General features: G+C 43.1%; 2 protein-coding genes across 3 annotated transcripts; both read right to left on the bottom strand.

The window, feature by feature from the left end:
• Window positions 1-13,246: 13,246 nt before the first annotated feature.
• SLC25A5 (solute carrier family 25 member 5) lies at window positions 13,247-16,068 on the bottom strand. Its single transcript, XM_063083140.1, has 4 exons — window positions 15,890-16,068; window positions 14,398-14,884; window positions 14,035-14,175; window positions 13,247-13,663 (listed from the first exon to the last, which is right to left on the bottom strand). Exons 1-4 carry the CDS (start codon window positions 15,998-16,000, stop codon window positions 13,506-13,508), a joined length of 897 nt encoding a protein of 298 aa, XP_062939210.1. The 5' UTR covers window positions 16,001-16,068; the 3' UTR covers window positions 13,247-13,505.
• Window positions 16,069-25,827: 9,759 nt separating this feature from the next.
• On the bottom strand, window positions 25,828-71,339 carry SLC25A43 (solute carrier family 25 member 43). Of its 2 annotated transcripts, none has more exons than XM_063083527.1 (5): window positions 71,026-71,339; window positions 64,465-64,706; window positions 60,726-60,898; window positions 29,272-29,406; window positions 25,828-28,589 (listed from the first exon to the last, which is right to left on the bottom strand). In XM_063083527.1, exons 1-5 carry the CDS (start codon window positions 71,298-71,300, stop codon window positions 28,389-28,391), a joined length of 1,026 nt encoding a protein of 341 aa, XP_062939597.1. In that variant the 5' UTR covers window positions 71,301-71,339; the 3' UTR covers window positions 25,828-28,388. The 2 variants fall into 2 exon arrangements, with proteins under 2 accessions (XP_062939597.1, XP_062939598.1); XM_063083528.1 differs by having other exon boundaries at window positions 60,726-60,865.
• Between the last annotated feature and the right edge of the window lie 548 nt (window positions 71,340-71,887).

Raw genomic sequence — 71,887 nt, 5'->3', positions numbered from 1 at the left:
CTTACGTGGGAGCATAGCATTCGGGCAGACAGGAAATGAGCCCAACTCTGCTGGCCCTGAGTCAGGGCCCTAAAAAGGTCTACTAACAGAGAAAGTTAAGCTCATAAAATCAGCGTGGAAATGAAAACTTTAGGCCAGGCCCTGGGATTACAAATGTCAAGACCCTCCTTCCTATTTACCACCCCTGGGGTGGGGGGCTGGGGAAGTGGGGGCTGGGGGACACAGGCCTGGAAATGAGCATTTTGAAGCTGATAGCTGAGGGTCCTGTGGGCTGGCTTCTGGATCCCATTGGGTCATCTTCTTGGAATTCTAGTTATATGTCCAGGGCCCAGAACAAAGAAACTTCCAGGCTCCCTTATTCCATATTCTTGGCTTCTTTCCCCAGGGTCTGCAGAGGAAGCCCTGGGACTGTTCTCTTCCTTAGCTTGCTGTCATGGATTTGCCTTCTTCTCCTAAAATGCTGAGGCGGGAGACTAAGAGACTTCTCTAACAATCACCCGAGACACCTGTTCCCTCATATCACTTCCCTGGCTTCGTAATGCTGGGATGAGGAGTGAAGCAGCCTCCTCTGCCTGGCCTGGCTGGTCCTGCAGCCTCTTAGCCCCATCACAGCAGCCTCTGTCTTGGCCAGAGCAGAAGCATGATCAGTCCAGTGAAGTGACTTGCCAACCCTGAAGAAAGACAGCCCCTCTTTCCCTCTGCCTGCGGTGACCTCCCTACTCTGCTCTAACAACTCCTGACCCTTCACCTTCAACAACTCAGGGTAGAATCCACCTCCTACTCGCCTGTCACTTGTGTCTTCCAGGTTTTTTCTGTATTCAATATATTCAATGGTACTATATTGCTTTATTGTTACTACTGGAATAACAAGGATTCCAGCTACCATTTATTGAGTGCTAACTCTGTGCCAGGCACTATCTCGTTTATCCATTATCTCATTGAAATCCCCAAACCACACTGTGATGTGGGTACTGTTGTTACTTTCTTTTTTACAGCTGAAGAAACTGAGACTCCGGAGGTTAAGCAGCTTACCCTAGGACATAGAGCTAAGAAGTAGTGGAGCTGAAATCTGATCCCAGGTCTCTCTGATCCCAGAGCCACTTGCTGAACCAATGTGAGTTTGCCTTTTCTCTTCCATCAGATTCAGTTCGTTAAAGGAATCTTTGATTTCTCCTGGATTTCCACCTCCCAACACCCAAGCCTGGGCTCTGCTTGCAGTGGTCACTTGCCCGACTGATCTCAGTTTGCAGAAGCTCTGCTAGCACCATCAGGCCCACTGGGCATCAGACTGCTCCTCCATGGCCCTGCTGGGGAGGGTGAGGCAGCCAAGAGCTAGAAGCAGGAGGAAGTGCCAAGCTTGAGCAATAATTGACATCCCCTGTACTTGGACAAGGGCTCTGCAGCTTCCCAGTGTTCACCTCATTGCCACATCACAACTCACATGCCTCTGGCACTTGCTGCTCCTGCTCATAGAGCAGAGAAAATGAATGACACCAATATCCTCTTTGTGCTTGTCCGGAGTGCTGGAGCGTCCATGATGAAAGATTGCCTTTTAATATCACCACATTCCCATCAAAACTGGACTCTGCCAGATATCATCTGCCCCCTTGTGGACTGTGCATTCCTGACAGTTTAAGGGAAGAGAAGGAGAAAATACATGCAGTCTCTCTAAAATTCCTGGAAAAATACCATTGTGTGAAAATTCTGCAGGGTCCAGGAATTGGCCACTCTGACTTTCACTGACCAGGGATGGTAGAACCCTCTGTGAGTCTTCTGGTTCTTTTACTCTGTCATGGGGGGTTGCAGACAATGCTGAGCTCTTTGCTCTTTGGCAGTAAAACACACTTGGCAGGTCTTTGCGTCTTCTGAGCTCATACCTGTCTCTCTTTTCTAATTTGCAATTGTCTCCCAGCAGTCTTCTTTCAAAACTAACAAGACCTATTGATTCTCCCTTTCTTGCCACACCTTTTCCCCATCCCCACCGCCATCACCCCAGCCTATCCCTAAATCCCCCACTGTCGCAACAACATCCACACCTGTGTCTCCTCCTCCTTCGCTTCCACCCACACCTCAAACCACATCCACGGTAATCATCCAACACCCCACTTTGCCTGTGAGGCTCCCTGCTTCCTACAGGGAAAAAAGGTTCAAGATCCAACATTCCTCTCGCTCAACAAATACCAGCTGAGCACCTACTGTATACAAAGCACTTCTCAGAAATTGGCTTCAGCTAAAGGGGTGTGATCACAATGGCTACCAACTGTCTTCAAGGGTTGCAGCAGGCACTTTATATGACATTATGTCATTTAATCTCCAGGACAACTCTTTGAGGTGAGTATTATTTTTCAGAAGGGAAAAGGAGTCCCAGAGATGTTAAGCAACTTGCCTGAGATCACCCAGGCAATAACTGGCAGAGCAAGGACTCAAACTCAGGGCCCTCTGACTCCCCAGTCCTTGCCTTTTCCATGAACTGCCACATTCATCTGCTCACTTCTTCAACAAATCTTTATAGAGCTTTTTCTATGTGCTGGTTACTGTTCTTTGTGCTGAGGATACAGGGATGAACAAGCCAAGCATAGCTCTGCCCGCCCCCCCTTCCTTTTCTGGGAGTTTCTAATCTCCTGGGAGAGACAATGGTCTTGCTTCAAACATCTGCATCCTTCTAGTTTCTGTTGTCCTGCTGTTCTGTTTCTCCTGACTTCACAGTCTGTGGGAAACTTTGACTTTGACTTGGCAAAATTCATTCTCTCCCTTCCTTCCTTCCAAAAAACACATATTGAGAACCTACCACATGCCAGGGACTGTGCTAGGCACTGAGGACAGAGCAGAAGCACAGGAACCTGTGCTCCGGCACTTGCCATTCACAACCATTCATACCTCTGCCTCTGCACCTTCACTCATGCCATTCCCTCTGCCTGCCTGACTTCCTCATGCCTCTTTATAGAAATTCAATCCAATCATCAAGGCCCATCTCAAAGCTTACCTCCATGGTGTAGCCTCCCCTACCCACCTGCTCACAGCGATTGCTCCCTTCTCTGAATTCATTCAGCACTTAAAATCTGGACAACTCAAGTGTCAGGACAACTCATTTGGCACATGTCTGATGTTTCTGCATCCTTAACTTTCATGTTTATATATGGATCTGATCATCTTAACTTGACCGTTCGCCTCATCCCCCAGGAAACATTCTCATTCACCTAAAGAAACATTTACTGAGTGTCTACTGCGTATTTCAGCAGTGGAAAACAAATGACGAACTTTTGTGGATCCTCTTTCAGTTAATGAAGAGCTTTCATAACTATTTTATTATTTGATCATCACAAAACACTACCACTTCCACTTTATGTTTCCACTTTTAAAATGTAATTTAAGGCCGGCCCGTGGCTCACTCGGGAGAGTGTGGTGCTGATAACACCAAGGCCACGGGTTCGGATCCTATATAGGGATGGCCGGTTTGCTCACTGGCTGAGCGTGGTGCTGACAACACCAAGTCAAGGGTTGAGATCCCCTTACCGGTCATCTTTTTAAAAAAATAACTTCATAGATAATTATATTCTCGTTATGAAAGTGAAAACATTATAGATCTGGTTACCATATTCTCTGATCAATCCTCCCCACACCACTCCAGACTCCCTCAGAGATACAGAGGGGGAAACTGAGGCTCAGAAAAGAGACATGGTGTGCCCAAGGTCACACAGTTCGTGCACGGTGGGGCATTTTCTAACTCAGTCTCTTGCTGTTCCCATTTTTCCACGCTGCCTCCCATGAGGGCAAGGACCCTGTTTCTACCTCACTGTGCCCCCGGTGCCCAGCACAGTGCTATGCACCGAACAAAGCTGGGGCTCAGAAAATGTTTCCGTATCAATGGATTCCCCTGCAGGTGGGCTTCCTTTCCACAAAGGCATTGCCTTCTCAGGCGGGCTATACAGACCCTATCTGGTCAGTGAAGGCTCAAAGTGGCAGCTGAGGCCATGCAGGCATCCTCCTAGGTGTCCGTTCTACCACCCCGGGGCTCAGTGACATCAGGGAACCTTTGGGAGCTGCTACAGCAAGACCTAGTAGAGGCACATCAAATGCTTGCGGGGCACACGCTATGTGGCTACCAGTGTGCCAGGGGTCGTACGTGATTGGGGGGAGAAATACAAGGTATGACATCGTTGAGGAGCCAAGACTTGTCCAACACATCCGACACAGCGGAGCGGCCGGCACCTATCCGAGTTCTGTGTTATGCAGTGCTGATGATGCTCCGGGGATTCCGGGAGCGCGCCCTCTGCAGGCCGCGGCGAGAAGGCAGCTAGACATCCGCCCTGAGCGCGGCGGACCGGAGGAGGAAGGACGCCAGCGGCGGCTGCAGCGGCTTTCTCAGCCCGTACCTTTCATCCAGCCTTGCACGCCGGCTGGCTGCTTTCGATCGCCATTAGGCCCACACAATCGCGTTTTCCCTTCAGGGCGTGCCCAGCCCAACTCTCTCCTAGTTGTCCTCGGTTCCCCGCGTGCCGGGCGGGGACGTTTCCCTCTGCAGCTCGCCACCTTCCCAGCAAAGACTGTTTCAGCCCACACGCTGAGAGCGCCCCCCACAAAGTTTACCAAGGGAAAAGCCGGCACCTAGAGGGACGAGGCAGGCCCCCGAGAGAGCACCGCGGTCATTGAACAAACACTTAAGCACACATTCTGTGCCAAGCTCTGTGCCAAGCGCCTCGCAAATACTAACCCATTTAATCCTCAGTACAGTGTCAGGCAGGGGCTGTTCTTGACCCCATTTTCCGGCTGAGCAAGCTGAGGCACCGAGAGCTTAGTATCTCGCCCACGCTTTCAACCACTGCACCACGCGCCTCTCCTTGCGCTCCTGACGTTGGGTTAGTCCTCGAACAGGCCAGGCCGATGGTTCCCAGCCTGAACCGCTCCCCTTCCTCTGAGTCTCTCTGGTCATTTTCCAAACACCATACCATCCTGTGCTGCTTCCTGGCCTTCTCTAAGTGGGGATCCTCTGCTTTCAGGGTTTTCAGCTGCAGGTGCTATATGCTGCTTGCCACGTACCTCAGTTTCCTCATTTGGAAAATGGTAATCATAGCATCTGCATTATAAGGCTACTGAGAAGATTAAATGAGAGAATCCATACACAGAAGAGTGCAAGAAATGACAATAGGCGTTATTACCGAGCAGCAAGAGACCAAGCTCCCTGGTGCTTCCCTAATGACTTCCCACCCAAGAGCAAGAGAGAACAAACCCCACTTACTTTCTCAGCAGGTCAAAGAAGGTCACATTCACTCTAGGGTTCTTATTGGCTTTCAGTGACTGGGATTGTCTGCGGAGCTGGGAACATTAGGCCCAGGCCCAGGAGCATGTCTGGCCTAATCAGCCCTAATCAGTCACGTGTGTGTGCAGTTCGTACAGCTCTAATGGCAGCGTCCTCAGGTGCCCTAGTAACATGCCTCTTCCTCTCCCTTGGAGTGGCCTGAGTCATCTTGTATGGCAGTCAGTGTTCATTATCGTCACCATCACAACCAGAAACCCATCAAGTACGTACTATGTGGAGGGCTCTGTGTTAGGGGCTCATGGTCAAACATACAGCATATGTTCACAGGATGGTGGGAGCACTTGATGTGGAGTCATATCTGTTTTTCACACAGATTTGGGGAGGAGGTGTCCCGAGGCCCTGGCTCTCTAGTTCTCTATCATGGACAAAATAGCAGCAGTACAGGAACCAGGTGATTTCCAAACCCCTGCTGTATCCAGATTTCCCTCTAAGCCCAGGGGCTGGGCAAACAATAGATGCATGTCAGAAAGGCCCTGGACGATGTATTACTGCAGAAATGTTCCCAGGTATCAAGGGGTTGGATCTAGCCAAAATTCATTCACGCCAATCAATAACCAAAGGGACATTTGTTATTCCTACATGTCATTCTTTCATCCATTCATTCATTTTCTCATTCATTTCTCCTTCCAGTGAACATTTACCACACATCTACTATGTGTTAGGTTCTATGCTCGGTGTTAGGAAAGAAGAACAAGATATAGCCCCTAGTGGAGACAGACAAGTAAGCACTTAATTACCATACCATGAAATAAACATTATAATTCATTCATTTAAGAAGTATTTCTTGAACAGCTACTATGTTCTAGACACTAAGGATATAACCACGAATGAAACAGGCAAAATCCCTGCCCTCCTGGAGCTGACATAAATTAACTACTTTAGAAGTCCAGAGCTGGCCAGTTAGCTCAGTTGGTTAGAATGCAGCCTTATAACACCAAGGTCATGGGTTTGAATTCCTATACTGGCCAGCTGCCCCACTCCCTCCCAAAAAAAGAAGTCCAGAGGAGAGAGCAATGAGCACTGGCTGCTTGGGTCTGGGAAGGCTCACGGAGGAAGTGTGATCTAAGCTGGGTCTTGAAGGAGTATGCCCTGGAAGAGAGGCAGGGAAGGGTGTGCTGGGGGACAGCAGCAGCATGATGAAGCTTGGAAATTCAAAAATGAACGGCATGGTTAGGGAATGGCAAGTGGGACAGCAGAACACGTGCAGGATGAGTAACAGAGCATGAGGTGCATGTCACTGTCTCTCAATATAAGGTGCAATCAGATAAAATAGCCCCAAGCCCAGGTCTCAGCATTTTTCTGAGAGCAACCCTGAATAGAGGTGAAGGGGCGCCCAGCACTACCTGCATATGTGGTTATGCCTTACCCGATGGCCCAATAACCCCAACCTCAGTCCTGTAACCTTAGAGGGGGCTCAGCATTCCTTTCTAAAAGCCTTCATTTAAAAAGGTCTGTCCTGGAAAAGAAACTGGAATAAAATCAAATTTAACTTTAGAGCTTTAGGTTCAAGCAGTTTCTTAAACAAAGGCTGAAATAATTCTTAAACTGGCTGAAAATAGAAAATAACCCATACACTAAAAATGTACTTTGTAAACAGTGCTTTGGTTATTACAATTTCTTTTTTCTTTCTTTTTTTTAAAAGATGACCGGTAAGGGGATATTAACCCGACTTGGTGTTGTCAGCATCATGCTCTCCCAAGTGAGCCACGGGCCTGCCCTTGGTTATTACAATTTCTGTATAAGATTTGTCAAATGGATTTTGTTGGTTGCTATTGAAACTAGCCGGCTTTCATATATCAGTGTATTTTGTGATCCAACTGGACAGGATCACCTTGAGGTTCTCTTTGAAACATTTCTGTCAAGCCAGATGGCTCGCAGCACATTCCTCACCTCTCTAAGCCTCAGTGTCATCAGCTGTGAAACGGAGTGAACAATAACACCTACCCCTTAGGGGTGTTTGAGAGCATTGGGAGAGTTAATCTATGTAACGTGCTTAGCATGACATCCAGCATATAACAGGTCAAAATAATGAGTTATGATCCTGATTCTATAGTTTTATAGAAATCACTGGTACCCAGTTGTATCGATTGTTTAATCAGCAGAATCACGCTTAACTTCACTCAATATGTCTAGGTCTAGAAACTCCGAAAAAGACCACAGCCCCTAGTAGAAGATTTAAGAAATGATACTGTAACTCAAACAAGAAAAGTTGATTTCCAATTTTCCTGGTGGACAGACTGCGGCAGTGATGGGGTGTGATGTGACCCAGGACAGACAGAGCATGGAACCAAAGTGGGATTACAATTTCAGTGATCAAACTCTCTGCTTTTTATTTTAATTGGCAAACAGCATGCTTTTACCCAGAAGCCCAATCACCTTTACCCCCGACTTTCACTTCTAGGGTAAAAGCACTACAAGGCCCAATTTTTATTGCAAATGGACTCCTGAACCCTGAGCTTAATGGCAAAAGTGAAAGGAGATCTTTTGCTTTGCTCTTCCCAGCAGCTTCTTTCCCTAGGGAGTGAAGTCACAGGGTTGGATAATCTGGCTGGGACCTCATAGATTCCTTGAAATACTACAAGAGGAAAGGGAGCCATGAGAAGAACTCTGGTGACCACACAGTGTCCCCTGGGCCAGCAAGCAGCACGGTCTGGTTATGAGGCAGGACGGATTTATTTTTGGCCTTTGCTTCCTTTCATAATCAGTGTTGCAAAATAAGGCTCAGAGTTAGAGCTCAGGATTATCACTACAAGCACATGCTCCTATTTGGTCCATTCCAAAAGTGCCTTTTTTTTTTTTTCTTTACAAACTTTTCTTTCTCTCTCTCTCTCTCTCTCTCTAGTGATTCACTTTCTGCAGTACATGTGGCACTTTCTTCACAGATTTTTTAGAAAAATCTGCAGGTCAAGAATAAATACATTATACCAGTTTCCTATGAATAAAATAAAAATAATTTGAAGCATTTTGATAAAACTGTAAGTCACAATAATATAAAAATTGTATAAAGTAGTGCCCAGCATTGCTCTAAGCACTTTATACATATTAACCCCTTTAATCTCCCCACTATTCCTTTGAGGTAGGTTCTATAGTTATTCCCATATTCCGGATGAGGAAACTGAGGCACAAAGCATTTAATTAAGTAAAAGTTAGAAAGTTGTCAAGTGAGAAAGTTTGGTATTTGAAAACGAGACCTCTAGCACAAAAGTTCCTCATGAGCAAGTCCTGAGCAGGAAAATGAGCAGTGGTGCGCTCTGCCCTGGGAATGATAAGGAAGTCCCAGACCTCAGTCCGCCTCTGCCCTGATGTACAGTGCTGTCTTCAAATCCCTTCATTTACTCCAGCTCCATGAGCAGGAGTGGATCCAGGTTTTGTGGAGATATCAGCTTATATAATTTTGGCACCTCTTTAAAAAAAAAAACAAACACAGGGCTAGTTGGTTAGCTCGAGTGGTGCTGAGAACACCAAGGTCAAGGGTGTGGATCCCTGCACCAGACAGCCATCAAAAAATAAAATAAAATTTAAAAGGCTATTGAAAATTTTAGAAAACCACATGACCAAATGATTACGTTGCTAGGGCCCCTCCCAGCTCTTGGAAGGGGCCCGTTCAAGGGGTGGCTCCGAAGGGGAAGGACATTTGCCTCTGTCCTTGAGATGTCTCCGCTTCTTGCCAAGCTGGGCATTAGAGCTCATTCAAACAGAAGAGTTTTCCTTTTCACTCCCAAACATGGGGCCCTCGGAAGCTACCTGTCAACAGATCTTTAGTAGAGACTTTGCTCTGGTTATGTCTTTGGGACCACAACCATCTCCATTCTGAGACTGAAAACATTACAGATGATGAAACGTGTCATGTGATCAGATTCGGCATGTTCTCTTAAATCTCAACAGTGCTAAATTTCCTCCCCATGCTACAAAAGTTGCCCAAGGAAATAAAATCCCAGGATAGATGTTCACCATCAAAATGAGACCCCCCTTCCATTGTCCCCTTCATTGATAGTCATGGAAAAGCCATGGATTAATAGACTCCTTTAATTTAACTCAGTTTTGTCTCCGAAGAGGGTCCAGTGAAAGCAACTGCCCAATCTGTCACTTGAACACTGTTTATGTTTGTTGCTGGGATACCAAAGGCTCTTTTAAGCCTTTGACTAAGAAGAGCACCATGCATCTGACCTTGTTCACCTGCACATAAAACAAATAATAGGAAATGAAATGATAGGAAAGCTCCTCCAAACATTTTGAGTGGAACACAAGGCATTTTTATGTCCAAAAAATCGCAACGTCCAATATTTGTTGTTTAAATAAATCTCAACCTGCATACTGAAGTGTACATTACACATAATAAGATGGGGCTTGGAGAAGACAGATGTTAATTTTTTTGAGGTAAATAGATCACCTATGGCCCAAACCCTGAGCTGTACTTTTGTTGTCCAGCTCCTTGGTGTCGAAATTAATGTAAATCTTTACATTTGTAATTTTGCTCAACAATGCCAACCCACTCACACAGTCTGTAAATGACTACTCTGAGTCAGAGACTATTCACTTACGACTGTGTTAGATATTTTAAAATGTTCTCTAGAAGGATTAAATCACCTAATCCCAGTCCTTTCACTGATTCTGCTTTATATAAAAATGATGGAGCCAGAGAATGTTTAAACTGGAAGGGACTTGACAGCTGTCTTCTCCCCAAATTCCTCCTTTCACAGGCGAGAAACTAAGGCTCTGATGTTGAAAGTGAAAAAGTGACTTGCCCCCAGGTCACTCAGTGACCAAAGCTTAAACCCAAAAGGAAAGTACTGGTTTAGGGTTTCAGTAAAGGGCTACACTTAGAAATCCTCTCTTAGAGTCCAGAAGCTACCCCTTTCCTGCCCTCTCTGACAGCTTCTGTGAGTCCTGGCACCCCACGGTCTGACACTGTTCTAAAAGAATCATGCCATTTTGAATCCAAGTGGTTAGAATATGATTCCGATGAAACAAATCAGCCACTGTCACAACAATATGTATTAATTTGGCAGGGGGGAATAGATATACAAGAAACTGTTAATAATGGTGGCTTTTGAGGAGGGGGACTACGGATGGAAGAGGAAGGACAGGGAGATATTTACTTTACATTTTATATCTTTTCATTATTATTTGGCTTTTATTATCAGGTACAGATATTAACTGTATTAAAAACCTAAAAAGCAAATTAGAAATACTACGCTCACAAACTTCAAAGGAGAAATCGAATTCACCCCAGTCACACTGATGCTTGAAAATCATCACACAGTACAGTACCTTTAAAATTTTTTTCTACCAAAGTATCTGTAATGGCAGAGGAGACTGAATGAGTTCCCCCAGGAGTCTGGGGGCAGTGCCAGAAAAGGTCCTTGTGTACAAGAACTCTCTTTGCAGTTTATGTTTTTTAAATGCCTTCAAATTAATAGACTCTCTAGAATATCTGCATCTCCTTTGATACAAAAATAATGGCTTAAATGACTTACCATCCACGAAATCTGCCCCTCTGGGAAGACACCTTCGTTTCTTTCTCCAGCGGTCCGGAGCACCCGCTGCACACCGCCTCCAGTGACTGAGTGGAGAGGGCCCTGGAATAGGAAGCACGACTGTGCACAAGCTGACCTGTATTCTGGCTCTCACCTGGAATCAGCCTTCACGGATCCTATTATGCATTGAATAGTAACAAAACAACGGCATAAATTAGGGTGTTGCTAAGATTGTGTACCATCAACGTTTGCATGAGCATAATGGACGTAATGAATTCTATAGCACTATCCTGCACAGCTTGGAGAGATTAAAACCACTTTGTCCTTAAATTAAATTTCAAAAATCATTGAATAACAAGAATAGAAAGAACAAAAAAATAAATAAATAAATAAAACACAACAAAAACCCACCTCATCTACGTCAGCACCCAATTGTAGGAGGCACCACTTCTAGCTTTCTGATCATTAATTCCCGGACCCAGATTTATTTTAATAGCTGCCTGCTCAGTGATTCCACATCTATTGTAATAACCATAAAGGGGACTTGTGTCCTCCTGTATTATGTATGCAGCCCTAAGTGAAGAGCCTCTTATTCCCTTTCAGGAACAAAATCTATACCTGAAAAAGACCTAAGCTGAAGTTCATTTTATATAAATGATACATAATATAGTATGTCTGGGCTGTTGCAGAAAAAGAAAGGTGGGGGCCAGCCTGTGGCTCACTTGAGAAACTGTGGTGCTGATAACACCAAGGCCATGGGTTTGGATCCTTATATAGGGATGGCCGGTTAGCTCACTTGGGAGAGCGTGGTGCTGACAACACCAAGTCAAGGGTTAATATCCCCTTACCGGTCATCTTTTATAAAAAAAAACAAAAAGAAAGAAAGAAAGGTGGGCTTGAATTCATTAAGTGGTGCTCTACTTGGGCAAATCTTCATTCAACAAAAATGGTGCCTAATTATGGAAAAACTCACATTGGAGCACTTACTATATGCCAGGAACCATACTTACTGCTCTACATGCTTTATTTTACTTAACCTTCACTAACACCACCCCTAAGAAACATGGCTAGCACTATGATATCCCAATCTCACAGGTGAAGAAAGATTCTGGAAGATTCAGTGACTTGTCCAAGGTCATACAGCTAAGCAGCATTGCCAGGATTAAAATGCAGGTACTTCTGATTCTAGAGCCCCTGAAATCTGAACTGCCTCCTAATAATGATCATAGTTAGCATTTGTGGAATGTTTATTATGTATGTTCTATGGTAGATGCTTTGCACAAATTAATCTTTGCAACAACCCTCTGAAGCAGGCATTATTATCCTTTTACAGATAAGGAATACTAAAACTTAGAGAAAGTAAATTGCCTAATAGCACAATTAAGTGGTAGAGTTCAGATTTTGAGCCCAAGCCTGATACCAGAATAGTTCTTAACAACTGAGCTATAATACAATTTAGGTGCTTGGCTGAGGGTACACACCAAAAACCCTAGGATCTCCTGTATATCGATGCATGCTATGCAGAGTTCATCTGTGAATAGCCCTTATACATGCCAGTGTGTGGGACGTGTTCCTCAGGATCTTCACGGGTGCAAATGGACCACCTATCCCATCAGTTTCTATTTTTAATGTTGTGACTTGAGACATGCTGCCTTATTCTTCACACAAGTCCCAAGTTATAGGCAAAATCCACTGGATTTCTGAGCCCAAATCAAGAGCTACAAAGAACTGCAAACTTTTACGTGGATCCCAAATAAGGGCTTGTCCAAAAGAAACATAAATGTTCCCCATTGACTGGGCTTATTAGCATGTTAGTCAAATGCAGTTGACACATTTCTTCTTTGCAAAATGAGTTGTTAGGTCGTGGCCATTGTCTAGCTCCCTCCATAATCTTTAACAGCACTGCAATCTCAGCACTATGTAACTGTGCCAGCTCTAATCCTCTGCTTTGAATGGGATTAAATAAAAATGGCTCGAGCCAGGTGAAGATGGATGAAGGAAGTCGACTGGATAATTGGTAACGATCAAAACTACTTTAAAAAACTTTGTTTAAATGAGGTGATATTCACATAAACAAGCATTTAAAAGTGAACGACTCAGCTTATTGTTAATAACCACAGGACTAGGAAAGGTGAGCACATAGTACTTTTTGGAGAATGCTCATCCAGCTGTGATTGTCCACAAGCAACAGACCAATATTATTTGGATACACTGGGCCTGAATTTCATTTTGATAATGTATTGGGAATGTTGATAGGTCACACAACCAAGCTGTTCTTTGATAAGTGGATGGCTGACAATTGGTTTTTAAAATAAAGTTCTTCATCTGAGGAGATATTGTAGCATTTATTTTTAAATGTAGCATAAACAAAATAGTAGCATTTATTCAAATATAGCACTTACTCAAGTATAAAATATATTTTTATATAAAAATAAACCACAAACGAACAAAATTGTATTTCAGATATTTTTATTTCTTCAAATTTGTTATTTATCAGGAGTGACTGAAATAAAAAATATAATTGAGTCCCAACATCATCATGGAAATGGCTTTAAGAGAAAACTGGTCAGAATAATATTATTGCTTCCCATTTTCAACCAGTGAATAGTTGCCATGGATAAATAGACAGCCAAGAGTCTGTCAAGAATGCTCAAGATATGTTATATAATACAACATGCCTGTTCATAAGGGGGAAATCCCTAGGAAATAACTTATGTGTACTTCTTGATTTCATCATACAAAACAAGCACAAAAGCGCCACCCATGCCTCTGAGAACATTGGACCATGCACCCTTGAAAAAAGCTTTGCCTCCTTCATCTCGTGCAATCTTCCTCCAGCAGTCAATTGTGCCTGAGTACATGATATCGGCTGCAAAGAATAAAGACATGGAGTTGGTGACCAAAGGCTAAATAAAACAGAGTCCCACCTCTAAGAACTAATGTCATTTTTAAGCCCAACATTTACACATTAGCATGGGCAATACTGAAAAATTCATGCTGTGACTACAGAACAGGGATATGTAGACTACCCATCTGTCTTAACCTTTAATACCATTTAAGCACCCTCATTCATAGACATCCAAAGGACCTGCTCAAAGGCAGCTGTGTAGCAGACACAGATGCTATCAACCCCATCCCTTGACCTGAACAGACCGCCATTTTCAAAGGCAGGCATCACCAGTTCAGGGCCACACCTTGCCCCACGCCCATAACTTTATCTTCTGCTCAGGCAGAACTTACTTCCTTTGCGCCCTGACTGCATCATCATGCGGCGGCGAACAGTGTCAAATGGATAGGAAGTCAACCCAGCAACGGCAGTGACAGTCTGTGCGATCATCCAGCTGATGATGATGTGAGTATTTTTGGGATCTGGAAGCATTCCTGGAAACAGGAAAGACACACTTTACCCAAAAAGCAGAATTTTACTGACTTGTTTTCCATACACCCCAAACATTTCATCTGCATGTGAGGGTTGTACTGGATGACTTTGACTTCCTTCAGCAATTAAAAAACAAATCTCTGGCTCCTGGAATATTAGGTTGGCATAATGATCTTTTAAATTGTCTCATAAGAACACAGCTTCAAAGCACACAGCAAACTTACCCTTTGCAGTGTCATAGATACCGAAGTAGGCAGCTCGGTAGATGATAATACCCTGCACAGACACATTAAAGCCTTGGTACAGGCCCTTAATCCCATCAGATTTGTAGATCTTAACCAGGCAGTCACCGAGGCCTCTGAATTCCCTTTCAGCTCCAGCTTTACCCACATCAGCTGCTAGACGGGTACGGGCAAAATCAAGAGGGTACACAAAACACAAGGATGTGGCCCCAGCGGCACCACCTGATGCCAGATTCCCTGCAAAGTAGCGCCAAAACTGGGTCCTCTTGTCCACACCACCCAGGAAGATCTGCTTGTATTTATCTTTGAAGGCAAAGTTGAGAGCCTGGGTGGGGAAATATCTGATGACATTGGCCAGGTTACCACGCCAGAAGGACAGGACTCCCTGCTCCTTGGGGATACGAACCACGCAGTCTATAATGCCCTTGTATTGCTTATCTGCGGTGATTTGCTTGCTGGCATGCTGCACCTGACAGACCGAGAAGAAAGTCAACAGGGGCAGTTATAACCATGGAGAAGGAAAAAGGGAAGCACATATACCCTCTCAATCAACATCCTTTAAGGTTGGCTCCCCTTTCCCCAAATCTAATCTTCTGTATCACACAGGCTGGACCCTCCTAACCCTCCGACGCCGTCACGGGGGAAGAGGTGATCTGCCCCACCAGACACATTAAGCCTCCACCCCTTTGGGTGGGGGGCATCCTCAAGAGGACCCATGACCTCTACACCTGAGAGAAAGGTCACCACCTCAGACCCAGCAGAGGCATTAGGGTGAGTCCCACGTAGGGCGCGGTCACCTTGGTGACCGTGGCCTACGCCTGAGGTGTCCTGAGCCGCTTCCCTCCCGCTCCGCCCCCATTCCTCTCCTAGAGGTGACCCGTGTGCCACCACCGCTACGCTCGCCCCAGCGCGCCCTCTAGAGCCAGAGCGGGCGAACGCGCGGCGCAGGAAGGCAGGCCCAGGGGACGCAGTGGCGGCTGCGCGGGGGCGGACGTAGACGGCACACGCGCTTCCCGGCGCCGGCTTCCGGCCCGGCGAGGGTTGAGCGCGTCCGGCCGCTGGGCCGGTCCGCATGGCCTCCCCAGTGCTATCTCCTTGCCGCGACCTTGAGGTCTTCGGTAAGGACAGGTGTTCCTCTTTCTAGCGCCGGCTTTCAGGTTTCGCCGTTGACCCCAAGGCCCGGAGAGACAGTCTCTCCCGGAGTCCCCTTTCCGAGTTCGCTGCCTGGGGGATGCCGGGCCCCTGGTCGTCCTCACTTCTCTCTGCGCCCGACCCCTTCCTAGACTCAGAACCTCAGGTCACTAAAGGCAACTCACTCCAGTTTGTCTTCTGGTTCGATTCTGCGGCCACCCCCGCCCCCACCTTGCCACTTCCCTGGCCATGTCTAAAGAATTAGCTCCCCTCTACTCCTCGTGGCTTTCTGTGCGCCCCCCACCCCCCACTTCCTGGTTGGCTCCTTGATCCTAGGACGTACCTGCAGCAGCAGCTTGACCCTCTCGATGGGCGCTACCGCGGTCTTGGAGATGGCCGCGGCCACTCCACCTGCCAGGAAGTCTTTGGCGAAGGACACAGCGGCGTCTGTCATATTGGAAGGAAAGAGGCGGCAGGCGACTGCGGGACGGGACTGGCCTGAGCTGGGAACCGGCTTTGACTCCGGGGCGCTAGGGCGGAGCGAAGCAAATGGCCGATTTATATAGGGGGAGCCGCGGCGCAGCGGCCGGCGTCGGGGGCGGGCCGGGGCGGGCGCCGAGCCCCGGCGCGCAGGGCGGCAGAGCCGCTGAGTGGCTGAACGCGCAGGGAGCGGAGCCGCGGAGGTTCCCGCCCTCCGCGCTGCCCGGGCTCGCCCGCAGCACCTGACTAGGCAGGAGGGAGGGGCGGCCCCAGGGAATCCCCAGGGCTCAGGCACTGGACCCTGAGAGAGAAGCCTGGGAGTGGGGAAGAAGGGTGAGGTCACGGCGTGGCTGGACAAAAAACCCTGCAGCAGGGCCGGGACTAGGGGGAGGCAAAAACAAAAACTCGGTAATCAGATAAATAATATTGAATGCAATATTTTTAAAAATTCGTATACGCAAACTACAGCCTGCTGGCCAGTTGCTTGCTTTTTTGTAAGTAAAATTTAAATGGAGTCCCAGGGCCGGGATTAAGGTGAGGCAAGTGAGGCAAGGGGATGCAAGTGCAGGATGGGATCCTGTGTTGATTTTAATTTTTGATCATTTGTTTATCATGGATTTTTGCATTACTTTTGATTTTTAAAAGTAGTGCCTCACTCTCCTCACCCTAGACCTGGTACTGCCCTGGAGCTTTGCTAGTGAAGCCAGAGGAAATGGGGGAACAGCAGAGCCGGGACACTATCAGCTTGCCCCAGACCCCTGTTTGTAAATACAGTTTAACGAAGATCTTGCTGGGAATTGGCCTAGGAGAGTCCAAAGTGCTGGGCTGGGGGTGGGGAAATGATTTTAGCCAGAAGCCAATAGAGGTTGTACCCAGAAAGTTAAAAGGCTTAAGAAGGTTAAGAATTAGGTTGACGCTTGGCTGCCTGGACCCCAGGAAAAGTGCTCTTGGATCGAGTAGATTTCTGAACTCCAGAAATGTTTAGAGGAATCAATAGAATTAGATTGACAGCCATTGTGTCAATGGACAAGTGCTTATTGAGCCCCTTAATCCTTGCACTGGGTAAGCATTTGCCACATTTGTCTTCAAAAACCTACTTGTTAGTTTGAGTGCACTCCCTCACATTCAGAACAGGAACAGATAGTGTAATTGCAAGTCCCATGTCTAAATAATCGTAACAGTTTATAAAAATAAAGATAATGGTTGAAAACTGCAACTGCAGCTGATCCTTAGGTGCCCAAACTTCGGAATTCCTAAAGGCAAAATGCCAGCAGGCGTTTGCGCGCTGAAGGCATAGTGGCCTTACCCTTCACTTCCCTTTCCTGCCCTCTCCCGCCTTCTCCAGAGCTACCTGTTAAAAGACCTAACTCTAGGGTTCCTCCAGGATTGTCAGGCCCTTTCTCTACAAGTATACTTTGCCATTTGTTAGTCTTCCCAAGAACTCCAGCAATCCAAAGTATGTGCACAAACTGTAGGTGCTCAAAGGAGGATTTTTTTTTTTTTTAAGATGACCAGTAAGGGGATCTTAACCCTTGACTCGGTGGTGTCAGCACCGTGCTCTCCCAGTTGAGCTAACTGGCCATCCCTATATAGGGATCCGAACCCGTGGCCTTGGTGTTATCAGCACCACACTCTCCCAAGTGAGCCACAGGCCGGCTCCCAAAGGAGCATTTTTGAATCCAGCTTTGTTGATCCTGAGGAAATCACTGACCGTGTTAGTGAGAGACTACAATGTTTCTCATTAGCTGACTTTAACAGTGATGCAACTGGATACAGAAATGACCTTGCTATAGTTTCAGAGAATGGTGAAGTATATCCTCTGAAAGTAATAGTCATGTCTCTACTTCCAGTGAGAAGCAACAACTAAAGCAAAATTCTACAGAAGGTTTTATTTGGAAGGAGGTGGTTTTTATAATGCATTTCAAAATAGAGTTCAAGACCTTTCTAGTTTGAACTCTTGATATTCTGATTAATGCATCTTATTCAAATGTTAATTACTCCTTGATACACCTCACTGTCACTCATGTATACCTTTTCTACATGTGACCTTTTACTGGCCACATCTGCTACTCCCTCTGAGCCTACTGTGTCCTATTCAACACTGTATTCTATTGCAGAGCTCTTTTCTATTTCAAGTACTTCCACTTTTACTGTTTTGTCAGATTTCTTTCTCTCTCCCCCAAAAAGATGATCAAATAATTACATAGAATTTGTCGCTTCTCAGTCTTTGGGTGACTAAGTGTAGTTTTAATGAAGATGAAATACAAGATGGGTCATTTAAAAGTAGCTTCATTGTATGACTTGGTATTTTGCTAAATCCACGAGGAGCTGGAGCTCTTCTACTTGCCTGTTACTGTGTACGAGGGTACTTCAATAAGTTTATGGAAAAATAGAATTAAAAGACACCAGCACCTTCCATAAATTTAATAAACCAATGTCTTCAAAGGTCATGAAAGACACAGAAAGACTGAGGAACTGTCACACATTAAAGGAGACTAAGGAGACTTGACAATTTAATGCAACGTGATCCTGGATCGGCTCCTGGACCAGAAAAAGGACATGGGTGCTATTAGTGAAATTTAAGTATCTGTAGATTAGTTAATAGTACCAATACTACTCTTAGTTATGGAGGGTATGTAAGATGCTAACATTTGGAAAAGCTGAATAAGGATATATGTAAATTCATTGTACTATTTTTGCAGCATTTATAAGTCTGAAAGTTAAAAACAAATTTCAAAGAAAAGAAAAAAGAAACCAGCAGCAAGAACCCAGGAAAATAAAGAATATTAATGATGATAATGATAGATGGCTGGCCAATTCATAAAAACGAATTCCTCCAGTGAGACATAGTGGGGTCTCTGTGTTAGTAATTATTGTGTTTCTGGGAGCTATGTAGAATACAAGTATAATAAAGAAAGAGGAATTAAAGCTAAGGCAGTGCCTAGTAATTCTCAAGAAAAAATAAGGAAGAGGATCAGAAATGGTATTTAAGGCTGCAGATATCTATGTAGCAACACCCAGAATATGGGTAATAAAGGGAATATAAAATTTTAATACAAGCAGGAAAAAGCCATTTTATAGGTATCGTTCAGACTTGGTAGGATGGGACTTCTGACTGGCCCTTGGAAAAGGAAAGGTAAACGTGGTTCAGAGTGATACCACATAGGAGGAGAGGAGAGCAGTAACATATCAAGAAGGTATAAGTAGTAATTCATTGGCTGGAGGGCAGAAAGCATTCAGTGAGAATGAAAGGGAGAAATGAAAGTGATTGTAATTGTGGAAGTATACAAGAGACTAATTAGATAAAAGATATGAATAGTACTTCATAAATCTGTTACATAGGTGAGAAATGGTGATGAGAGACATAGACCATCTGAATGTCTGCTGGAAGTTTCATTATTCTGATAGCAACATATCTGATAAATTCTTGACTCTCTTGCTGACAAGTATAATTCTCATAAGAACGAAGAAGCAATGATATAAATTGCTAAACTGGGCTTAATCCTGACAATAGGCTGGCCAGTTGGCTCAGATGGTTAGAACGCAGCCTTGTAACACCAAGGTCAAGAGTTTGGTTCCCTGAACCAGCCAGCCAGAAAAAAAAAAAAAAAAATCCTGACGTAAATAAGGAAGATCTGGAGTCTTGGTGAAAGTGACCATGTGACCATGCCATCTGGATCTGTTAAGCAAAAGAATGCTGGGCATGGCCACACAGCTGAACTAACCTCTGTGTGTGTGTGTAATGTAGACTTTAAAAGCATCAGAGAAAAGATAAGTACGATCTCCTGACAAAATACCAAAAAAAGAAAGATAGCTCAAGAGGCAGAGGGATCCAAAAACAAAATTTAGAACTGTACAATTTGTAAAAATTCCAATGAGAAATTAAAAAAGGGAGGGATATCTAATAAATTACAGTGTCCTTATAGATTAAAAGTACATGCATAGATGATAGAAGGAGGGGCTAGGCTTCCAAGGACAAAGACCAAAGAGTATCACAAACCTCTAGGAACTGAGTCATAAGGGCTAAATTCCAGAATAAACCCAGGCTTATAAAATGGGAAGAACCACAATAAATGGTTCTAATGATCTATTTACTGCAAGACATTTAAGGATGAGGAGATAGAGCTTAACAGTAGCATGTGTGAAAAGGAGAACTGGGGGTCTTAGTTGACTGAATTGGCAATGCCAAAAAATGCTAATGAGTCTTGAGTTGACTAAGAGAATGGTAGTGAACAGATCAGGAGGACTTTCAGTCCCACATGGGTCTCTGCTGACCAGCTCATAGAGTTTTACGTTCAATTCTGGATGCCACATTTAACAACCTGGAACATATTTAAAGACGGCATCAGGAAACTGAAGTGTCTGTAAATTGTGTCATATGAGAAATGGCTGAGTGAATGAGAGACATTTAACTAGGAAAGAGCTTTGGGTGAAGGAGGGACATCATAACTCTTCATAATGGAAGTACTGTCAGGAAAAAGTTAGACGTTCTATATGGAATTAACACCAGCTGGTAGAAGTTTCATGAAAGTAGACTTCAGCTCAACAAGAAATTATGTCCTAAAGTATGAGCTACTTAGAGGTGGCATGGGTTGCTCTATGAGGTGGTGAACTTTTTGTTACTGGAAATGCTAAAATTTGAGGCAGAATAGCCACTTGTGTTAGGGACACTGTAGAGGTGATTGCTGTGTTGTTTGGGGAGAGAGTTCTACACCCCTTCCAATTCTAAGATTCTATGACTCTATACTTTTGTATCTAAATGAATGAGTGGATTTGAGCAACTGGGTTTGGGAATCTGGGGCAAAATAGGAAGAGAGAGGTAATTTTAGCCTAGTGGTTAAGAGGGTGGGCTCTGGAGCCAGGCTGCTTGAATTCAAATAGTGGCTCTGCTACTTGCTAGCTGTCAGGCCTTGGGTAAGTTGCTCAATCTCTCCAAACTTCAATTTCTTCAGATGTAAAATGGAAATGATAGTAGCACCTATACCTCAAAGGACTGTACGGACAAGTAAATGAGATAATGTATGCATAAAACAGAGTCTGGTACCTAGTAAGCATTTAATACATATTACATTTTACTAATTTTAAGAAAAATACTAACTTCAGTTGACCAACTCTGGATTTTAGTGAACAGTTCACTCCAACCCTGCTTAAGTATGGTGGTAATCCAGTTCTCCATCCCAGGTAAGGACCCTACTTATAATTTGGTAACCATGTCAGAGACCACATAAGCAGGATTTGAGTCTTTAAGAGGCACCCAGAAAGAGCATTCTCAGTTTTCAGACCTGGCTTACCTTTCCAGTATGGAAGACTGGAATGTCACAGCTGTGTTTGCCCTGTAATTACTGAGGAGGAAACAATGCTCATCGTTTGTGGGCCAGTCTTCCTGTATCCAGTCTCTTACTGCTTCAGCTTCTGGAACAATCTTGCTCATGTCCAGTTTTCATCACATCACCTAGTTGCTTAAGAAACTAGTGACTCCACTTTGCTGATTGGATCAAACCTAAACTTCTCAGCTTAGCATTTGAAGTCCCTTTTTCTTTTTCTTTCTCTCCAATGCTTGGAAGTATTTTATTTCTGGCAGGCTTAGAAAGCAGTTGATGGATTTCAGCCCTGGGGTAACTGCTTAAGACAAAACAGTCTTATTGGGGTATAATTGTCATGCAATAAAACTGTACATATTTAAAGTGTACAATTTGGTAAGTTTCTATGTATGTATACACTTGTGAAACATCACCATAATTAAGATACTGATCATATCCATCACCACCCAAAATTTTCTCATGCCCCTTTGTAATCCCACCAGCCCCCAAGCACACACTGATATACTTGCTGTCACCATAGATTAGTTTACATTTCCTAGAATTTCATATAAATGGAATCATATAGTATATATATTTTTTATTTTTGGTCTAGCTTCTCTCACTTGGCATATTTTTTAAAATTATTTTATTTTAATTGTACATATTTATGGGGTACAAGTTGATGTTTTGATATATAAATGTTATGTGATGATCGGATCAGGGTGGTTAATGTAACCATAACCTCATGAATTTATCATTTCTTGTGGTGAGAACATTCAAGAGCCTCTTCTCTAGCTATTGTGTAATATATAGAACTTAACTGTTAACCATAGTCACCCTACTGTGCCATAGAACACCAGAACTTATTCCTCCTATCCAATTGTGATTTTGGATCCGTTTGCCAACCTCTCCACATATTATTTTTTGAGATTTATCCATGTTGTTTTGTGTATCAGTAGTTAATTAGTTTCCATTGCTAGGTAGTATTCCATTATATGGACAGGCCACATTTTGTTTATCTGTTCATCAGCTGATGGACATTTGGGTCATTTATACTTTTTGCCTGTTATGAATGATGCTGCTATAAATATGCCTATACAAGTTTTTGTGTGGACATATGTTTTCATTTCAAGCATATATACCTAGAAGTGGAATTGCTGGGTTGTGTGGTAACTCTATGTTGAGCCATTTGAGGAACTGCCAAGTTTTTTTCCAGAGTGATTGTACCATTTTACATTCCAAACAGCAGGGTGGGAGAGTTCCAGTTTCTCCATATCTTGAGGCCTATCTTTAGCCACCATCTCCTCAATGTTCTTTCTTTTTTTTTTTTTTTTTCAAAAATATGACCAGTAAGGGGATCTCAACCCCTGACTTGGTGTTGTCAGCACCACGCTCAGCCAGTGAGCGAACCGGCCATCCCTATATAGGATCTGAACCTGTGGCCTTGGTGTTATCAGCACCGCACTCTCCCGAGTGAGCCACAGGCTGGCCCCTCTCAATGTTATTTCTTGTTGCTTCCCCCTCCCCCAGGAGTTTCTTCTCATCCACTCCTTTGGTGGTCTCATTCAGCCCCTTGGCTTTAGTCACTGTCTATCTGCTGATGACACCCAAATTTCTACCTCCAGCCATCACTCTTCCCTGAACTCCAGACTTGCCCCTGTTATCTTGAAATAATTATCAATAGCGTTCTGGTGTATTACTTTCCTATTGCTGCTCTAACAAGTTACCAAAAACTCAGTGGCTTAAACAACACAAATTTATTATCTTACAGTTCTGTTTGTCCCAAGTCTGACGTGGTCCCACTGGGCTGAAATCAATGTGTCAGCAGGGCTACGTTCCTTTCTGGAGGCTCTAGGGGAAAATCTGCTTCCCTGCTCATTCAGGTTATTGGTTGAATTCAGTTCCTTGTGGTTGTAGGACTGAGGTCCCCATTTCGTTGCTGGCTGTCAACTGAGGGTCATTCTCAGCTTCTAGAGGCCACCCACGCCTTGGCTCCTGGGCACCTTTGTTTTCAAAGCCAGCAACGGTGAGATGAGTCCTTCTCATGCCTCATTTCTCCTGCCTCTTCTTTCATCCTGCATCTCTCTGACCCACTCTTCTACTTTCCTCTTCCTCTTCCACTTTTGAGGACTCCTGGCATTAGATTGGGTCTACCTGGATAATCCAGGATAATCTCTTCATCTGAATGTCTGTAATCACATCTGCAAAATTTCTTTTGTCATGTAAGATAACATATTCACAGGTTCTGGGGATTAGGGTGTGGATACCTCTGGGGGGCTGTTATTCTACTTACCACAACTGGTTTGGACAATTACAGGGACAGCCTATGCTTCCACCAACTGTCTACTTGACTTCTCTACTTGGATGTCTCATGGGCATTTCAAATTTGACATCCTAAAATAGAACTTTTAATTCCTTCCCCACCAAAACTCTCACCCTCCCCAGTCTCCCACACATCAGTAAATGGCAACATCATCTACCTTGTTACTCAAGTCAACAGCCAAAAACCTAGGTGCCATCCTTGATTCCTTCCTTTTACTCCCTACATTCTCAAATCCTGCTGAGTCCACCTCCAAAATATGTCTTGAACTCATTTACTTCCCTCCATCTTTTTTGACACCATTCTAGTTCAAGCCACCATTTCTTGCTTGGACTTTTGTAATCACCTCTTAACTGGTCTTCCCACTCACAGCTTTGCTTACCTCCAATCCATTTCCCACACAGCAACCAGAGTAATCTTTTAACAATGAAAATCAGATCATATCGCTTTTTTGCTTAAAGACTTCAATGATTTCCCACTGCATTTAGAATAAAATCTAACTTCTTGCTCTGGCCCATGTGGCCACATAAGACTGGCTCTCTATCCAACCTCATTTCATACCACTCTCTCACTTGCTCACCACACTCTGGCCTCTTTTCTCTCCAGTAAACCTTTTCCTACAACTGGAGTTGTGCACCTGTTCTTTCCTTTGCCAGGAATGTTCTTCTCCCTAGTTCTTTGCATGGTTGGCTCACTCTCATCCCTCAGGTCTCATCGCAAATGTCATCTCTCAGAGTGGTCTTCCCTGGTTCCCTGATTTAAAATATTTCCCTCTCCCACACATAATTCTCTAGTAAATCACCCTGTTTATGCCTCTCATAGCATTACAATCTATAATTACCTAACTTATTGATTAGTTTACTTGTTTATTGATACCACCGTCACTAGAATGTAAGCTCCATGGGGGTGAGGACCTCAGCTGCCTTTAGTCCCGCTGTGTCCATAGTGCCTAGCTGTTGGTGAATAAATGCATGAGGCCAGTCTTCTCACTCTATACCTACCCCCTTTTGCTTGCTTCCATCTCTTTGACACTGCATATGCCCTGCCTTCAACCTGCAGTGCCTTCCTACCTATTTCTGACCAATGAATATCACTTCACCTCCTTCAAAACTTAGTTCAAGACTCATTACCTCCAAAACCCCTGCTCATTACTAGCCCATTTTCTTGCGATGATCCCTTTAATTATTCGTTCATTCACTATGTATTGAGCTCCTTGCAACAGTTGATACTACATTATCATGCCTTTGCTTGTATTTGCTTTGTAATCATAGTTATTTTATGTAGGTAGGTATGTTTCATTCCTTAAGACTGTAAATTGCTCCTGGGTCAATACTGTGTCACACTTCTTTATAATCCTCCCCAAGTTCTTAGCCCAGTGTCATGCACACTGCCAGCCATAAAGCAGAAAGGCAGAACACTTCTTTCATACCTCCCAGAAAGTGAAAGTAGCTGGGTGTTCATTTTAGGAGCAAAATTAGAGTTTTAAAGAATTGTTCTGAAATTAGAAAAATGAGGCATATTCTTTCCCCCATTTTATTGAAAAAAATCAAAACTGCAACTCAGAAAACATTCCTTTGTGTGGCAGTAGCAAGAGCTTAGCTATTTCATAATACTTGTAGAAGAATACACAGAAGATATTACTGTGATGTAAATAACCTGAGGTTAGGATTCTGGACTTAGTTTTTTTTAAAAAGGGTAAAAAAATGTTTGCAGCTTACAGAACTTTTTGAAAAGTTGTCCACTTCAAGGAAAATAAAGAGTAACAAACATGAACTATTCACTCTGTGTAAAGAATTTGCCACCCTCCAAACTCTTAACAGATTGGGCTACAGATGAGATTTTCATGTGTGTGTTAACTTTCATTCCCCATAACAGTTTGCCACAGCAGTTGGAAAAATGAGTTATTTTGGTATATTTAAATAGGACAAGGTTCTGAGAGTTTAAAGTTTTGGCCAGTATATATTTAACCATAGTTTTATAGCTCACACTAGTAATAAATGACCAACACATCATTTTTCTTTGGAAAATAATAGGAAAAAATACTTTCAACGTACTCGTACTAAAAACCTGTGTGTGAGAGAGTGTATATGTGTGTATGACTTAACAACTTAATGTTAGATATTAATTTTTTTTAATTTTTAATTTTTATTGAATCATAATTGATTATACATATTTTTGGGGTTCAACATTGACATATGTTGATCAAATCAATATTATTAGCATATATATTGTTACAAAGCATACTTATGCTTTATGCCCCCTGTCCATCCTCTCCCTATCTTCCTCTCCCTCTCCCCTCCCACCTCTGATAACCCTAGATTTCTTCTCTGCTTCTGAAAGAGTAATGGTTGCTCTGTTGATTTGTTGCCTAGATGATCTGTCCAATGCTGAGAGGTGTGTTCAGGTCCCCCAATATTATCGTAGAGCAGGTGCTTCTTCTGTTGCTCTGGAATGGGCTTTGTGGAGAGAGACATCCTCTTCTTTTCTTTGGTCTTTGTTGGTGACTCTCCTTGTGTCTGTTCCTTCCAGTGGCTGGAGGACCATCTGCGTGGTGGTTGTGGTGTCCAGCCAGTTTCATGGCAGCCATGGTTATTGTGATGGCTGTGGTGGGCCACACACATGGAGGTGATGTTTTTAGCATGCTCCTTGGTGCTGGTGGTGTGCCTGGTTGTGGGGCAGGGTCCGGTCCCCAGATCCATGCCTCAGGTCCCTGCGTGGGCCCCAAGGTGCTGGAGGTGTGCTTGGTTGTGGGGTGGGGGGCGGTCCAGTCCCTGGCTCCATACCTTAGGGCCCTGGGCAGGCCTTGTGGTGCTGGCGGTGTGCCTGGTTATGGAAGGAGGGTCTGGTCCTGGCTCCACACCTCAGGACCCCAGGTGGACCCCCAGGCACTGGCGGTGTGCCTGGGCCAGAACTTATTTTTTGTCTTTTGCTTACCTCTAAAATGGGGGAACTTCCTGTGGGGACCAGTACTTGAGCTGTGTGGTTTAGCTAAATTGCTGCTTTGCTACTGATTCCCCAGGGAAGGCTTTTTGTGCAGCTCAGGTTTTAATGGTGGACTTTATAGGTACTCCCAGCTCACCAGAGACTCAGTGCACCTGGGTTGTGTAGTAACTCTGATCTGGGCCTGAGTCTTTTCATCAAACTGCACCCCATGCAATTCCATATTCTTGACCAGTCCCCTCTGAGTGGTCCTGCGCTGATTGGGGGCAGATCAGCTGTCCTTGCTGTGCCCCAGTGTTCTGCTGGTGGGCCCATCTCCCCCACTGCCCATGCTGCAAACACTTCTCGTGGGATAGACCATGCACTGGTCCCTTGCGATGACTCACCTGCCTCTCAGTGGCTCTTTTTTTTCAGTTGTTGTGGCTCCTTGCTCCTATGTGAGTCCACGGGAACCCTATTAGTGGTCTTGCTGGCCTGGGGGCCACAGAGGCCCTCTTCTCCCTTACCACCTCCAAGCAACTCCATCTGAAGGGCACAGCTGCAGCTTTTTCCCAGCTCCTGCTCCATGCACTCAGCAGCTTCAGCCTTAAAGTGGCCATGGCACGAAATGGTTGGAACAGTTTTTTCTTTCTCTCACCATGGCTTCTCCCTTCTTCATGCTCTCTGTAGGTCTCTCCTCCTCTTCCCCTGAGCTCTAGTGGCCCCAGCTTGGCTGTTGTTCCTTTTTTATAGTTGTAAATTGGTTGATTTGCAGGAGAGGGTGACACTGAGGACTGTCTATTCCACCATCTTGACCAGAAGTCTAATGTGTTTTTAAATGCATGGATAGGCACTATTTGAAAGGTACAGTTATATAAACTTTACATAGAATCCACAAGGTGGGACAATCCTGAAATTTGATTTTTTAAAAATCTAGTACAGGTGATTGGCCTAAAGTGTTTTTATTCAGTTACATTTTTTTTTTTTGGTATGTGTATCAGATGTTTCATTTGATCCTTTCTAGGCCACTGGGACATCTTGTAAGAATAACTTAAGTTCATGAAATAATTTATTTTTAGGGTAGGCTTGCAAAAGCAAGTTCAAAAGGCAGAGCATTCAGGCCACTTGAACTGTACATGACTTCAATCAGAAAACGGTCTTTGGGGGCATAATTAAGCTGTCATGGTAAAAACTACCTTCCTGAAACACAAGATCCTAAGCCTGAGATGCTTCAAATTTCAATAAAGAAGGATGGTTCTACTATGATAGTAATAACTTTTAATGTTAAATGTATTCATTGTTTGTAATGAGGCATAATTTCCACTGTGGTGTGTGCACTCAGAAGTTGGCAAAGGTTATGAATTCAAGAACAATTATACTGGGAAACCTCAGGTCAAAGTGAGCGAAATTAGGCCAGTGTTGGTTCGTGCAAACTTTGCATTAATTGTGAGCAACCCTGACATTGTCACTGAGCTCAGGACGTGGTATCTGCTCAGCCACATGTTGCTTTGAGGGGCCATGGTGATACCCTTTCTTGGTATCGTGTCTCTATTCAGAGTGCAAATCGCACATTTTATTAATGCTAGGCTTTGGTTATAAAATCTGGTAGAATGCCACAGTAGTGTTGGGAAACCAGCTCAGAGCACGTGTTCACAGGGACATGAGTTTGGAGCTCCGAGGTGGTGTACAGCCAAACTGTCTCATTTCCAAGAGCAGCAGACAGGAGTACCCTCTCATCACTCCTCATGTGCACAATTATGCAGCTCCGTTTATCTGTGATTGCAACATGCCTTCAGTCAGTGGACTTCCAGTCCCATTCAGTTTTACAGAGTTGGTTTTTTAGACTTTAGTTTTCCAGTTTTGAAGAACTTCTTTAATTCCCGTAATTCCTGGGGCTTCAAACTCTGGTCCACCCCTGGGGTCAACTTATAGCTCAGAGGAGACACAATGTAACCATTTTGGTAAAGACAGATTCTCTTGCAGAACTCAAAGGTGCTAAACATAACTCCAAAATATGGAACTATCTGTTAAAACAGAAAATGAAAATCATGTTACACTCTTAAACAGAAAACATCAATGTGCCTACAATCAACTTGGATCAGGGTAAACTGAGATAATGGCTATGGACAATACAACATGATAACTCTTTTTGGAATCAAGGAAGATGGCAAAGGGAAAGCTGGCCCAGTGTGGGTTGGGGGAGAGGAACGAGTGACTGAAGGGCATGCCCTGGGGAGGCATTGGTTCTGTATTAATGTGCATGTAGACAATCTGACACTGCCTGTCAATATATGCTGGCCTTGACTGCAATCATTTATACGTCAGCTAGTTAGTCCAGAGTTCTTAAACCCTTTATTTTGGTCATGGAGTTCTTTGGGAATATGATACACATCCGTATACACACACGTGTTTGCGTACAATTTTAGGATGGGGGTTAAATTCCCCTTAGGAATCCATGAACCTCCATATTAGGATCCTCTACACTAAATGCTCAGCTCCTCTAGGATGGGGTATAAGACACCCCACCACTGCACAGGATCCCCTCTCCTCAGGGCTGACAGCCAGCTTGTATTCATGGGCCTTACGCTAGCATCAGTGCTAGAGAGGGTGTTTCCATGCAAACTGTGGGGGTGGGGGTGGGGGTGGGTTGACAAAGGAAGAAGGCAGAATTGGAAAAGGCAGATAGAGACTGGTCACTCCATTCACCTTCAGTAAGTTGGCTGTCACCCCATTCCAGAGCCCCAGTACCCCTTGGGTCTTCACTATCTTCTGGAAGCAGTCCATGGCTCCTGAAAAATGGACATCCACTCCTCCATGGTGGGGAAGATAGGGGCTCTGAGCCTGGCAGGAAACAGAAGGTGGGATGAGGTGATTTAAACACCAGGAAATAAATGTCCTAGTCAGAGTAGCCAGGATCTCAAGTCTGGACTCTGAATGCTATTCCCCTGGCCAAGATGATGGCAAAGAACAGCTACCGCACGGTTCTTTTTGTTTCAGGGGCTTAGAATGAATAGTAACATGTAATAAAATCACGATACCCTGTTCACATATTTGTGGTTTATTTTGCTTGGAAGGAAGCAGACATTTGGGACAGACTCAATTTCATACTTGCATTCACTACCAACCTATGCCCTTTGGACATGATAAACACACTCCCATGCCCTTAACACCCATGCTCCTGCCCTGCTTCTTTGTTTTAAGTGAGCCCTCCCCTGTGAAGCTCCCAAATGTGGGCTGCTCATTTTCCTACAGCACAGATGTCACAGGGCGGAGAGCAGAGTGATGGCATTCTTCTAGCTCCCTGTTGCTATTCTCACACTGACTCCTTAACTCTCAGGCCAAAAGTGCCCATCTGGGGCTCATGTCACTGAACCACACTCCTTGTTCTGCTTTTATCTATTGACCTCCTGGCCACTCTTCCACATTCATTGAAGTCTGTGACACCTGGTGGCTCACCCTCTCCCAGCCTCACCACCATCTTAGGTAATTTGGCATCTATAATGACAACCCATCCCATACCAAGTTTCTGGACCTTGACTTCAGTGATCCTCACCTTTATACCACTTTGACCACCCCCTCCTTCGGCCACCCGATGGACTTCATCACCACCCCCAGAACTATCCTGACCAAACCCCATTATCACCAAAACACTACATCTCTGAAAGTAACTTTTTAATCCTTTAAAAAAGAATTTTATGATCATATGAAATGACTTTTTAATATACCACTTATATATAAAATTGACATAGCTGGCTTTCAGAAATGGTGTTGTTTGCATTGAGCTATGCACATCTAGTTGGGGCTGTATAGCACTCTGTTGCAATGGAACCAAGATTTCCCAGGTGGGAGAGGCAGTACAGTATAGTAGTCAGAAGAGCCTAACTCTGGACTCAGACAAGTAGGCTTCCAGTCCTGGCTTCTTTGCTTACTGGCCATGCGACCCTAGGCAACTTACTTAAAACCCCCTTGAGCCTCAGTGTCCTTATTTAGCAAAAGGGAATAGTAGCTGCTTCATGGGACTGCTGGGAGAATTCAATGAGGCGATGCATGTCAAGCACTTGGTAGTGTCAGGCGCACAGTCAGGATCAATGAACAGGAGCTAGCCTTGCTATTACTATTATGTAGAAAGTCTTCTAAAGATCAAGCAAATCCCCTAGTTTACTTGTTGCTTGTCATGTTCACTTCTGAAGTCTTCTACTTCAGAACTGCTCTGACCACAGTGTCCTCACCCATTGTTTTAGTCCGTTTCGTGTTGCTATAACAGAAATACCTGAGACTGGGTAATTTATAAAGGAAAGAGGTTTATTGGGCTTACGATTCTGGGACAGCTGCATCTGGCATGGACCTCAGACTCCTTCTACTCATGGCGGAAAGTGGCAGGCAGCCAGCGGGTACAAGCAGATCACATGGCGAGAGGAAGCAAGAGACAGAGAGAAGGTGCCAGGGTCTCTTTAAGCAACAAGCTCTTGCGGGAACTTATAGAGCGAGAACTCACTCTTTAATCCCCCCACCTCCAGGGAGAGCATTAATCCATTCATGAGGGATCTGCCCCGTGACTCAATCAGTTTCCAGCATTGCCACATTGGCGATCAAATTTCCACATGAGTTTTGGAGGGGACAACACATCCAAACTCCATCACCCATCCAGCATCCTCACTCCCTCTTCCTATTAGTCATAATCATTCACATCATTGACCACCTAGTCACTTGCCCTCTCTTTTACCTCTAGGCCCCCAGCTCCTTGCTAGTTTCCCATTCCTCCTTTTTCATCCTTGCAGCTCTTTTTTTGCTCCTACTCTCAAAATCCTTGCCCTTTGTCCTTCAGCTCATTCCCCTCTCTGCTCCAAGCTGCTGAAAATGAATCCATAAAGGGACAGATCGGTGCTGCTGGGGTTTCACGGCCTCTAACCTTGGCTGATCCTCAGACTTCAAATCAAGCCTTCAAAGCCTCCTTTCCCATTCCTCACAGGGGCTCTTCCAAACCATACTGCACCCTTTGACGCCCCTTACCCCACACCCATGCCCTCCACTCTAGGCAGGGGACCTGGCCTCCCAGTTCATGGGGAAAACAGAGATTATACAGTACCTTAACTATTGCTGCTCTGCACGCACATCTTTTCTTCCCAGCAGAGCCCTGGATCTCACACCTTTGAACTCCCCTGGCACCTTTCCCAAGAGACCTGTTTTTCCCCTTTAACAAATGAATAAACTCATGTCCCTCCCATTTCAAAAGCAACTCCTTCCTCCAATCCTAACTTTGCCCTTCAGACACTGCCCAATCTCTCATTCCCAAATTAACATACTGTACAATTACCTTGTTTCGGTGTGGAGTTCTAGGAGCTTGGCCACACGTATAGATTTGTGTGACCACCACCACAATCGGGATGTGGAACTCTTCCATCAGCCACCCAAATTCCCATGTGCTGCTCCTTTGTAGTCAAGGCCTCCCCCAACTCTATCCCAGGCCACCTCTGATCTGTTCTCTGTCCTATGGTTTTGCCTTTTAAGAATGTCATATACGTGGAAGTATATAGCATGTAACCTGTTGAGACTGGCTTCTTCCACTCAGCATTATGCCTTTGAGATTCATCCATGTCGTTGTGTCCATCAATAGTTGCTTTCTCTTGGCTATTGTAAAGAGTGCTGCGATGAACATTGGGGAACAGGTATACCTTCGACTTGATGATTTCCATTCCTCTGGGTATATTCCCAACAGTGGAATAGCTGGGTCATATGGCAGATCTATCTACAATTGTTTGAGGAACCTCCATATCATTTTCCATAGAGGCTGCACCATTTTGCAGTCCCACCAACAATGTATGAGAGTTCCTTTTTCTCCGCAACCTCGCCAGCATTTATCGTTCAGGGTCTTTTGGATTTTAGCCATCCTAACTGGGGTTAGATAGTATCTCAATGTGGTTTTGATTTGCATTTCCCGGATGCTGAGTGATGTTGGGCATTTTTTCATATGTCTGTTGGCCATTTGTATATCTTCCTTAGAGAAATGCCTACTTAGCTCTTTTGCCCATTTTTTAATTGGGTTGCTTGTTTTCTTCTTGTAAAGTTGTTTGAGTTCCTTATATATTCTGGATATTAATCCTTTGTCAGATGTATATTTTTGCTGAGTAGTGTTCCATTTTGTGGATATACCACAGTTTATTTATCCATTCACCTGCCGAAGGACATCTCATTCCTTTTGTATTTGTGCTTCTTGAAATAGTCACCTACTCTGGTTGGCTCCCCTTCCCTGCTTCCCACTCATTGCTCTATTCTCTGCAATCTGCCATCTGTCTCTGTTTCTCCACTTAACTGAGTCTGGCTGGGCTTGTATCTTTTCCCTGCTTTTATTTTCTCCAGAGCACTCACTGCCTTTTACTATTTGGTATAATCTACATATTTATTTTTTTATTTGTCTGCTCCTCCCCTGCAAGTAGAATTTCAGCTCTGTGGGAACAGGGATTTTTGATGTTTGGTTCACTACTGTGTCTTCAGTATACTTAATACATAGTCCGTATTCAATGAATATTTGAATAAATGAAATGTATTGAATATAGTGATCTCCTAATTGCCAAATCCAATGACACTTTTTGACCATTTTCTTATTGGATTTTTTGGGAAATATTTGGCACCGATAACCAGCAACTTTTTGTCCTCCTCAATTTATACACCATTTCTAGGAAATTCTGCCATAGATATGGCTTTAAACACCATCTACAAGCAGATGATTCCCAAATCTTTATCTTTGGTCCAGACCTTCCACCTGAGCTGCAAAACCAAGCACCCAGCTGCCTACTGGACATCTCCACCTCAACAGCACAGAAGTACTCAAAACCCGGACCCGTTGTTACCTTTCTCCTTGAGGGTGCCAAATTTATTCTTTCTTTTGTATTTCTTATCTCAGTAAATGGCCCCACCATTTTAACCAGCTGCCACAAGCCAGAAACCTGGATTCTTCATTCAATCACCCTTACTGCCCTTTCCAATCAACCATAAAGTCCTATCTATTTTATCTTCTAAAGAGAATTTCTCAGATCCATCCCTCCTCTACGTTCTCATCGCCATTCCCTGAGTTCATGCTACCATCATCTCACATAGATATTGCTGTGACAGTTTCTTATTGGCCTCCTGGACTCACTCTCGTCCCTTCCAATTCATCCTTCACACTGCAGTCAGAATGCACTACAAAAATTTCATTTTGGACCACTGACTCCTTTGCTGACTTTCTACCACCTATAGAATAAAATCCAGGCTCCTTAGAATAACATAGAAGGCCCTTCATGACAACTTTTCCAGCATTAAAAGTGTCATTTGCCCCAACCATACTGACTGTGCTCCTTAGCTCTTTTCTCATACTCCCATTATCCCCTCTGAAGAATTTTCATTTATTCAAATATTTATTGAGTACCTACTATGTGCCAGACACTTAGGATACAGCAATGAACCAAACAGACAAAAGTCCCTGTTCCCACGGAACTGAAATTCTAGTTGTGGGGAAGGACCAAACAAAAACAAAAAAGAGGTAAATTATACCAAATATTAAAAAGCAGCGCGTGATCTGGTGAAAATAAATGCAGGGGAAAGATGAGTGTCTAGAGAATGTTGAAGTTCTTATTAGAGAGGTCACCAAGAAGATGACCTTCGAGTAAAGATCTGAAGGAAGTGAGTTATACAGATAGCTGCAAAGACCCTGAGGCAGGAGCATGTCTGGGGTGGCAGAGAGCAAAAAGGGGCCAGTGTGGTGGGAATGGAATGAAAAAAATAGAGAGTAATAGGAGATGCCTTCAGAAAAGTAACCAGTGACTAGATCGCTTACAGCCAGTAGGCCACTGTAAGTATTCCCGCTTTTACTGAATGAGATAAGGAGTCACTGGGGGGTTATGAATGAAAGAGTGGCATTGTCTGATTTATATCTTAACAGGATCACTTTGGCTTCTGTGTTGAAAAGGACTGAAGGGTGGAGAGAAGGATAGAAAGATGGAGATTGGTTAGGAGATTACCATAACAATTTAGGCAAGAAATGGTGGTAGCTTGGATAGGGCTGCCAGTGGTGGGGTGATGAGTAGAGGTCAGATTCTGGATATATACTGAAGGTAGAGTCAACAGGATTGGCCGATAGACTGGATGAAGATGTGAGAGGAAGAGTCAAGGATTACTCCAACGTTTCTGGCCTGAGCAACTGGATAGATGGAAGTGCCATTAACTGAGATGGGGACAATTAGGGGAGAGGCACGTTGGGTTTGTTTGTTTGTTTGTTTGTTTTGAGGGCGGGTGGAGATATCAGGAATTCAACTGTGCAATGCCTATTAGACATTTAAATTGAGATGAGGAGGTGGCTACACAAGTCTACAGTTCAGGGCTAGAGATGTAATTTGGGAGGCATCAGCACATAGATAGTATTTAAAGCCAGGAGCCTGGGTGAGATCACATAGGGCTAGAGCCTGGGAATACTACAACATTAAGCGGTCAGGGGAAGAGATAGACCAGCAAAGAAAACTGAGAGGGAGCAGTCAGTGAAGTAGAAGAAAAACCAGGAAGGAGTGGTGTCCAGGAAGCCAAGGGAAGGCAGCATGTCAAGGAGGAGGGAGTGGTGAGCTGCTGATGGCCAAGTAAGATGAGGACTGAGAATTGACTGTTGGATTTAGAGACACGGAGGTCACTGGTCACCAGAAGAAGAGAAGTTTCTATTGAGTGGTGTGGGCAAAAGTCTGACTGGAATGGATTCAAGAGAGAATGGAAGAGAAAGACTGCAGACAGTGAATACAGACAATTCTTTCAAGGAGACCTCTTTCATAACTATACTGTAATCATGTCTGATTTACATGGCTGTTTTTCCCAGTGGGCTCTGTACTCTGTGAAGACTCGGTCTTGTTAATTTCTATCTCTCTGCCTTAACTACGAGCTGACACATGGCTGGTGTTCAATGAATGTTTTGCTGAATGAATTCATAAAATGCTTAATATAGGAGTGAACTGGAATGTTTAAAGCCTTTTGACATACTTTTATGTACAAATTGTAAAAACGGTCGGTTAAGACCTATACAATGTAATATAGAATCTTTTTAGAAAACAAATATCAAAATTCATATTATTTCATTTCTCTCTTCACAATGCTTTGTAGATAGTTCTATTTTTACTAAGATGTAATGGCATAGTACAAAATATCACGCATGTAGTCCGTAGTAATATTGCTACTGCCACTAATAAGAAATAGCTGCTGACATTTATTGACTGCTTAGCTTATGTGCCTGTTACAGTTGAGGAAACTGAGGCTCAGGGACAGATTAAGTGATTTGATCAAGGTCATACAGCTAGTAACTAACACATTTTATTCTATTTTATATTACAGTTAGTTGTTTCATGTCTTTTTCCCTCAGGAAACTGTGAGATTTCTGATGGCTGGGACCATGTTTTACTCAGCTTCTCTCTCCTTCAACCTCCATAAATATGTATAGAATATATGAACAAATTATAATAAGAGTAGTTTGAAAACTCAATTTTAATGATTCAAACCAGGCCTTCTGGACTCTTGACCTTTGTTGTCTCTGACCAAGAAACCTGGCTCTTTCTTGTTCTCCTTCTGATTCCTAGATCTTCTAGGCCCTGATAACCCAGAATATCCAAATCACAGACTCAAATCTGAGCAGGACCTTAAGATCTTATAGCCCAATTACTTCATTTTGCAGGTGAAAACCTAAGACCTTGAGAGGAGGAGGACTTAACTGAAGCCCCCAGCTAGTGTGTGGCAGAGGCAGGACTAGAAGCCAGATGCTCTGCCTCCTGGTCCTCTGCAATCTGCACTCCAGGGTCCTGCCTCCCAGTGACTCCTTGACTTTGGCCTCTAGGCTCCAAGGATTAAAATCACAACTTTTGCTGCACCTGACAGCTACCTACCTCATGCCCTTGCAGGACACCCTGTCCCACTACTTGTTGTTGCACAGCCCTGGCAATGATGTTGTCACCTTGCCCAGGTTAGACTTTAGCTTCTCTCATGACCCCCCCATGATGAGGACATTCAATAAACCATACAGTAAAATGGCACTAATTTCAATTAGTGGGTATGTGTAGGGGGGAGTTGGTCTAAATTAGTGAAGTCTGAATTATGAAATTTTGGAAAGACATTCCATTTTATTACATGTGAGTGAAACTAGATTAACAAAGGGCAACCTGGCGGAGAAACTTTTCAGGCCCTACTTTCATGCATAGTTGAGTGGTTTGTGGAAGCCTAAGCAGAGCACAAATGTTCTGCATGTGAACTTTAGCATCACACAGACCTGGATTTAAATCCTATATGATCATAAGCAGGTTCCTTCACTCTTTTGAGCTTCATTTCCTCATTTCAAAAATGGGGATGATAATACCTATCTCTTGGAGTTGCTATGAAAATCAAATGAGACAATGAAGAGTGCCAGGAACATTGTAAGTGCTCAATATGTTAACCATGATTATTAGTAAATAGATATTTCAGCAGGCTTTAAAAGAAGCTTTTTATTATTATTTTTTGCTGCTGGCCAGCACAGGGACCCAAACCCATGACCTTGGTGTTAAGGCTGTGCTCTAACCAACTGAGCTAATCTGCCAGCCCTAAACAGTTTTTTTCTTTTTGGCGGCTGGCTGGTTTGAGGATCCAAACCCTTGACCTTGGTGTTATAACACTGCTCATTAACCAACAGAGCTAACCAGTCAGCCCCTTAAAAGCAGCTTATTTAGTAAAGAGTTTATTTAAATATCTCCATAATCATGCTGTTTATATGATTAATTTGCTTACTAAGCCCTGAGTTACTGGAATTTTAAGTTAGTGGAATGCAAATTAATGAGGTTTCACAATTCTTTATATTATATTAGTGATTGTTGTATCTTTCCTCATTAGTCCGGCTTGAAAGATCAGTGTTTATGCTTTAAAAATATAGAGTTCTCCATCAAGGTGAAGGGTAAAACGTTTGGGTTGGGCCTTCCCCTTTGAGGTGCAGTAACAAGCAAACAGACCGGAGTATGAGAAACAGAACATGAAATGGACAAGCTCAGTCTCCCACCTGAAGTTACAGTAGCCAAAGTGGTTAGGAATCTTTGGGGAATGTCTTACTTTAAAGTGTTTACTTAGCACTGTTCACACTCGGCCTTTCCTTCTTCCCCTATTGGTAAAGAATTGTTGCCAAACAGATATTAAGCCTCCTTTCCCCTTAGAATCTGCCTAATCACAAGACTTCAAGTTCTTCCTGCTACTATAAGACTGAAATGTTGAAAAGAGGAAATATTTCCTGTTCATGCAGGAAAGTAACCTTCTTATTCTGCTATGAAATATTATTGATTTATCTTCCACTGGTTTCTGGTAAGAACAGCAGAAAGCCCAAAGTCATGAGTTGAGGTGATCATTCTGCATCCTGGTGCCCCCACCACAACTAAAACAAAGGGACACTAACTAAGTTACATGAGTTATATAACAGGTCAATCATAATCAACTTGTGATAAATCAAGAGCCATTTACATTCAGTCTTCGCACCTTAACAGTCTTCCAAACTTCTTCACTTCACTCCACCCCCACTGCCAAGCCACCACTGTCGCTCACGTGGACCATCACAGCAGCTCCTTGGTGGTCTCCTTGCCTTCCCCGTCTATAGACACTTCTTGACAGTGATTTTTAAAAATCAGATCCTTGTACTCAGCTGCTTAAAAGATTTTAATGGCTTTACTACATACCTAGAATAAAATCTAAATTTCTTACTGGAGCCTACAAGTCAAAGTGGTAATATGGTAGTAAATGTTTAACAACTGGTTCTCTGGGGAGGAGGTAGGAAGCTCTGAGTTGTAGCATTTGCCCATTTCAATGGTGTAAATACTCCCACGGTGGCTGATTCCAGGCTACTAAATGTGAGGTCGATCAGCTCCCCAAATTTCCTGAAATTTAACAGTCAGCCCCCATAAGCCAGTAGGATCTGGCTCCAGCACACCACTTGTAGGCCACAAGCCCTACGTGATCTGCCCTGCCCATCTTTTCAACTTTATCTTGTGTCACTCTTTTGCTCACTGCAGCTGCACCGGCCTTCCTTCTGTTCTTTCTGCCTGATGATTTCCAAATTTCTGTTTCCAGCTTCTCTCTTTCCTCTGAGCCACAGGCTCATGTAACCAACTACCTACTTAACATCTTCACTCAGCAGTCTAATAAACATCTCCAACTTTATATGTCCCAACCAGAACTCTTGACTTTACTCCACTCCAATCCTGACTGTCCTCTAGTTTTCCTCATGTCAATAAATGGCACTGCCACCGGCCCATGTGCTCAGGCCAAAAACCTGAGTCACCCTTAAAGCTTCTTCGTCTCTCACCTCTTTATTTTCTAATCCATCACCAGCCAAGTTCCGGTGACTGCAAGCATGTTGCAAATCTGTCTATTTTTCTTTCATTACACTGTCGTCATCCTAGCCCAAGCCACCATCACCTCTCACCTCCACTACTACAACTGCCCCTAGCTGGTCTATCTGCTCTTATTCCCCATAGAGCAGTCATGGTGATCTCCCTTGACTTCAGCTCTTCAGTGGGTCCCCACTGTCATCAGGATAAAGTCCAGATTCTTTATTCTGGCTTACCAGGCCCTTCATGATCTGGCCTCTGACCTCTTGCTACCTCCTGCATTATATTCTAAGCTTCAGATACTTTTCACTTCCACTGACAGTACCTTGCATCATCTCTCGAATGAGAGCCACGGTTTCCTTACCCATCCCTCGACTGCCAGTCTCTTTCTCCAATTCATCCTCCACATTGCAGCCAGGTGTGCTTCCAAACTCATCAGATGCTGCTATTGCTTTGCTCAGAGGCCTTCAACAGTTCCCGATTTTCCCAAGAAAAACTTTGAGAAGAAAAGTTTTCCAAAGATATTTTCTAAACAATAATTTAACAGAATTTAAAACCCTTTATAATTTGACCCCCACCTGTTTTCCCAGTATCACTTCCCACTACCACCCTGTGATGATAAATTCCATGATATTTGGTCAAATATCCACCTAGATGTTGCTGGGAAGGTATTGTTTAGATGAGTTTAATATTTAAATCAGTAGACTTTGAATAATACAAATTACTCTCCATAATGTGGGTGATGGTTAGAGTGTGGCCTTATAACATCAAGGTCACGGGTTTGGATCCCCAAACCGGCCAGCCACCAAGAAACAAAAACAAAAACAAAAAACATAATGTGGGTGAGCCTCAACCAATCAGTCGAAGGCCTTAAAAGAAAAAAAGACTGAGGTCCCCGAGGAAGAGGGAATTCTGCTAGCAAACGGCCTTTGGACTTGAACTGCAACATTAACTCTTCCCTGGGTCTTCGGCCTGCCAGCCCCTCTGTAGATTTCAAACATGCCATTCCCCAAGATCACATAAGCCAATTCCTTAAAATAAATCTCTCTCAGTCTATACACACAAACACACACATACACACTATGGATTCTGTTTCTCTGGAGAATCCTGAGCGACACACACTCCCATCCCAGGAACCCTACATCTAGTCACACTTATCTCCTGAACACTACAAATACTCTTTCTGACAGGCAAAGTCCTAGTCACCCAAGCCATCTAATCAGTCAGATGCCACCTCATCTTGAAAGTTTTCCTGATTCCGCAACTGGAACTGCTCGTTCCCTTCCTCTTTCCCTTCTTCTCTCCCTCCCTCCCTTCCTTCTTTTCCTAGACTTTACCTCTCTCTTTTTAAATGTTTTATTGGGGGAAATTTCAAACACATACAGAAGTAGAGAGGCTAGTAGAGCGGACACAAAGCTCCATCACCCATCTCCAACAATTAGCAATACATGGCCAATCTTCTTTCATTCCTACCCCCACAAGACATCATTTCAATTCATCTGAAAGTGTTTAATTATGTTTCTCTAAAATATAATGGCTTATTAAAATATATATATACACATATACACACACACACATATATATATACCAAATTCACATTCACACCTAAAAATTATAATCACTTAGTATCATCATACATCCAGTCGGTGTTCACATTTCCTCAGTTGTCTTATAATTGCTTAGCTTCTTTGTTTGAATCGGAGCCCCCCCGTCCTGTGCTCCGTTCGCTCTTTGATTAGGCCTCTGCTGTGGCACAGGCTACCTTGGATGAGTTCTCTGGGTGCAAGTCTTTGTGCTTTCTCCCAGCCTATAAGTTTATGGGAGCAGGCCTGGGGACGTCCTCACTCTCCTAGCTCTTCAGGGCCTACCACCCTTCGTTGTACATACCAGGCACTCATTAAATGTTGAATCAAATCCCTCTCAATATCAGTGTTACTAGTAGCTTTTCCCAAAGACAGCTGTTTACCTGTGAGCAGGCTCAAGTAATTCACGTGGATGGTCATGAAATAAAGATGTGGCCAAGGCTGACCAAGTGCTAAGTAGCAGGCATTAGGATGAGTGCTTTATATGTACCATCTCATTTAATCCTCATGCAATGGGTGGTATTATCTTATTATCCCTATTTTATGGGTGACAAAATGGAGTATGTGAAAGGATAAACACCAGTCTCCAAAATCACACAACATGAGACAAAGCATCAACTTGAATCTGTGTCTGTTTGACTCAGAGCCAGGCTCTACTAAGCTACACCATCTCCTGATACTCAGGCCTGAAAACACTATCTTAGCTCTTTGCAAACTTGTTAGTACACATCATGGGTAGATGTGGCTGCCACAGCACGTACACCATTGCATTCTTGATGTGAAGACTGGAGCTCGTGGTGTGGTATGAGTGAGTGCCTCTACAGGTGTCATGCCAAATGCACGCCAGACACAACAGCAAGCACATATTGCTGGTTGTCCCTAAAGGACGAAGGAATAGGCTATAATACCAGTGCTTCCCAACCCATTGCTGCATATTAGACTAGCTGCGGAAGCTTTTAAAAACCATCAATGCCTGGGATCCTCCCCTAGAGATTGCAATTTAACTGACCTAGGGCGGGGCCTGGATACCAGCATTTTTTTACCAGCATCCTAGATGACTCTGATGTGCAGCCAGGGTAGAGAACCACTGGGGTAGGCCTTCCACAGAACAAGGCAGCTCAGGGCTCAGACCTGAGTCCATCAGCCTGCTGGGGACATAACAGTGCCTGGGAAAAACACATGGGCCTTGAAGCCAGGCTGCTTGGACTGAGTCCCCGCTTTGCCATTCACTAGTTCTGTGGCCTTCACTAAGAACCTTCCACCTTTCTGAGCCTCAATTTCCTCATCTGTAAAATGGGGTAATAATAACACCTCCCTTACAGAATTGTTGTCAAGATTAAATTATTTATTTATTTGTTTTGGCTGTGGAATTTTATTTAATTGATTTTATATATTTGTGGGTTACAGATTTAAATATCAATACATGTGTACAATATATGATCAAATCAGGATAATTAGTATACTCATGTTTACAAAACATAATCTATTGTGACCCTTAACTAATTTCTTGCTAACTCCTCTCTCCCTCCCCTTTTCCAACCCCTAATAACCACAGTTCTGTTCTTTTTTTTGGGAAGTTCAGTGTATTATTGTGATTGTTTCGTTCCTCCCTCCCTCCCTTCTATTCTTCCTTCCTTCCCTCCATCCCTCCCTCCCTCCCACTTATGAGTGAGGGCATGAGGTATTTCTCTTTCTGTGCCTGGATTATTTCACTTAACATAATTTTCTCTCAGTTCACCTGTGTTGCTGCAAATGGCGGAATTTCATTCTTTTTTATGGCAGAGTAGTATTCCATTGTGCATATATACCACATTTTCCCTAACCACTTGTCTGTCAATGGACATTTAAGTTGATTCCACCTCTTGGCTACTGTAAATAGAGCTGCGATAAACATGGGAGTGCAGGTATCCCTTCAAAATGATGATTTCCATTCCTTTGGGTATATACCCAGCAGTGGGATTGCTGGATCGTGTAGCAGTTCTATCTGTAGTTGTTTGAGAAATCTCCATACTGTTTTCCATAATGGCTACACTAATATACAGTTCCAACAACAGTGTAGAAGATTTCCCCTTTCCCCACATCCTCACCAGCATTTGTTATTCTCTGCCTTTTTGATAATACCCAGTCTAACTGGTGTGAGATGATATTTCAGTGTGGTTTTGATTTGCATTTCCCTGATGCTGAGTGACTCATTTTTTTCACACGTATGTTTGCTGTTTTGTATGTCTTCCTTTAAGAAATGTCTATTCAGGGCCGACCCTGTGGCTCACTCGGGAGAGTGCGGCGCTGGGAGCGCAGCAGCGCTCCCGCCGCGGGTTTGGATCCTATATAGGGATGGCCGGTCGCGGTCACAAAAAAAAAAAAGGACAAAAAAATAAATAAATAAAAAAGAAATGTCTATTCAGCTCCTTTGCCCATTTTAAAATCAGATTTTTTTTTACTGATAAGTTATTTGAGTTCCTTGTATACTCTGGATATTAATACCTTGTTGGATGCATAGTTTGCAAATATTTTCTCCCACTTTGTAGGTTGTCTTTTCGCTATGTTAATTGTTTCTTTTGCTGTGAAGGAGCTTTTTAGTTTGATATAATCCCATTTGTTTATTTTTTCTTTTGTTGCCTGTTCTTTTGGGGTCTTATTCATAAAGTCTTTGCCCAGTCCTACATCCTGAAGCATTTCCCCTACATTTTCTTTTAGTAGTTGTATATAGTTTCAGGTATTATATTTAAGTCTTTAATCCATTTTGAGTTGGTTTGGGGGATTAAATGTTTTAATACATGTAAAGTGCTTAAAACTGTATTGGATGTATAGCAAGCACTAAATAAGTAACCACTATTATTAATGTCATTATTATTAACTAAACTTAAAGAAGAGACAAGTATGCTGAAGGCGAAACCAACCCACTAGACTAGAATGCTAGACTGCCATTTGCCCAAACTGTATCTTACTGGTAAAGAGAAACAAAACATGTCAGGCTGCTAGTCACAAAGACGAGAACTTAAATCTTCCTTCTACACAAACCTGGGCAACTATCCCATAGCTGTCCAGTTCAGACCCACAGCTCCCAGGATGAGCACACTGGATTCTGCAGCGTGGCATCATCTGAAAAAATCTGGGGAGTCAGGCCTGGTTCTGCCACTATCTGTATAACCTTGGCCAAGTCGTTCAGATCCTTGAACTTTAGTTTCCTCACAGGTCAAGTGAGGACATTGAAACTAAATGACCTGGGACAACTTCATATCTCCTATAATCCATGTTGCTGGCCCAATTCCATGCTCCTCCCTGCCTCTAGGACTTCAAACCTGCCATTTCCTCTGCCTCGCTGAGTCTGTCTTATTGATCAGAATAAACATCACTTCCTCAGGGAAGTCTTCTCAGATTCCCAAACTAAGTCAGGGGCCTATTGAACACTTTTGGTCACGCCGTATTTTTCCTTCATGGCACTTAACACAGTTTGTAATGACGTAGTGTATAATTATTTCTTTCACATGTACTCCCCACCCCCACCCCCGCCCCCAACCGCTCCATCTCCCAAACAGTAAATACCATGAGGCCAGGGACCACATCTATCTTTTTGATAGTTTTATCCCCAAAGCTTACCAATATGTCTGGCACACAGTAGGGACTTAATACATATGGAAGGAAAGAGAGAACAAGCTTGCAGTAGATAAAAATGAAGAACAAATATTAAAAACAAAGCATTTGATTGTTTCTGTGATAAACTCCACAAAGGGATTCCAACAGAGGCAACATTTCTTTCTATGAGTACTGAAATAATTAAACAAACAGTAAATAGTAAATAAAATAGTTAAATAGTAAAACACACATACCCTTTGACCAAAGCAATCCTACTTCTAGGAATTTATTTTACAGATATAGTCACACATGTATGAAATGATGTATGCTACAGGGATATTTGTTATAGCATTGTTAGTAAAAGCAATAGACTGGAAATAATCTAAATGTCCACCAACAGGGGACTAGTTAAAGAAATAGTTCATTATACTATGGAATACTATGTCACAGTTAAAAAATATGTGGCAGCTCCATGTGGACAGATATGGTGCCATCTCCAAGCTACATTATTAGGTGAAAAAAACAGGGCACAAAAGAATATCTGTAGTCTGCTGTTAATTATCTAAAAACAAAAAGAACAGAAATGTGCATGTTTATGTGGATCTTTGCATAGACCATCTTTGGAAGATACAGGTAAGAAATTGGTAACAACAGTGTTTTCTCTGGGGAGAACTGGTGGCGAAGAGACAAAGGTTGGGAGACTTATTTTCAATGTAAACTCGTTGCACCTCTTCGATTTTGTATTGTGTGCATATATTACCTACTCAAAAGATAGAATGCTTAATTTTAAAAGAGCAGTAAGGAGAAGAGATCAAAGAAAGAAAAGGAAAAAAATAAGTAAAGAGTGTGCCAGCTGGAGCAAACAGGAGCTCAGAACCTTTCACTTGTCATTTGGAAATGACTTTTCTCATATGCAGATGTGTAGGACACAACCTGAAGACCAAGTTGTCCAATTCCCAAACCATCTAAGGATATATACGCATGGAAGGCAGTTGTGGTAGGAGGCTTTAATTTTTGGCAAATCCCAATGATCAAACAAAAACGACCAATCTTATTGGAGTAAAAGTACCTTTATGTCCTGTGAACCACATGACCCTTGTTTCTCTTGGCATAGCCAGGACCCAAATAGCTGTCCTCATACAGCTGGGACACACCTGGACTCTGAAGTGGGGACGTTCGCAGAAGTGGGTGGAGGCAGCTGCCCCCCAGCATAGCATGCGTACAAGCTACCCTTGATCCCTGCCAGAGGGAATGCTCCTCATTTCAGCAGCAGGCCAGAAGAACAACTAGATGCTCAGAAAGCATGCAACTGCGGAGGGAAGTGAGCAAATGGCAGCAGATTAGTGTTCCGGTGGGACAGAGCACAGAGAAACACTGCCTGCCTGGCCACTGGGGCTGGGGGTGAGGAAGCCAAAAGCACGGCTGGGCCCAACTGGAGAAAGCAATCGAGATGCAAATGAGCAGAGCGTGCTGAAGCCCAGGCCACAAGAGCCACATGCACAACAGTGGCAGCCACCTTTCACAGTGTCACCTTGATGGGGGGGTGGAGACTGGGTAGGAAGGTGTCGGGAAAATATAGGAAAATGGTCAGGGCCCCGCAGATGTTCAGAATCTTGCCAATCATTTGCTGTAAAAATCCATGTGCACCCAGGTGTTCCTTGGCTATTGTCTGATGTAGATGCTCGTCAGCACCCAGGTGTCCTGGGTTATGGATTTAAGTATAAAGGACGAGTGGCTCTAATCCACAGCGCCCCCCACCCCTGGATGCCTCTAGGGGGGAGGGGAGGCTGTTGCTGCCAGGGCCTCTGGGACCCTCCCGGAGGCCCCGCCGCTGCTGCTGGAGGCTGCTATAAGCTGCTGCTGCTGCTGAAGACTGACCTTGCGTCGTCTGCCAATGGCTCCCAGGATCTTTCCCAATTACTTAGCGTGTGTCCTGCGTGTGAGGGGTTTGGTGACCCAGTCTGTACAATGGGTTTGAAGGGTCGGAGCCCTAGCCCTGACAATACAAATGGAAACTTAGTATAACTAAAATAATGAAACATTTTGGCTTTAGTTATGAAATGCCTAGCCATACAATTAGCGTATCTATTGCCTCAACCCAACAACTGGTATAGTTGTGTAACTTTACAGAAGGGTAAAGAAGATTTGGAAGATGACAGTTTTCAGAAGGCTGGGAATATACAGACATGTGCAGTACTTGCACATGGTGGCCTCTCACTAAATGCCTGTTAAACTAACCAAACCAAAGAATAACTCTCCTACCATCCCTGCTCATCATTAGCTATAGAGATTGAGGGTCTATTGAGTTTTGGTGATCCCAGCTCATTTGTGTTTATGGCAATCATAGGAAACAAAGAAACACAGTTGGACTGGCTTATTATAGTTCTAATCAGGCTTTCATTGCTATGCATGGATTCTGAAGAGGTGCTTCAGGAACAATAAAAATAGCACCTCAGCTTTACTGAGAGTATTTACTACGTGCCCGCCTCTGTGTCTGCACTGCCCTAATTCAGTCTTCTCTACAGGCGCAGGAGATTGGCACTCTTCTTATCCCCATGTTTTACAGAGGAGAAAGATGAGGCTCAGAGAGGTCCTGTGGCTTACCCAAGGTCACATGTGAGCAAGGGGAGGGGCTGGGACCCAAGGCCCACACTGTCACCCATCAAGCTAGTCTGACCACTAAATCCTCAGACGAGCACAGCTATCAAAAACAAATCAGTGACAGCTATGTGGAATCAAAGAGGTGGAAATTGGTGCTTTGGTTCCAACGCTAGCTGGGGAAGCCAGTGGAGGGGACAGCAAACCGCAGTCTTCATGTCCTCCTGACAGCAGGGTCTTCGTGTGAATGTTCACAGCGAGTTGTGTCTTTCCTGGTTGACAGCCAGCCTTTTCTGGAACCTTTCTTTCCCCTTCTCCTATCTCTCTCTTCACCCCCACTCTGGGGGAGGGGAGCTCCTATCTTAGCTGCTCAAAGAAGCTGGCTTAGCACAGCGTGGCCATTTTGATTCCCAGACCTTTATCTCTTCAAAGAAATGAGCCAGCTCAGGTCAGGAGAAAAGGGCAGAGTGCTTTTATGCTCAGTGGAATTAGGAAGGCTCCTCCCTCCTTCCTTGACTGCCCTCTAGGGACAGTTTTGTTTCCATGATCAACGACTGCCATCCCTAAAGTATTTAGGGCACTCTACACCTTTTGAAACAACAAAGGAGAGAATTTTACTTTCCCTTCGCGTTAATAGCGATGCTCCAACAAAGCCACCTTGTCAAAAGGATGTCCAGACATCTACCTGGATTCAAACACCATCCTTTTTTCTGACTGCCAAGGCAATGCTACTCATATAGGCAGAAGAAGTTAGTCCCCAAAGGGGCCAGATCTAAAAGTAAGATGACAGCAAGGAGTTGAAATGCAACAAACTAAAGGTAAGGTTCCCATCTTCTCCCACTACCCTGAGATCTCAGACCCAGCAGGTTTGTACTTCTGGACAGGTAAGTCAGCTCTGTTAGGAAAATAAAGTTCTATTCCTACTGAGAATAAATGCCATGTCAACCAAGAAATGCTGAAGTAGGCAGAAAACCTGAAATCCTGTTAGCACCTCCTAGCAGGGGTAATAACAATGTACTCTCCCCTCCTGGGGCTTTCTCCCCATTCCCTTTGAGCAGCTGTGGTCGATGTGTGGTTGGCCAAAGGTCTGATGCTGCTGGATGATCGATGCCTGTGCCTCATTGTTCCTCATTATGATCTGATGGTTTCAAGTCAAAGCTGCGAATACAGCCTTCCAGCCTTCCTTCCGTTGCCAGGCTGCCAAGTCCCAAGACAGCCCAGTTTTCCTAAGATGTTTTTCTCTAACTTGAGTTAACTATTCTCTAGCCAAAGCCAGGCTTGTTATAATCTGAATGTTTGTGTCCCCCTCCCCTGCAATTCAATTGTTGAAATCCTGACCCCCAAGGTGATGGTTTCAACAGGTGTGGCCTTTTGGGAGGTGATTAGGCCATAAAGGCAGAGCCCTCATGAATGAGATTCATGTCCTTATAGAAGAGGCTCCGTAGGGTTCCCTCACCCTTTCCACCATGTGAGGACACAGCAAAAAGGCCACCGACTAGGAGGTGGGCTCTCACCAGACACCATATCTCCCTTGATCTTGGACCTCCCAGCCTCTAGAGCTGTGGGAAATTTCTGTTTATAAGCTACCTAGTTCATGGTATTTTGCTACAGCAGCCTGAATGGATTAAGACAAGGCTGTTGCCTGTCAGTTTCTGAGCCTACACATTATTGTTTTTCTCAACTCCTCTTGCACTGAGGCTGTGAGCTCCTAACCCTCAAAGCTGGGTTTCCCTCTCTACTCCCACACCAAGGGCAAGAAATTGAAGACAAAATTAACTGATTAGCCCCTGCACTCCTGGTGGATAAGGGGAGGGCCTGAGGAAGGAGAGATCTAGGTTCAAGTCCTGGCCCTACCACTTACTAGTCATGTGACTGTTGGGCAAGTGATTTATCCTCCCTGTGCCTCGTTTGTTCATCTATAAAACAGAATAATAATAGTACTTATTTCATAGGGTTGATAAAAAGTATTAAATGGGATAAGAAACTGCCTTGTCCAAATTAAATGACTAGCAAATGGTAGTTATCATATTATTACAATTTCTTAATCCCAGGGAAGGCTTTCCTGTAATTACCTCCCCTGCCATAGTTTGTCCCCATCCTTGGCCTTGACAAAAGCCTCCCCACCAAAGAAGAGCACAGATTTACATACATTCATTTAGATCCGGTCACATTTACTGAAAGCAACCAACCAACCAGTATAAATTGGATGGTGCTATGATTTATCAAGCACTTTCAGGCACCATACAAAGTGGTGGGAGGCTAGAATGAAGCGGGGGTGTAAGTCAAAATGTTGTCAAGATTTTCTTATTCTGTCCTTTCAGCATATTCGCCTATCTTGAAATGTTAACAGCTGTCTGCTGAGAAGCATAGGACCTGACTGCTAGAGGAGGAGATGGAAGATAGTGCTTTCTCCAAGCACAGCACATAGGCAGTTTTAGGCAGGGGACAAGCAGAGGTTTCCTTAGGGCAGCAGGCTGGGGAGGGGGCAGGCTTGGGTGTTCCTACCTTCAGCATGGGCAGGTATAAGCACACAGATTTGGGGCTCACCCAGTGGCAGCTAAGGTTCAATTCTGTACTCACAGTGAGATCTAAGCTGGCCCTGAACTTCATGCATTTTTTAACAAGTATCAAGTGCCTGCTTTGTGAGGCTGCGTGTTGTGGGGATATACAAATGTGTAGGACACATACTTTCCATAAGCAAAGAGCCGGCAATCTAGAAGAAATAAGGGACACAAAAGATTATAATACAAAGAAGCATGTGATATAGACCATAAGAGAGCTACAGCAAGAGTGAGCTGTGGACATTCAGAAGGGGGTGACTACTACTGCTTGGGGAGGTGAGAGAAAACCCCAGGAAGTGGCTTTGATAGGGAAGAACAGCAGAACAATGGTGTTGAGATGGGAAAAGGTGGCGCCTGCAGAGAAGTGCTACAGAAAAGACATTTGTTGGATCAGAGGGCTCATATAGGCTCACAGCATCATTTAAAAGGGGTTATTCACCCACAGAGCTCTGGGATTAACATAACTATGCCCTTGGGAGTAGGGGGTGGGGCAGTGAAAATACAGCATCTGCAATTAGTGATGGAGTACATTGTTAGCTAACTCAGCTTCTCCCGCCCAGAATCCCTTCCAAAATGGTCTGGAGCACCCCCATGGTGGTTATACAAAGACAAAACTCCTGCCTTTATCCATCAAGTTAGGAGAGCTGTTTTGGGAGTGGGAAAAGCCAACTCATTTATCAAACAAAAGCAACAGATACATGCTAGATGAGGTCCAAAGAGACAGCCATCACTGAGGCAATCCTCAGTTGAGCCTTTAAGATGGGGATTGAAGCTCCAGGCAGGGGTAAGGGCATGAACAAAAAGGAACGTGAATACACTTTCAGGGTGTGGGGGAGGGGGACTAAGAAGATCCTTTTGATGGAATCAGAGGCTTGAATAGAGCAGAGGTAATAAAAAGGCATGTTTTGTTTAGCCCGGTCAGTACTTACCCATTTTTATTTGCCAATAGTGAAAAACTGGGAGATTTTACATTAAAACCTGGATTTTAGGCTCCCTTTAAAACTGGGCCTCCATTCTAAATGCCATCCACTCTTTGGAGAAGAGGGGCTGGCTGCAGCCTCCACTGGCTCACTTGATTCCTTTCTGCTGTCCATATTTAAATGCTAATCACATTTTGTGAGCACAGTGAAGTTTAGCTCTCCGGAATGTTTTCCAAAGCCATGATGGCTCAGAATGCATTTGAAAGCTTATTCTTTAGGGGGTGAGTGTATGTTATCTGGGTTTCCTTACATTCTTTTTCATGTTATTTCCAAGTTTCTACAGGCGTTTGATTTTGCAACTCCTGATGTGAAGGCCCTCTGTGTAACAAGGATGGCAAAGTGAGTAACAGAAACATGCCAGGCCAAGGGGCTCAGTCTTTATTCCTTTGAGGCAATAAAGAAGGACACAACATTACAGCTGTGGGTGTAGAAAGAAAAAAAATACAACACAGGCAGATCTCAAAAAATTAGTCTAGCAGAAGCCCATGGGCTGGGCTAGAGGGGACTGAAATGAAATTGACCCTGGAGACAGCTACCTGGATTTATATCCCACCCGGCTCAGTTATTGCATGGGTGAGACCTTTCAGTGTCTCAGTTTTCTCATCTGTAAAATGGGCTTGATAATAACAGCCCCCACCTTAGAGGGTTGTTGTAAGGATTAAATGAGATAATGAACATAAAGCACTTAGCACAGTGCCTGGTACCTATGTTAGTGTTCAATGCGTATGATCATTTTTAGAATTAACCCTGGAGACCAATCAGAGGATTACCGTGCTTAAAAAAAAACAAAAACAAAAACCCCAAACTTTAGACAAATTTAACAGAATTTAATTGAGCAAAAAAATATTTGTGAATGGGACAGCCACCAGAACCACAATAGGTTCAGAGCAACTCTGCTTATAGACAGAAAAAGGAAAGTGACATACAAAAAAATGGGAGTGAGGTACAGAAACAGCTGGATTGGTTTACAGTTGGGTGTTTGCCTTATTTGAACATGGTTTGAACAGTTGGCTGCCTGTAATTGGCTGAGACTCAGCTCCTTGTCACAAGAGTAGATGACAGTCTGTTTACACATCAACTTAGGTTACAGTTCACTATGTCTGAAGAGACCTTTAGGCCAAGCTTAGTTTAACAACTGTCATAGCCTAGGTGTGAGCTGATAATGTCTTAGATTAAGGCAGGGTGCAGTGACAGAAAGAAAGACAGTGTGGGATCATCAAGAATGAAGCAGCAACTGCGCTAAGGTTGTCTGGGTGAGGGGGAGGGGTGAGTCAAAGACAGCTTCTGGATTTCCAGCCTGGGTTAAACAGGCAGTGATGACACTGAAGGGGAAAACTCTGGGAAGACAGTTTTAGAGGAAGAAGTCAGTTTGATATGTATTAAGTTGGAGGTGACAGTGGAGATGTGAGTCAAATGGCAATGTCCAGCAGGCTGTAAGAAATGTGGGACCGGGGCTCAGAAGGGAGGTCTGGGCTGAAGATGCAGATTTGAGCGTGAGAAACCACGAGGGCATGAGTTCCTGAGAGGAAATGAATGAAGCGGCTGTGTCCAGTTCAGAGAGGTGTTAAGCATCTCCGTCAGATTTGGCATCTCTATTTAACCAGGCTGGGGCCTTTGTTTATCCACCCACCATGTGTATTCTGCTCGGTCAGCTGTGCCACTTGTGTACCACCTTTGTCCTTCATCTTACGTGCTTTCAGTTCAAATGCTGACCTGGCCCAATCTTGCTTACCTTGTGAGCTGGGATAGGGTTAAAGTCCACTGGGGTATAAAGCAACAGGCTGACACTTGGTTTTATACTTGATGAAACAGAGACACCTAAAATGGGCTACAGGGGAGGGGGTCAGGCAGAATTGTGAGCGTACCAAGCTCGTGCCTGCTGCCTGCCTCCTGATCCTTTCGGAAGGCCTACCAGATTCCAAGGTTTCCACATTCTCAGCTACTCCCTGGATTTTCAGGGCAGGGTTCCCCAGCCTGCATCCTTCTCTCCACCACAAGCACCTATCCAGAGAACCATGTGTCCTTATTAGGGGCCCACAGTTAATCAGATAAATTAATCCATCAATATTTTACCCTTCCTACTTGTTCTCTCAGTACACTAAGTGCTGCTAGTTTCTTCTGGCCCAGGCTATGGGCAGGTGTATTAGTCCATTTCTGTTGCTTATAACAAAATACTTGGAACTGAGTAATTCATTTAAAAAAACCCCAAAATTTATTGCTTACAGATTCTGAGGCTGGGAAGTCCAAACTCCATCTGGTGGTGGAGACAGCAACCCGGGGGTCTCACATTTCAAAATGGTGGAAGCAGAGAGAGAGATAGTCTCTTCTCTTTCTCTTCTTTTAAAGCACTCAGACCACACCCCTGACCACCAGTTTTAATCCATTCACTACTGCATGGTCCTACAATCCAATCACTTCTTCAAGGCTCCACCTTTCAATTACCATAATAGAATTTTTTTTCCCACCTTAACAGTCACAGTGGGGGCCAAGTTTCTAACACATAAAACTTGGGGGACACAATTCAAGTTTTGGTGAGTTTTGGGACATAGTTCAATCCACTACAGCAGGTGTGGGAGATACAAAGACAAATGGCCAGCCATTCTGTACCTGGAAGGGCTTGAGCTAAATGCACTAAAGTGTGGAGAGGAGGACTTCAGGCAGGGCGGTGTCGGGGTCTGTGAAAGCACAGCATGTGGGGGCATCTCATTCCATTTGTGCACAGGGCTGACCCCCATCCCACCAGAAACCGTTCTATCAAAGCATGCACATGCATAATTTATTTACCTCCCCATTCTCTAGCATGCTAACCAGGAGCCAAGGCAAGAATAATAAAAAGGAATAACATTTGAGTGTAAGCATGGTGAAGGAAGGTCTCAGCTGGTTAAACAAGACTTCTGATTATTGCCATTAATGTTCAGAAGAGTTCCAACCTGAGGTGGCAATAAACAGGTAGTGTGTGATGTGTGTGGAAAAAGCATATTAGGAGAAAAAGACATTCAGACAAAGGGACCAGACTGTATGGGGGCTGAGAACAGTTCCCTGTCCAGCTGGTTATCCAACAGACACCTGCTGTTGATTGGCTTCAGGATGGGCAGTGCAATGAGGAAGCCAATGGAATGCCAATGTTACAATTAAGTGTGCTCAGGTCACAGCAGCCTGGCTGCCCTGCAAAAGTCCCGTAGTACATATTCTGCTGGCAAACCCTGCCTGCTCCCGTGGAGACAGACTGTTATTAAAGCTCTCCCTTCTTGGTCAATTTGGATTGTATACTTTGTAGGAAAAACAACAACAACAACAAATTTAGGGTTAGTCTGTTGTTTTTAGGCCCGTTATCCTCCAAAGTGAAGATGAATTTCAAACAGGGATTCTGAGGTTGTTAACTGGACAAAGATCACTGAGCTGTAGGCTCCAGTACTCTCAGCGTGCTCAGATACTCTCCATTTACTGCAGCGACATCTAACGGCCAGAGAAAGCAATGCCATGTTTGCATTTAAAAGCAGCCCGTGGTTCTGTCTTGGGGGTTATTTTTAAATATAGGGTGGACAAGGTATTGTTATGTTTATTAAACCCTGCAAAATAAGGCTTTGGCCGCAACCCTAAGAATTAACTTCCTATATCTTTGGATGACATTTATGATGCTATTCATAATTAGATACTGACCATATTTTGTGAGACACTGCAATTACCTCTCTGGATTGTTTTTACAACCATCGTCACTTGGCATTTATTTGAAAGCTTCTTCTTGAAGCTCTATGCATGCATTATTTAGAAGGTTTCCAAACAAGGGAAAAGATAATCAGGATTGCCCCCAAATTCCCACTTCTAGTGTATCTTATCTAGTTTATAGTAGATTGTTGTGGTAAGGATATATTCTAGAGTAGAAGATAGTATTGGCTAGATTCTCCCAGAGGTCATTGTTTTAGCTCCCAGGAAGAGATAGGAAAGATAAAGGTTTATGAAGAAGACTGAAACCCCTCAGCCTCACATTTAGATGTCACTGAACTTCATCTAAAACCCTCTCTCAATGACTAGCCCTAACCCCCATGGTCAGTGCCCTGGTTTGGACAGCTAGCTACAAGGAGGAAGCTGAGCTCACCAAACTTGATCTATGCACAAGGAAAAATAAACTATAAGAGGTGGCAGAAAGTGCTAGAGAGATGCCCCTGGTAGTGAGAAAAATTCTTAGGGCTAGGATTAAAAAATAAAAAGCTTGTAGTATATCATACCTCTTTCCTTCTCCACTTCTCTCCAGCTTTTTTGTTTTAAAGAGCAGCTATCCATTTTAGAAAGAGCAGCTATCCCTTTTAGAAAAAGCATACTTGCCATATGAAGAAAACAACTTTCGTAAGCATTGAACCATATGAAATTGCTACTTGAATATGTCAAAAAGGTTGGATATTGGCAATTTCATATGGTTTAGCCTAAAGAAAGAAGATCAAAACTAAAGGAGAGATCTATGAGGGTACTTCAAAAAGTTCATGGAAAAATAAAATTAAAAGATAAGATGAATCTGTCTACAAAATTTTTGAAGTACCCTCATACTGTGTTCCTGAGTAAAAGATGATATATTTTACATAAATTATTCCAAGTTTATAGGTTAATGTAATTCCAGTCATAATCACAAGGTAATTCTAAAGTTCCTTGGGAAGAACAAAGGACAGAATAATCAAGGAGATGTTGAAAAGAAGAGCATGAGGAGGAATATGTCCTACCAGATATTAAAAGGTATTATAAAGCTATCTGAGGGGGGAAAAATTTGTATTATCTTTTAATTCCATTTTTCCATGAACTTTTAGAAGTACCCTTGTAGTAACTGAAATAGAACGGTACTGGCACAAGAACAGATTGATAGATCAATAGAGCAGAATAGACAGCTGAGAGACAGAGACACTAGAGAATACATAACCATTTAGAATGTGGTGAAAGTTGCATCCCAAAGTGGTGGGGAAAAGAAAAATTATTCAAAAAATGGTGACAAACACTTGGTAAACTATTTATTTTAAAATTAGATGGCACATCAGGCACCAGGTAAATTCTAAATGTATTAAGTATAAAAATCATAACAAAGTATTTAAAGAACTTATTAGTGAATAGTCATAGGATTGTGGGATGGGGTAGGCCTTTAAGCAAAAAAGCAACGTTAGAAACCAAAAAAATAGTAATAGATATGATTGCATAAAATGTAAAAAATATGTACACCAAAACAAGAACAACACATAAGCAGCATTAGAAGCCAAATGTCAAACTGGGAAAATATATGCAATCTATGACAAAGGGTTAATATCTTTAATATATAAAGACTTGTTACCAATCAATAGAAAAAGCTGGATATCCTAGAAACATAGGCAAAGAACATATAAATAGAAAATTTGCAAAGAAATACAAAGGGCCAATTGATATATAAAAAATGTGCAGTTTCGCTTATAATCAATGAAGTTCACTAAAACAATGTGATACCATTTTCAGCTATTAGGTTCACAATAATTTAAAAAGTGACAATAATTAATGTTGATGAGAGTTTAGAAGAGAAACCACTCTCCCATTCTGCTCGTACACATGTAAACATGCAACCTTTCTGAAGTGCAAATTTCATTAAGATCTTTAGAATTCTTCATATCTTGTGACCTGTAAGTCAATTTCTAGGAATATAGCTTAAAGGGTATCATCGGTGATGTGAAAAAATACAAAGGTTTTCATTACAATATTATCATACTTAAGAATTAGAAACAGCTTAAATATTCAAAAAAATGAGAAACTGTTAAATATTTCTAGCACATCCATATGGTGGAACGTTACTTGATAATTAAATACTTACTGGCCTGGAACAATACCCATTATATAATAAGCGAAAAAAGCAGGATATGATTTTTATATCCACATAGTGTGAACTCAATTTTGTAAAAAGAAATAACCTTATATATATATTTATACGTTTACATATACATACATACACATATGAACATACATAGAAGAAAAACTATTGATTGTTATAATCCATGGGTGTTAGGCTTATGAGTGATTTTTTATTTTCTTTTTTGTACTTTTCTGTATTTCCCAAATTTCCTTTTTTAAAAAATGTTTTTGAACATTAATAATAATTATATATTTTTTATTTAATTGAAATGTATTGATTGTACATATTTATGGGGTACAGAGTTATATTTCAATACATGTTTAAAATGTGTAGTGATTTAATCGGGGTATTTAGCAAATTCATCATTGTAAAAATTTATTGTTTCTTTGCAATGAGAACATTTAAGCTCTTCTCCTTTAGCCATTTGGTAGCATACAATAAATTATTGTTCCTTATAGATGCCTAGCACTATTGTACACCAATGGAATTTATTTTTCCTATCTAGCTGTAATTTTGTGTCCATTAAACAACTTTTCCCTATTCCCTCTCCCCCCACCCCTTCCCTGCCTCTAGTAACCATAGTTCTACTTTCTACTCCTAAAAGTTTAACTTTATTTATTTATTTAAAGCTCTCATATATGAGTGAGGACATGAGGTATTTCTCTTTTTGTGCCTGGCTTATTTCACGTAACATAATTTTCTCCAAGCTCATATATGCTGCTCCAAATGGCAGAATTTCATTCTTTTTTATGACGGAATAGTATTTCATTGTGTATATATACCATATTTTCTTTATCTAATCATGTGTTAATGGATATTTAGATTGGTTACATAGCTTAGCTATTGTGAGTAGAGCTTCAATAAACATGGGAGTGCAGGTGTCCCTTCAACATGTTGATTTCCGTTCCTTTTTTATTTTAAATTTATTTTTTCCTGAAGCATGATTGATTATACATATTTTTGGGATTTCTTTTCTTTTGGGTATATACCCAGAAGTGGGACTGCTGGATCATATAGTAGTTCTATCTATAGTTGTTGAGAAAACTCCATACTATTTTCCATAATGGCTATACTAATTTACAGTCCCACTAACCATGTATAAGAGTTCCCCTTTCTTCACATCCTCACCAGCATTTGTTATTTTCTGTCTTTGGGACAATAGCCATTCTAACTGGGGTGAGATGTGGTTTTGATTTTTATTTCTCTAATTAGTGATGTTGAACACTTTTTCATATACTCATTGGCCATTTGTATGTCTTATTTTGAGAAATGTCTATTTATCTCCTTTGCCCATTTTTAATTGGATTACTTATTTTTTTCTTATTCAGTTGTTTGAGTTTCTTGTATATTCTGGATATTAATCCCTTGTCAGATGCATAGTTTACACATATTTTCTCCCATTCTGCAGGTTATCTCCTCACTCTGTTGATTGTTTCCTTTGCTGTGCAGAAGATTTTTAGTTTGATATAATCCCATTTGTTTATTTTTGCTTTTGTTGCAGCGCTTTTGAGGTCTCATTCATAACGTCTTTGCTTAGTCCTACCTCCTGAACTGTTTCTCCTATGTTTTTTTCTAGAAGTTTTACAGTTTCAGGTCTTACATTTAAGTCATTAGTCCATTTTGAGTTGATTTTTGTAAATGGTGAGAGGGGTCTAGCTTCATTCTTCTACAGATGGATGTCCAGTTTCCCAGCACCATTTATTGAAGAGACTGTCCTTTCCCCATTGTATGTTCTTGGTGCCTTTGTCAAAGATCAGTTGGCTATAAATATATGGATTAACTTCTGGGTTTTCCTATTCTGTTCCATTGGTCCATGTGTCTGTTTTTATGCCAGTACCATGCTGTTTTGGTTACTATACTTTTGTAGTATAGTTTGAAGTCAGGTAGTGTAATGCTTCTAGCTTTATTCTTTTTGCTCAGGATGGCTTTGGCTACTTGGGGTCTTTTGTGGTTCCATATGAATGTTAGGATTGTTTTTTCTATTTCTGTGAACAATGTCATTGGTATTTTGATAGGGACTGCATTGAATCTATAGATCGCTTTGAGTAGTATGGTTAGTTTGACAATATTAACTTTTCCAATCCATGAACATGAAATGTCTGTCCATTTCTTGGTGTCCTCTTTAACTTCTTTCATCAGTGTTTTGTAGATTTCACTGTAGAGATCTTTTACCTCCTTGGTTAAATTTATTCCTAGATATTTTATTATTTGGTAGCTATTGTAAATGGGCTTACTTTCTTGATTTCTTTTTCTGCTAGCTTGTTGCTGGTGTATAGAAACTCTACTGATTTTTGTATATTGATTTTATATTGTATAACTTTTACTGAATTTGTTTATCAGCTCTAAGCGTTTTTTGGTGGAGTATTTAGGTTTTTCTATATATAAGATCATGTCATCTGCACACAGGGATAATCTGACTTTCACTTTTACAATTTGGATGTCCTTTATTTCTTTCTCTTGTCTAACTGCTCTGGCTAGGTCTTCCTGTACTATGTTAAATTGGAGTGGTGAGCATGGGCATCCTTGTCTTTTTCCTGTTCTAAGAGGAAAAGCTTTCAACTTTTCCCTGTTTAGGATGGTGTTAGCTATGGGTTTGTCATATATGGCCTTTAATGTGTTGAGATACTTTCCTTCTATACATAATTTGGTTAAGAGTTTTTATCATGATGGGATGTTGAATTTTGTCAAATGCTTTTTCTGTGTCTATTGATATAATATGTTTTTTGTCCTTGATTTTGTTGATGTGGTGTATCACATTTATTGACTTGCATATGATGAACAATTCTTGCATTCCTGGGATGGATCCCACCTGATTGTGATGTATGACTTTTTGGATGTGTTGCTGTATTCTGATTGCTAATATTTTGTTGAGGGTTTTTCCATCTATGTACATCAGAGATACTGGCCTGTAGTTTTCTTTCTTTTGTTGTATCTTTGTCTGGTTTTGGTATCAGGGTGATGCTGGTCTCATAGAATGAATTTAGGAGAATACCCTCTGCTTTGACATTTTGGAATAATTTAAGGAGAATTAGTATTAATTCTTCTTTAAAAGTATGGTAGAATTCAGCAGTGAAGCCATCCAATACTGGGCTTTTCTTTGTTGGGAGACTGCTGATTACTAATTCAATGTCATTGCTGGTTATCGGTCTGTTCAGGTTTTTTCTTCTTGGTTCAGTTCTGGTAGGTTGTATGTATCCAGAAATTTATCCATGTCCTCCAGATTTTTGAATTTGTTGAATTTGTTGGTATAGTTGTTCATGATGGTCTCTAATGATTCTTTTTTGTAGTTTTCCATATTTCCCAAATTTTCTACAACCTATGTGCAGTTACTTTTTTTTTTATCGTGGACAAACATACATAAAATTGACCATTTTAACCATTTTTAAGAATGTGTGCATTACTTTTAAAATAAGAAATAATGTTTTTATAAATAATCATGCACTAAGTAGGCTCTAAATTTGCACCTACACTATAGTTATGACAATGTGTCAATTATTTATCTGTTTAGACAAGGACAGCAAAGGAACACAACCCAGACAGATGAAAAATTTCATAGATTAGAGTGGTAGAATGGAGTGTAATTATGACATGTATTTGTCTGAAGGCAGCTTTGATAAGTACATTCAGACTTTTTAGTGCTGAGGTCAGTGATGGCCCAGACCAGCCAAGAATACTATGAAGGGGAAGTTGAAAGGGAAGTGGGGAGCAGGTATTGAAAAAGTAGAGGGACAAGTTAGAAGCTTGTGGAAAAACAAATTCAGCTAGAACTGGTCATTTAAAATGGATTCAACTGTCCCCAACTGTTTCAATACAGTTCTTCAGGAATATATCAATTGTCTAAATCAGGATTTGCCCAGAAGAGGCCAGGGAGCCAGCAAACCTAAGAAAATGGGATTTTCAGGGAGTGAACAGGATTAAGGGAAGGTGAAACACTTCAACCTTGCTTGGATTCTGAGCCTGCCCCTACTATACAGATGTGGCTGTAACCCCCCAACTTTATTTGAACCAGTCTGATTTTTCTTTTATCAAAATTGGCTCATTCTGGGCTAAGACGACTACTCACTTTGGAACTTCTACTAGTCTCTTGCCTCTGTGGTCTGTAGGGAAAATGTGAGTTTTCCCAGGTAACAATTAGGAAGATACACTGCCAATCCCACCAATCCATCACCCTATTTTAAATGCAGTTACTTCTTCAGTGAGGAAGTCAGGGACGATCGGACTCTGGTTAGGAACAGTTCCTGGCTTATTCTAGTCTTCTTTAGTCTGTTTCCTTGAGGTAAAGAGCAGCAAGCAAGGAAAGCAAGAGTACTGTGGGGGCAGCAAGGAGAGGAGGAGTCAGCGGGCTGCATTCTGCATTCTACTACCTCTGGTCTTGGAGGAAGGGGAACCACAAATGATGTGACCAGGAAGACAGAGAAAAAAGAGGGCCTCATCTGGAGGCTTTATAGAAGACCAAAACCAGAGTATGGGGACGAGGAGAAGGCTTGGTCCCCAGCTGATAGCCCTGAGGTTGGCAGCAGAAATGCCTCAGAGTGGGGGTTTGCATAGTATTTGTAGGAGCAGTCATGAGCTCCCTGACATCACTTGGGCTCAGTGTTCTTTGCTATTGTTACACCCATAAACACTTCAAGGCATTTCTCCCTTGCCTCCCCATAACTCCTCACCTGCATCTTTCTCTTCACAGTGTCAAAGGGAAAAGAGAGGGTCTGGGTTACCACAGCAGCCAGACAGACATTGGCAAAGTTCTGAAGGAGAGAGAACCGATCTCGGGGTCCATTCCAGATTTTCTCCAGGTTCATGTAAACTAGAAGGGAGCCAGCAGAGAATGGGAGAGCACCTGTAAAACAAGGGCAGGAAGAGGCTGCTGATATCTTCAGAAAATACTGGCTTGAGGACATAAATGTCTGTGGGGAGTCTGGGGAAAGTAAACAGGAGGGGCTCTGGGCTTGTTGAAATCACTCCAACAGAAGGAGCATGAGGGAACTTTCCCTAGTGATGATAATGTGCTATATTTTGATAGGGGTGGTGTCATTTGTCAAAAGGTTTATGCACTTTACTGTATGTAAATTGTGCTTTAAAAAAAAAAAAAACAAATATTGAACCTTAGTTGATGATACACATGTTGAAGGGTTTAGGGGTAAAGTGTTCCGATATTTGCAACTTACGTTGAAATCATCAAAAAAAAAAATGGACTGATTAATGGCTAGAGGGATGGATAGATATGTGATAAAGCAAAATGCTAATTGTAGCATTTAGATAGTGGGTATATGGCTGTTTACAATAACTTTTCTGGGTGTTTTAAATTTAAAAAAATAAAATGTTGGAAAAAAATTACTCCCATAAAAAAAAAGTTATTGGGCAGCACCTAATCAAGTTTTGGAGTCTAGGAAGGACTAGCCTCTAGCTGAGAAGGAAACATTCTGTGAAAAATGAAAAGCAAGAGAGGTGACCTGAGCTCACCTTTGGTCATATCAAGGCCCAGTGGATGACCTACACTGTGTGGCATCTAAGATAGTGAGCAGGTAATGCAGTAGGTGGCTCTTTCACAAACTTCCAGACACTTTGGGAGCCATCTTCATTTTACAGAGGGGCTAAATTTCTCCCTCAAAATGAGATTTAAGAGAGGGGATAACACAAGTGGGGTTGCTGATCTTTAGAAAAATGTAATATTTATTCATTTTTTTACAGATAGCAAAAAATTATATTTTTGTTATCATAATTTTATATAATATAATAAATAATAATACAGTTGGCCCTCTGTATCTGTGGGTTCCGCATCCGTGGATTCAAACAACCACTGATTAAAAAACAACAAACATAACAATACAACAATAAAAAATAATGCAAATAAAAAATATAATATGACAACTATTTACATAGCATTTCCATTGTATTAGGTATTGTAAGTAATCTAGAGATGATTTAAAGTATATGGGAGAATGTGCGTAGGTTATATGCAAATACTGCACCATTTTGTATCAGGGACTTGAGTATCCTTAAATTTTGGTATCCATGGGGGTCCTGGAACCAATCCCCCACAGATCCTGAGGGATGACTCTGCTTTATTAATGTGATAACTTGATTGATCATAAGATTTTTCTGGATTTTCTTCAAATTCATTTATTAAATCATAAAAATTTATACTTTTAGCAACTTTTTAAAGTGACAATTAAAAGCAACATCAGTCACTCTTGGCAAATGAAAGATCGCAAATAATGTTTGGTATTTAATTTTGAGAAGGCTCTTTTTGTTGATGCAACTGACACTGGAGCTGTTAAGAGTATGAAAACTATAATATTGACTTAATAAATATATATTAAAAATGACTCACCAGCCCTCCATTTACCTTCATTCAGAAAATATTTGGGGAGCTTTTGCTATGTGCTGGGACCTATGCTAGGTGCTGGGAATACTAATAGGAGAAGGCTAGTTCCTGGAGATGCTCACCATCTAGGAGAAGAGACAGCCAAGGAAAACTAATAATTACAGCACCCCTGATATGTGCCATAATAGTGGGGCTATATAAAATGCTTTAGGTACAAGGATCAGAGGGATTAATTTTGCCTGGGGGAATCAGGAAGGACCTGACAGAAGAGGGAACTTCTGAACTGAGTCTTGAGAAATGAGAGGAGTTCATCAGACATTGAGAGCAGAAAGGCAGTGCAGGCAGACGGAACAGCATGAACAAAAGAAGTGGTATTCCCAGGAAATGCAAGTTTTTCTGTATAGCTGGAGCATGAGCACCGGTGGGGGCATGGCAGGAGAGGAGATAGGATGGACTGGCAGGCCAGCTCTGAAGGATGTGGAATGCCATAAGGAATTTTGGCCTTCTGCTGTAGCTCAGGAATCACCAAAGGTTTTTAAGGAGGGCAGTGAAATGAGGGTGATGTAACGATCAAACTGCCTTTAGAAAGATTACTTCAGCCTGGCAGCAGTTCACAGGGCAGACCGGGGCAAGAGAGACCTGAGACTGGAGCAGGTAGGAGCCTGAGTCTGCAGGAGAGTCTGAGAGTCTGAGAGTCTGAGTGGCGAGAGTCTGTGGGAAAGATGATAAGGGCATAAGCTAGGGCAGAAGAAGTGGGGATGAGGAGGGGACAGGCTTGATGGTTAAAAGAGGTCAAATTGATAGGACTTGGTGTCTGAAGCAGGAATGGAGTGAGAGGAGGAGTTGAAGTGATTCCTAGGTTTCTGCTGGCTTGGGCCACTGGGTGAATGGAAGGTGGTCTCATTCATTAGGGAACACAGGAAGAAGAGCACGTTTGAGACTAATGAGCACATTGGGGTTACTCCTGAGTTTGCACCTAGGGAACATCAAGGTGAAGGTGTCCAGTAGCAGGTACTCATACTGCCACTGGGAACTGTTGTAAGTCAGCGGCTAAGAGAGAGGGCTCTGGAGTTATATTGCTAGGTTCTTCCACTTTCTATCTATGTGACCTTGAGCAAGTCAAGTCACTTAGCTCCCTAAGCGTCTATTTCCTCATCTGTAAAATGAGGCTTAAATGAGAAACTGCATGCAAAGCATCTGGCACAGTACCTGGTACACAGTAAGCACCCCCCAAGTTAGCCATTGTTATTAAAGAGATTGAGATGGGGAGTCACAGAGTATGCTGATGCTTGTTCAAGCCACTGGCTTAGATGAGGCCACCTAGAGAGGGTATGGAGGATGAGAAAAAGCTGAAGTGGAGGTAAAAAGAAAGCTGAGGATGAAGTTGGGGGGAGAGCATTATGTAGGAGCTGTCAGTGTCAGATGACCCAGATGGGCCAGAAGAGACAGATAAGAGCTGCCAGAGCCTGGCAGGTTAGCTCAGTTGGTTAGATAGAGCGTGGTGTTATAACACCAAGGTCAAGGGTTCAGATCCCTGTACTGGCTAGCCGCCAAAAAATAAGAGAGCAAGAGATGGGGTCCCAGAAGCCAAGTTTCCAGAAGAACGGGTGATCAGTCTTATCAAATGCTGCACAAATGGTCAAATAAAGGGCAAAATCTACTGGATATGGCAACTGGGGGTTCTTGGGGCCTGTATGTATGCAGCTCTGGCAAAGGTCACAAAGCCCACAGAAGAGACAGTTGCTACCCTCGTTGTGCTCATAGGTATAAGTGTGTGCACTGAAGATCCCTTCCACAGTCAGAGGGCAGTGTTTAGGATTGCTTTCCTACCAGTTTGCACTGAGCCACCTCCACTCTCTGTCCTACTCTTCTCCCAGGGATGTGGCTGGCCAAAGTTTAGGAGTGGGGTTATATGTCTATGGAATAGAATGAAGCTAAGTGGCCCTATATGAACTGTATGAATCCATACAACCTTGAACTCAGAAAACCTGATTTAACTGATCCCAAAGGTATCCAGTACATTTGTATATGTCAAAGAACACAGCCTTTTCTTGACAAGGGGAAAAGTTCCATCTTACCTAAAACAGTGAGGGAAACCCCTCGATAAAGGGCCAGGAACCCTTCTTGTTGATAAATAGTAGAAAAAGCATGGAGGAGCCCCCTGTAAGATGGTTCCAGCATGTTCTGCACAATCAACCGGGTTTTGATGAGGTCTGTAGGATATGTCACAATGGTGGAAACCATGCCTGCGAGACTCCCAGCCATGATGGAGCTCCACTGGGAAATATGACCCAGGTCATCCGTGAACAGCACAACAAACCTGGGAGAAAACAGGGAAAAAGCCCAAAGGAATCAGCTTTAGACTGTGCTCGAGTGCCGTATACTACCTCTCGAAATATTTTCCAGCATTGCGGTACTAAGATTAATGAATAATACATTTAAATTCTACTACCTTCATATAATGCTATTTTGCTATAAGGATGAGATGCACAACCTCCTTATTTATATCTACCCTAAGTCCTTTCTACTTCACTTTAAGCATTTCTCCCTTTTATCTGCATAGCTGGCGACCCTGGCTTCCCTGTGGGGTGTCCATGCACAGAAACTTGGGAAACACCAAACTGGAATGCACTTTTTTGTTGAAACTTAAAAAGGAATGAAATTTCTTGAAATGATGACTGAGCATCCCAGTGATTGAGTTTTAAAAATATATTGGTTTAATAATTACAAGAGAAGATGCTTTGCCTCACTAGTTATCAGAGAAATGACAAATAAAAACAATAACAAGATAGTATTTCTTGCCCAGCAGATTGGCAAAGATGAAAAAGTCTGACACAGTCGTCCCCTATTATCTGCAGTTTCGCTTTCCATGGTTTCAGTTACCTGGGGTCAACTGTGGTCCAAAAATATTAGATGGAAAATTCTAGAAATAAACATTTACATAACTTTTATTACAATATATTGTTATAATTGTTCTATTTTATTATTAGTTATTGTTATCTCTTCCTGTGCCTAATTTATAAATTAAGCTTTATCATAGGTGTGTATATATAGGAAACAACATAGTGTAATATATAGGGTTCAGTACTGAGGTTTGAGACATCCATTGGGGGTCCTGGAATGTATCTCCCAAGGATAAGGGGGACTACTATAATATCAAGTGATGGTGAGGATGTGTGGAAACAGGAACTCTTACCCACTGCTGGGAGAAAAGTAAATTGGTACAGCCACTTTGCACTAACTAGTAAAATTGGAAAAACATCTACCTTTACCCCAGCAATTCTATTTCTAGGTACATACACTAGAGAAACTCTTGCATGTGTACGTACAAAGACATATACGGCATTGTAAGTGTGAAAACTCAAACAACCTAATGTCTATCGGTAGAGGAATGGATAAATTGTGGTATAGTAATACAATGTATACTACATAGTTAAAATAAATGAGCTTAGAACTATGTATGAACACGCATAAATCATAAAAGCCTAATGTTGAATGAAAAAAGCAAGCTGCAGAGCGATCTATAGTGTACGATAACCATCTATATAATTTAGAGACATCCACAAAACAATACCTTTTATTATTCACAGATCGATACAGATACACAGAAGTGTAAAAGTAGACCTCTGAGAAAGTGGAGAGAGGGCAGCACTGGGAATGAGAATGAAGAGGACTTCAGCTTTATCTGTAATGTTTTATTTCTTGTATTTAAAAAAAGATAATTGAAGTATCTTTTATACTAACTACCTCCTACACTGTCAAATTCTGGATGGTGGGTATATGAGTGTTGTTAGAATATTCTCTGTATTTCTCTGTAGTTTTACAATTTTACCAAAAATGGCTTTGGGTAGACCTTTCCAGGTGCAAAATAGAAAGGCTCTCTGTTACAATCCCTCTTTTTGGAAGCAGGGCATCCCCAGTCACGAGGGCCTACCTACTTCAGCAGAAATCGCTATAAGGGGACTTTTATAGGGCACACATATCTTGACCAGGAAGCAAAGGACTTCTAGTCCTTCTTGCTGATGATGAAATCCAAAAGGGCTTGGAAACCAGGAAAAATATTTTCTGCCAGAGAGTGGAGGTAGGGAGAGAGAGAGAGACAGTGAGGAATAAAAAGTGAACACAGCTAGGCTAAAATAAAAGTATTTTGTCTTTTTATTTTATTTTCTTCTTTTTTCTGGTGGATGTGAACCCGTAAACTTGGTGTTTATTTTTTTAAAAATTGATGTTCAATTTATTTAAGTCACAAATTTGAAACCCTAGTTTTTCCTAAAGTTTTAAAGTCTATAACCTAATATTCTTATTCTTTTTTTAAAAATTGTGGTAAAACATATATAAGAATTTCCATCTTAAGCATTTTTAAACATACTATTGCATGGGGTTTACTACATTCACAATGCTGTATAACCACCACCTCTATTTCCAAAACTTTTTCGTCATCCTAAACATTGACTCTGTACCCATTAAGCAATAACCTCTCGTTATCCCCCAACCCGTTTCTAGTAATCTCTAATCTACTTCAGTCTCTGAAAAATTTTTTTCTTAATTGACCCATGATTATCTCTTAAAAACTGACAGCATCCACAGTTCTTTGGCTTTCAAACCTCCAGTGAAGAGGTCTGTTCCTGGTTCCTTCCATTGTCAGCAGGCCAAGGTCCTCTTCATGACAAATAATAGTGGCCATTCAGGTGAAACCATTTAAGGTTGGCTCTTTTGCTCCCAAGTAAACACTCATTGATTACAAACATCCCCTCCAAGCTGTAGGAAAGTTTCATTTTTTCAACCTACCTTAACTGCATCAACTGAAACAGTCATTTGAGTTACCAGTGACTTTTAAAAATGCAGGCAATTAAAGGTGGGCTTCACCAAGGGACCATTTGCCTCAGTTTTCCTGCACTCTTCCTTGTTCCTCCCTCCTCTCTCCCCTGGCCAGTCAAGTTGGAGGGGAACCTTGGGAGCGGCAGAGGAGACAGGGGAAGTGGAAATGCTTAACTGGAGGGGTGGAGGGGAGATGGAACAACCTAGAAGGTGGAGTATGACATGCCAAAAGAGACGCCGTTCATTCTCATTGCTCCACCCTTACTCCCCATCTCATTTGGCCACTTCTAGAGCATTGGTTAATTCATTACCCATTTACTGAACATTACACTGTGCCGGACACTGTGCTAACACTCAGCATAGATCATAAGAGAGTTCAACAGTCCTGACAAGGAAATGACTGACAGGGGCAACTGGAGAGGAAACAGGCCCTTGGCTCAGTGAGTGACTTGATGAACTAGGAAGGGGAACATTAACTTATTATCAGTTTGTTTTATAAAGCAGGGTCTTACTATCAGACAAAATTAAAAAGAACCAAAGGGAGTCCTTTTTTCTCAGACTCCTACCATCTGACAGAGATGAAGACCACCAATCATCCCTCTTAGAATCACAGGGTCAAGGCAGGCAACCTGATAGGCCACCAGTGACATCATTCTGGTCCCTACATCTTAAACTCTTGTCTGATTGGCTGGGGCACCAGTGTACCCGTTTCTGCTCTTCCTCCCACCCACACACATATATTCACAAAAGCTTTTTCCAGTGAGACTGGATAAGCTGGTAAATTGCAGTGACCCCTTCCTTTCAGCCAACACAGATATGACACACCCCAGATATATTTAATTAGAACTGCCAACACTTCAGCCTAACACAGGTTAGCAGCCAGTGCAGCCAAACACAAGCTCAGGAAGTGGTTATACTGTAAGAAATGGTGTTGGCAATGAACAATTTCAGAGCTGCAGGAACTCAAAACAATGTTGATACAGATTGACAAGCAGTTGTGAAGTAAAGTTGCGGGGGAGTGCATATCTTCTACTTGATCCATTTGAAAGCCATCCATTGTGTTAGGTATTATTTATTACAAGAACCTAGCTCACAATAGACTCTACTGAGTGGACTCTTTTGATTGTAAATCCAAGTAAGCAAACATTTCAGCTGTGCAGTGGGGGACAGAGCCCTGGACTGAGCCAGAAGATCTGGCTTCAAGTTTCAGCTTTGCCATTAATTGTTTGTGGACAAGTCGATTAACCACTCCACTCTCTGAACATTGTTTCTTTTTTTAATTTTTATTTTTTATCAATTCATGATGGGACCTCTCTGAGCATTCTGGATGTTTATGATTTGTTCAGACCCATGATCGTGGGCTGTACCATTACCCTCAGCCAAGTGTTTTGTAATTTCACAGTCAGGAAAGAGTAGAAATGAATCAGAACGATGAATCAAGAGTGTCATTTTTATGGAAGGATGGCATCATGATTAATCAACCATTTTGCTTTCTGCCTTGCCATTCACCAAAATACTTCCTTTTAGTTTCCAGAAAGAAAATAATCCTGCAGGGAAAAAATTATTAGCAAATCTAGCCCAGGTAACTATCTTTCTTCCTCTCCCACACATCTCTTCTCTCCTCCCACTATCACCAGCCTATTTCAAGTGCCCTCAGCTGCCTCGTGGACTAGTGCAACAGGTTCCCAACTGGTCCTGTCCCTAGGCATCCTACCCCACCACCATATGACAATCATTCCTATTGAATTGCTTTAATCACAGCACTCGCCCCCACCTCCCACCCCTGCAAAAAACATCTCCACAGCTATCCTTACATACCAAGGAAAGTCCAAACTCCTTAAACCTACCTGCCAAGATCTCATTCCAACCTGCTTTTCTGGACCTATTTCCAGTCATGCTGCATGCCTTCCCACCTTTGTGCTTTTGCTGACATTACCTGTGGTATCTCTGTCCCCATCTTTGTCCAGAAGACTCCTACTCATTCTCCCAATGCCGAACTCAAGTGTCTTTTGTCCTCTGTGAAGTCTTCACACCTTTGCCTCATCCCTCATTGGAAGTGTAAATTTCTATAGCATTTTCTCCATGGCAATCCCATGCTAATTTGGGTGTTATGGTTACAACACGCTAGTCTTATTCATCAATTACTCTTTAAGCTCCTGGGCCACAGGGACCATGCCCCTTTCATCCTTGCATTGTCCCCAGCATAATGCACACAGTGGGTACTCAATGTAGCCTAGCTAAATTAATGTCAAAGGAATACAGAGAGCAAGGCAGCATGATGTCATAGAAACAGTGTGAGATTTGGAGTCAGAAGGCCAGGTGGTGGAGCTCAGCTTTGTCACTGATGAATGGAGTAACCAGTCTAAGCCCAATTCTGTGCATCTGTAAAATGGGTATAATACTTCCTGCCTTCTGGACCTTGGACGACAGGAGGCAGGAGTAAAAAGCTGATGATGTTTATATATAATACCAGGTGGTTAGCAGAAAAGCCACCATACTTAAGCCAGCCTTTGAAGTTCTAAACCCCACCCCTTGGTACACATTCTATGCTATCCAAAGGAAGATTTCCACTCCACTCTGTGGAGAAGAGGGTGAAGTGGGCAGGCTTAAAACTTGGAAGAGAATTCTTTACAGACTGCAGCTCAGATGTTGCTGAGGGCAGGGAAGAGAGCCTTGACAGAAATGCCAAATGACCCCACTCATGATTCCCTCCCCTGACGAAGAGAAGGGAACTCCACCCCGAGGCAGAGGCGAAATGAGTGCTGGCCTAGAGGACTCAGTGATAAGGATGACTCCTTTTGGCTTGTCAGCTGCCAGGGGAACCTTCCAGCTCTGGCCTTCCAAGTAACAGTGTCAAGGCAAAATCCTTTTACTGGTAGCCACCAAGTCTGAACTATATGGTTCAGACCGGCTCTCTCAACTGTGGGCTGTTTGTGCAATTCAGAGCCAAGGCCAGTCTTCAGAGTTGGCACTGTGCCTACCGAATGAGGAACACAAGGACCATCCTCCCGAATACAGAAGCAGCTTCTCTTCCTGAAATGCCATCCCTACCATTTCATTCTTTTAGGCTTTGTTTCCAGCTCAAATGCAAATAGATCTAAGCTCTGAGGAAGCATTAAGAATCATCCAACCTTTTACATCTTGAGATCTTTTCCAAAGGAGCAGCTGCTGATGTGCGAGAAGGTGGAAAAAGCCCAAAGAATGCAGCCAGTGGGCAGCTAGGGGTGGGGTGAAGCAATAGGCTGAGGGGACTGTTTGCACTTTGGGGAGAGGACGCTGCAGCCTCTGTTGGACCCTAAAGTCAAGCCTCATTTAGGTTGGGGGGAAGGGGTAGGTGGGCAGCAATCTGTGGCCATTTCATGGCAGTGGATCGGGCCCTTTCCCCCTGCCAAACTCTTTCTTCTTGGGGCTTTGGTCACACAAACACACTTACGTACACACACCTTCAAACCGGGCCTCTCTCCTCCTAAGCCAGCCAAAGCAAAAATTTCCCAGTTGGTGGACGGCGGGAATGGTCAGGAGTCACCTCTCTGGAGATCTCTTCATTCCTTCCCCCCAAATCTCCTTTTGCTCCATTCCACCTCCACGCCCCGCCCCGTGCAACCCGGTAAGCCTCTCCGGGCCGGGACTGCGTGCCACAAAGCTGCATCTCGCAGGGCAGGGACCCCAAGAGAACGTGAAGAACCTTGGGACTGCGCTCTGGGGTCGCAGATGTGGCCTGCGGGCCCCACTACTCCGAGGGGCTGCCACGTGACCGGAAGGGGCTGTGCCCACCACAAGACCCCGGCTCCCCGGCCCCCCCGCGCCGGCCCGGCTCTTACTTGCGGTAGGCGGCGAGCTGCACGGCGCTGCAGGGGAAGAGGCGCAGGCACGCCACCGCGTTCCCCTTCCACAGGGCCCGGGGCCCCTCGGCCCGCCACACCCGGCGCCCCGTGGCCCACGGCCCCTGGGCGTGGCCGCGCACGACGCCGACCTGGGCCATCACGGTGACGAGCTCCAGGGGCGCGGTGAGGCTGAGGCTCAGCGCCCCCGCCAGCCCAGCGCACAGCAGCCGCTGGCTGCCGGTCAGCCTGCCGTCCCGCCTCCACGTAGCCATCGAGCCCCGGCCCGGCAGCCCGCGTGGCTCGGGCCTGGGGCTCTCGGGCCACCGGCGGAGGGGGCGGGCCAGGCCCCGCCTGGCGTGGGGCGGATCCGCGGGAGAGACGGGAAGCTCTGTCCGCGCCCAGCCCGGAGCCGGCCCCGGGGAACGGGGTGAGGTCGAGGGCCCCGGCCCGGGTCTGAAGCCTCTAGGATTTAATGTCTCTATATGCTCTTCAGCTGGCGGGGCTCGAGTTTCGATTTTCCGTTTAGAAATAGTCACCCTGTTCTCTGAAGGTCTAGCCAGCTAGACTTCTTGTTTCCTAAGTATTCAGCTGTCCCCTTTCCTCTCTTGTTTGCCTCTTCTTTTCACATCCCCCCTCGCCCTCTTCCTGCCCTGGCTCTTTCCTCACCCCCGCTTCCCTCCAACCTCTTTTTTCTGCCCAGAGAAAAAGACTGGAAGGGCTTTACATACATTATCACATATAATCCTCAAAACAGCCCTTAGTAGGTATGTCCTCATTTGGAGAGGCTGTAAGTGTGGTTAGAACCTGGATTCTGGAAGCTGCCTGAGAATCTCGGCTCTGCAGCTTACCAGCTGTGTGG

The sequence above is a fragment of the Cynocephalus volans genome, chromosome X, assembly GCF_027409185.1.
Source record: "Cynocephalus volans isolate mCynVol1 chromosome X, mCynVol1.pri, whole genome shotgun sequence".
NCBI lineage: Eukaryota > Metazoa > Chordata > Mammalia > Dermoptera > Cynocephalidae > Cynocephalus > Cynocephalus volans.
Note: the sequence above shows the minus strand (reverse complement) of the source record. Positions and strands in the feature narration are given on the sequence as shown.

What these genes read in the sequence shown, in the direction of transcription:
- SLC25A5 (XM_063083140.1), bottom strand. Translation starts at nt 16,000, where the DNA reads ATGACAGACGCCGCTGTGTCCTTCGCCAAAGACTTCCTGGCAGGTGGA. An exon ending in GGGTCAAGCTGCTGCTGCAG is followed by an intron (nt 14,885 to 15,889) that starts GTACGTCCTAGG and finishes TCGGTCTGTCAG; the next exon opens with GTGCAGCATGCCAGCAAGCA. An exon ending in GCAGTCAGGGCGCAAAGGAA is followed by an intron (nt 13,664 to 14,034) that starts GTAAGTTCTGCC and finishes TATTCTTTGCAG; the next exon opens with CCGATATCATGTACTCAGGC.
- SLC25A43 (XM_063083527.1), bottom strand. Translation starts at nt 71,300, where the DNA reads ATGGCTACGTGGAGGCGGGACGGCAGGCTGACCGGCAGCCAGCGGCTG. An exon ending in GGTTTCCCTCACTGTTTTAG is followed by an intron (nt 60,899 to 64,464) that starts GTAAGATGGAAC and finishes CTTGTTTTACAG; the next exon opens with GTGCTCTCCCATTCTCTGCT. An exon ending in TGACAGCCAACTTACTGAAG is followed by an intron (nt 28,590 to 29,271) that starts GTGAATGGAGTG and finishes CTGTTTTAACAG; the next exon opens with ATAGTTCCATATTTTGGAGT.